Here is a 61782-nt window from a genome sequence, read left to right as displayed (position 1 = left end):
GGAGGAGAGGGTAGAGGAGGAAGAGGAGGAGGAGGAGGAGGAGAGGGTAAAGGAGGAAGAGGAGGAGGAGGGGGTAGAGGAGGAAGAGGAGGAGGAGGAGGAAGAAGAGGAGGAGGAGAGGGTAGAGGAGGAAGAGGAGGAGGAGGAAGAGGGGTAGAGAGGAGGAAAAGGAGAAGGAGGAGGAGGAGAGGTAAAGGAGGAAGAGGAGGAGGAGGGGTAGAGGAGGAAGAGGAGGAGGAAGAGGAGGAGGAGGGGTAGAGGAGGAAGAGGAGGAGGAGGGAGTAGAAGGAGGAGGAGAAGCATTAGCCGCCATCCTAGCGTCCACTGATTGAGAACACCCCAAGGCTTGCACTTGGTTCTGTTAAGAGAATGGGCTCAGTTCCCTCTAGCACCATTCAGATGAGCATCCAGGGCTACCAAAAGAGTGCTTTGTTGGTGTTTCCAGTGGAGAATTCTCTGCTCAGTCCAGGAGCCTGCGGCCAGATCTGCTCATTGGAGTCTTCCCTGAGCGTGCTCACTGAGCTGGGATTCCCACCTTTTTTTTTTTTTTTTTAAATCAGGAATCTCTGTGGGATATGGCTTTCTCACGGTTCTTTTCTGTGGACTGTGACCTCCCTGTGAACTTTTGTCTTTTGGTAATTTTATTTTATTTTTGGCTCCTCTCAGGATGCTTTGTTAGCCCTGAAGGAGGTGGGATAAAGAGTCTTTAGCACTTTCCAAAGACTCAAGCTTCTAACTTCTTTGTGTGTACATGTGTGTACATATGTGCATACATGGATGTGTATATGTGAATGTGCAATATAGGCATGCTCGTGTTTGCCTACATGCAAGAATCTAATTGGACATGTGTATGTTTGAGTATGTGTGTATCTATGCATGTCTCAAATTGTGTGAGGAAGCACCCAGACACACGCAGACAAGTATATACAAACACATGGGCTCACACACATGATTCATCAATCAGTGGACATCTGGATGCTGCTGCTTATGCTCCTCCTCCTCCTTCTCCTCTTCCTCCTCCTTTTCCTCCTCTTCCTCTTTATCTTCCTGTCTCCATGTAATGACTTTCAAAATGAAACTTCAGTGAGCAGCTGTCTTAGGGTTTTACTGCTATGAAGAGACACCATGACCATGACAACTCTTATAAAGGACAACATTTAATTGTGGCTTACAGGTTCAGAGGTTCAGTTCCGTATCATCATGGCAGGAAGCATGGCAGCATCCAAGCAGGCATGGTGCTGGAGGAGCCAAGAGTTCTGCTTTTTGATCCAAAGGCGGCCAGAAGGAGACTCTTCTACTCTGGGAAAGCATGAACTCTAGGAGCCTGTAGTGGGTTGGCCTAATACTGCTTGTATCTAATGCTAGTTTGGGGCCCCTAAGACTAGTTACCCACCCATAAGGAACTGAGTGACCCCTCCCCCAGTTCACTCTGATTGGTAAATAATAGCTGGAGGAGACATAGGTGGGGTTGAGGTTTCATGGACTTGGGGAGAGAAGACCACAGGAGGGAAGGAGGAGGAAGAAGCCACTGTGGATTAGAAGAAGGATTTACAGGAGAGGAGAAAGGAGAGTGGCTGTGGGAGAAGAGAAAGAGGGTGTGGGCCTGAGGGACTCAGAGCATCCCAAATGGAACATAGTAAAGAAAGGCTCAGGTTATCGAAAGGGAAGTGGAGGGCGGGCAGCTGCCCAGCTATTGTGCTGTTTAAGGCATATTCGAATATAAAGGCTGTGGGTCTTTCTTCTGGGAGCTCAATAACCAAAGGCAGGGTAAAGAAGCCGCAGGCTGGGATTTTTGGTATTTCTACTATGGGAGCCCTCAGAGTCCACTCCCCCAGTGACGCACTTCCTCCACAAGGCCACACCTCCTAATACTGCCGCTTCCCATGGGCCAAGGGTATTCGAACCACCGCAGCAGCTTACATAGTACTTGGATTTTCTTATCTATTTTTGAGACAGGGTTTCACTATGTACCCTGTATGGCCAGGAACTGACGTTAAGGCTCCTGCCTCGGCCTTCTTAGACAGGATTACAGACATGCCCGGTCAGGCCAGGTTCGGCTCAGCTCAACTTCAAGCCCTGACTGTTTCTCCAAGGCTCCTTAACATCTACACGACTCTCGTCAGCTAACGTCAGCTCACACTGAGTTAGTGTCCCACGCTCTGGTACACTTTCTTGTCCCCAAACTTAGTTGTTGTGTCTGCCTCCTTGTTAGACTATAGACGTGGGGACAATATCTAGCAGGTCCACCGTGGGTCCCATAGCCTAGGCCAGATTCTAGATACACAAGTAGATATATGTGCTGTATGAGACACCTCTCTCCTCTTGGCTGAAGGCCAGGCCACCTTCTGAGTCCCTCGCCGAGGAGCCAACCTTGCCCTACCGCTCCCTGCCTGAAGATGCAGAAAAGCCGGCCGTGCTCAGTTTTTGTGTATTTATTTTGTGTATTTAACCCAGATCACAAATGCCATGACTGCCCGGCAGATTGTCCTCATTCTCATTTCTACTGAAGAATCAAAATCCTCTTCACGGGTGTCCATGGGTGTCCACGGGTGTCCACGGGTGTCCACAGTCAGGGAGGGCTGCTCCTCCTGCTTCCCAGGATGTTCAGGATGTTCAGGAGCATCCCCCCAATGCAGGGAGAGGATCCAACTAGAAACAGTGACCTCTGCTGCAAGAGAGGCCTTCAAGAGCCCTAGGGCTCAGAAAGGAGTTGCTGGTGGTTTGCAGCAACACCCTGGAGGGAGGAGGTCTGTTTTTGCTTTTAACCTAGAATCATGGATACTGCTCACTGAAAAGCACATGTTCCTGACTTTTGCTAATTTATCTGCAAAAACCAAAAATGTTTTATTTATTTATTTATTAAAATTAGGCCAAGTGAGTTCTGATCTCCTATTGTTGGGAGAGAGACCAAACTGACAGCCAGGCACGTTGTCAGCAGCTGGGTGATGTGGAGCAGAGCTGGACAGAAGGACAGAGACAGAGAGATGGACAGGCAGAGGGACAGCTGGTAGCGTATGGTGCTGTGATCCTGCCACCCCCATTTTGCCCCTGTCCCCGCACACCTTGCCGAGTGACCTGGTTTGTTTGTCCCATTCTCTCAGGGTTGGAGTGTTTGCCTCTTGACAGCTGCAGGCCCGTGTTAGGTTCCTGAGCTTCCCAGTACCTCAGCTCCTCCAAGGAGGAGGGCAGAGGAGCACCTTTGCCTGGGTGACCAATGACCTAATGTGAAGATGGTTACCATAGTTGGACCTAACTGTCTCTTTTTATTATTTTATTGGATATTCTCTATATTTACACTTCAAATGGTATCCCTCCCTCCCCTCTCCTCCCCCTTCCCCCTCCACTTGCCTCCATGAAGGTGCTCCCTCTCCCAATCACCCTCTCCACCTCAGTGCCTTACCATTCCCCCACACTGGGAAAACACACCTTCACTGGACCAAAGGCCTCACCTCCCATTGATGCCAGACAATGCCATCCTCTGCTGCATATGCACCTGGAGCCATGGGTCTCTCCATGTGTGCTCAATGGTTGGTGTTTTAGTCCCTGGGAGCTCTGGAGGGTTTGGTTGGTTGCTAACTCTTCTTTTTTTTTTATAACTTTACAATGGTGCAAAAGCAATATGTATTCAGTGGAAACACACTATAATAAAACATTAATAATTTTCCAGTGTTTACATCCCTGTCCCACATTTGTTGTGATAAAAATATTTCAAGGAAAGCAACTTAAAGGAGACAGGTCAGTCAGTGGTGAGAAAGTCACGCTCACAGGCGTGTGAAGCAGTGTATTCCATTTTATTCATACTCGGGAAACAGAGAATGATGCACCCTAGTGCTCAGCCTACTTCTGACATCTTCTACAGCCAGAGTCCCGCCTAGGGAATGGTAACCCCCAGAGTGGGCAGGTCTTCCCAAATCAATCATTGCAGTCAGGATAACACCCACAGGCATGCTCAGAGGCCCATGTCCCAGGTTTTAGATTCTGCCAACTTGACAATTAACACTGACTATCACAACTGGCTGGCAGCACATCCTCCAGCCCCCACCCCCCACCCCGCAGAGACTGTGGGCAGTGGATGCTTGCAGTTAGCAGCTGGATTGTGACATTACCACATGCTGTCTCTCTAAGCTAGGGAACACACTTTCAATTCACCAACCACTTACCACTGTGTTCCCAACTTACCTTAGATGCATGAAGAATTAATCCCACCACAAACTGAGTCGTATTCTTTCATAAAGTTGTAAGAAGTGTTTAGCTGGGCTGGAGAGATGGCTCAGTGGTTAGAGCACTGACTGCTCTTCCAGAGGTCCTGAGTTCAAATCCCAGCAACCACAGGGTGGATCACAACCATCTGTAATGGGATCTGATGCCCTCTTCTGGTGTGTCTGAGGACAGCTATAGTGTACTTATATATAATAGATAAATCTTTTAAAAAGAGATTTATAAAAAAGAAGTGCTTAGCCTAAAGTATATGATTGATCACAAGCCCCAAAGTAATCCAAATAATCAAATCAGTAGGGCTAGATAAACACTTTGTGGCATAGATGCACGGTAGAATACTACTCAGCACCAAAAAAGGAGGCCAATTATAAAATGCAACACCACTAAGCAAACAGAAATAAAAACTAGAAAGGAAGTGCAAACTCTGCTTATAAACTAGAGGAATCTCTAAATAACTATGCAGTGCAGAGGGAGCTAGGCCATACAGCCCACGCTGCCTGATTCCTCTTGCATTCAAAAAGGCGAACTAATGCACTGGGACAGAGCAGACGGGCTCTTCCTTGCATGTGCGGCGGGCGGGGGGAGGGGCTGGGGGACCTGGGTCTGGGACTCACAGGGTAGAAGAGACCAGAGCTCTGTGCGTTGTCCTGTGACCCCGACACATCTAATAAACCCAGTACAAACGACTAAATCTAACTTTCAAATTATTTAAAAGTGCCAAAGTCATGCCGCTAAAGCGATGGTACTAAACGCGATTCTTTTTTAATTTTTAAAAATCATTTTTTTATTATCTTATGCATATGAGTGTTTTGCCTGACTGGGTGTCTGCCTTGCACAAGCCTGGTGACTAAGGGAGGCAGAAAACACCAGACCCCTAGAACTGGGGTTACAGACAGCTGTGAGCTCTCATGTGGGTGCTGGGAATTGAACCCGTGCTCTCTGGAAGAGCAGTGTGCTCCTACACTGGCCGGTCTCTCCAGCTTTGCAAACGTGGTCCTTGGAGAGGAGGTCTCGGCGCATTGACTGGAGCATCCGACCATCAGCTCCCTCCTTGACCACTTGTGAATTCTGCCGTCAGGAGGCAGAGAGTAATGGATGACGCTGGTGCGAAGCTGACCGGAAGATGTTCCTTCCGGTCCCCAGTCCGCGGTGCTGCTCAGGACAGACAATTCAGATTACCCGGAGGTTTGGCTCCTAGGTGGTTCTAAATCCCATCAAGTTGACAATCAATTTTAACCATATTCACAAGTTAGCATTAATCAATGCCAACAGTGAGAGCCAAGGAAGATCCTGGGAACAAAGGTTCTTAAGAAGCCAGCCGCAGAGAGAGGTCAGGAGCAGGGCTTCCCCAGGTAAGAGAGACCCCAGGCCACTTCTGTGGTTTTTATTTCCTATTAAGGGGAAAAGGAGACTTAAAACAAACAAACAAACAAAAACAAGAATAAAACAATGACAAGCCACCAAAGCAGTGTTACATATGGCACTTCTGGGATCCCATTGAGGGCGTCCCTAGTCCAGCCTTACAAGCAGGCTGAGATCAGTGAAGGGGGCGGGGCGGGGCGGGGCCAGGTGCAGACCCCGCCCAATCGCATACCTAAGGCAGGGGCTGGAGCTCAGGACCCAGTGCAGTCCCGTTCTCCACACGGTCCCTGGTCGTCGCCAGAGCCATGAAGATGCACTTCTGCATCCCGGTGTCCCAGCAGCGTCCAGACGCGCTGGGTGGCCGCTACGTGGTACGTCTGGGGCCCAAGATCGGCTAGGGAGGGGGGACCGGTGATCTACGCCCCACCCCACCCCCTTCCTCGTCTTTCTTAACGGGACGGGCGTCTGTGCTTTAGCTGTACTCCGTGTACCTGGACGGGTTCCTCTTCTGCAAAGTACGCTACAGCCAGCTGCACCACTGGGACGAACAGGTGAGCCCCGTGAGAAAATGTGCCCAAGGGCTTGGAATGTGTCACGGGGAAAGACATTGGAGTGTGTGTGTGTGTGTGTGTGTGTGTGTGTGTATGTGTGGTGTGTGTGTGTATGTGTGTGTGTGTGTATGTGTGGTGTGTGTGTATGTGTGGTGTCTGTATGTGTGGTGTGTGTATGTGTGTGTGTGTATGTGTGTGTGTGTGGTGTGTGTATGTGTGTGTGTGTATGTGTGTATGTGTGGTGTGTGTGTGTATGTGTGTGTGTGTATGTGTGGTGTGTGTGTGTATGTGTGGTGTGTGTGTGTATGTGTGGTGTCTGTATGTGTGGTGTGTGTATGTGTGTGTGTGTATGTGTGTGTGTGTATGTGTGGTGTATGTGTGTGTGTATGTGTGTGTGTATGTGTGGTGTGGTGTATGTGTGGTGTGGTGTATGTGTGTGTGTATGTGTGTGTGTGTGGTGTGTGTATGTGTGTGTGTGTATGTGTGGTGTGTGTATGTGTGTGTGTGTATGTGTGTGTGTGTATGTGTGGTGTGTGTGTATGTGTGTGTGTATGTGTGGTGTGTGTGTGTGTGTATGTGTGTGTGTGTGTGTGTGTATGTGTGGTGTGTGTATGTGTGGTGTGTGTGTGTGTATGTATGTGTGTGTGTGTATGTGTGGTGTATGTGTGTGTGTATGTGTGTGTGTATGTGTGGTGTGTGTATGTGTGGTGTGTGTATGTGTGGTGTGTGTGTGTATGTATGTGTGTGTGTGTGTATGTGTGTGTGTGTGTGTGTAGGAGGAGGAGGGCTGGCTACAGGCTTCTGATCTACTGACTACAGGCACTGTTTAAATCCCAGAGCAACCTCCTATACCAACATCTCCAACATCAGGTCAGTCTTAAAACACGAACAGGACCATAATGACCCCCTTCCCCCGGCTTTCTGCGCTCTCAGCCCGCAGACCTATCCCAGAGTAGAGTCAATTGGGACACGTGGATTTATAACGGGCGTCCTTTGTACCGGTTCTGGTTCTAATGCGTTCTCATCTGGCCCGCCTCCCCAAGTCCCTCTGTTAGCAAACCCAAGATTCACAAGCTAAAGGGCCACACTTGATGCAGGTTGACTTGTGGCAGCTAATCAGAAAGTGTCACGAGCCTCAAAAGTATCTTCTGCAGTCTCGGAGGGTTTCTGGGCATGAGAAGGGACTGGTCCAGGACCTGTCTTCCAAGCAGAGGATGTCACAGTGGCAGATAGGAGCAGGAAGTGTAAACAGGCAAAGCAGAAGAGCAAAGCCAGGCAGGGTGGCACATCCCTGTATTCCTAGCCCATTCGAGACTGAGGCAGGGGGCTAGAGAATTCAAGACCAGCCTGGGCTACACAGACTTGTCTCAGATGCCCCCTGCCCCCGCAAAGGCTGTGAGGTGGGTAGGAAACCAGACTAGCTCAGAATGAGAAAGAGTTGGGGGGGGCGCTGGCAATGGTTTTCGAGGCTTTCAGAGCCCCCCTTTTGCTGACGCTCTCTATGCAACCCTGGGTCCCCACAAGCTGACATTGCCTCCACAGGCTTCTTCAGAGCTGGGGAAAGTTTCTCAGGCAAGTCACAGGGGCTTCGGTCAAACCGGCTGTATTTATCTAAAGGCACGAAAAGCTGAGCCGGCCAGAGAGTTCACACAGCAGACATTAACAGGGTTCAGCACCAGAAGGCAAGCTGCAGCCCTTGGGGGAGGGGGCGTTGGTGGGGCTGCGGCTGACCGGGTCAGAGAGCACAAGTCACCTGCCACCTCACAGAGACTCACCCTGCTCTTTTATGAATTACTCTGGCTGACAAGAACTCAGGAACTCTTTCTTAATCTTACAGGTGTCTAATATTCAGGATATATAAAGTCACCCCCCCCCAGACAGTCTATGTAGCTCCGGGTATCCTGGACCTCACTATGACAGACCTGTCTGACTCTGCCTCCCAAGTGCTGGGATTAAGGGTGGGTACCAGGCTATGCCTGGCTAAATTCAATCCTTCCATCCAAAAACCCATGTTAGCAAAGTTAAAACCTTTACTTAACATAACACACACATAGTAAAAGCTTCACACAGAGCGCGTAAGGAAATAACTGACCAGAACTTTATACTCGCTACCACATATGCACAGCCTTTCCGTTTTGATGGTACCTTGTGTTTGCTCGGACTAATAAGAATTTGGAGCTAGCAAGGTGGCCCGCGGCAGTTGCTGCAAAGCCTGTTAACTGGAGTTCGATCCCAGGAACTCAGGTGTAGAAGACCAACTTCTACTTCGGCAAGCTGTCTTCCGACACTTGTGCCCCCACCTCACAATCACATGAAGGGAATTTAAGAAAATGATTTTAAAGATTTTTGGAGCCATTCCACTTCCATCAGAGGAGGGAGAGGAGGGGAGGGGGAAGGGGAGAGGGAAGGAGGGAGGGAGGGAGAGATAGATAGATAGATAGATAGATAGAGAGAGAGAGAGAGAGAGAGAGAGAGAGAGAGAAAGTGGCCTACACCTTTAATCACAGCACTTGGAAGGCAGAAACAGGAGGATTTCTGAGTCCAGCCTGGTCTACAGAGAGTCCCAGGATAGTCAGGGCTACACAGAGCAACCCTGTCTCAAAGCAGAACAAAAGAAAAAGAAAAGAGGGGGAAAAACTGGCAGAGAAAGATCTGGAAAAGTCCTTTAACTATTGTCAGACTTGGAGAGGACACACACACACACACACACATTCACATACATACCACACACATTCACACACCATACACAGTAACAAAAACAGACTCACACACATTCATACACTCTCACACATTCACACACACACACACACACACACACACACATATTCACATACCGCACAGTCTCACTCACTTAGATTCATACACCACCATACACAGTCACACAAACAGACCGACTCACACACATTCACACACACACATACACACTCTCTCTCTCACACACACACACCAGGCTGAGTATGTGGTTCACTCAGTAGGCAGAGCTCTTGCCCAGTACACTTGAAGCCCTGGGTTTGGTCGGCAGTTTTTGTAAAGCAGGCATATAGTTCAAGATCATCCTCAGCTACACAGTGAGTTCCAGGCCAGCCTAGAAAACAAACAAACAAGAAGGAAAAAAACCTGGAACAGTAACAGAGTGGGGAACCAGTTTCCCTCCTGGGCTTTTCCACGGAGGCTTTGACGAGACTGAGGCGAACTCTCCAAGTCTTGGGATGCTCACGGCTGCAATAAGCGAACCCAGCCGAGACCCTTGAGGGGCCCGTGTTGGTAAAATTGGACCATGGAGAGGACGGGTGAATTTTGGCAGAATTTACTCAGCTCATCAAATATTTCCCATCCCCATCCCCCCTAGACTTCTTCAACAAGAAACACCAATGATCTCTGGAGGAACTTGTTTTTGCAGTAAAACCTGCTAGGTAGAATTCTGTTCCATGTCAGGCCCTAGATTCTCCACCAGGCTGACTTTTCCCACCTCCCGGCCTCAGGGCAGGGGCTCTCCTCGATCGATTCAGGCCGATGGGTGACTCAGCCAAACCTGTTGTCTAGACTGCTGAAGAGCCAATTAAGGAACGTCTGTGACATTTATGTACACAAAGACGGGGATGCCCGTTTGGGCACCACTTGAGCTACCAGCTAACCAAGACGCACTCGAAGAAGACCAAGTTCCGCTTCCTTGGATGTTGAATCAGATGCAGAATCGGTGTCCTGGTTGGTGGAGCAGCCCTGGCTGCAGACGGTGCAGCTGGGGGCCTTTCGAGTCTTTGACGCGGCAGGAGCATTTCCTTGAGTGTAAAGGATAAGGAATTGCCCTGAGGATATTTGGTACCAGGAGCGGATGAGAGCTGGGTCTGCCGGGATGAGGTAGGCGGGTGGCGATGGGGCACGATGGGAACTATTATGCCGCCTCTCAACTGATAAATTGCCTGAGGCCATGTTCCTGTCACCTCCAGATCTTCTGGATTTCTGAAGGGAATCCAGGACATCATTTTTTTTTTAGAAGTAAGTTTGATTTTTGTAGTAACAGTCTTAGTTAATATTTTAAAAAGTACAACAGTTTCCTCACAACAGACCTCCAGCATCCTCTATTATTTTCTTCAAACTATTTCAAAGATGTATTTATTTATTACATATAGGCACACTGTAGCTGTCTGCAGACACACCAGAAGAGGGCGTCGGATCCCATTACAGATGGCTGTGAGCCACCATGTGGTTGCTGGGATTTGAACTCAGGACCTCTGGAAGAGCAGTCAGTGCTCTAACCACTGGACCATCTCTCCAGCCCTCAAAGATTTATTTCTAAAACATGCGTTAAACACACACGAGTGTTTTGCTTGCTTGCATGGGCACCATGTATGTGATTTACTCTCTGCAAACAGAGTTACAGACAGTTGTAAGCTGCCCGTGGGTGACTGGAATCGAACCCAGGCCCTCTAGATGAACCGCCAGCCAGAGCTCTTTACTGCTGAGCCATCTCTCCAGCCTGGTGTCCTCTGTGATAACACTACTTTTAACACACTTGTACACTGACCCAGTCAGCAAGGATGCACCGTTATGAACTGCGCCCACGATGGATTCAGACTCGATTAGTTTATACCGAATACCCAGTTTCTCTCCAGGACCCAGGCACATCCCACCTCAGGGTCATGCTTCCTTTAGCTGAGGATGGTAGTTCCCTCGGACTCTCCCTGTTTTAGTGACCCTGGCAGCTTAGAGGGGCGCTGGTCAGATCTTCTGTGGGTGTCCTTCTATTTGGAGACTTTGTTTTCACATGAAGAAGGAGCCCTGGGCTTTGAGGATGAGGACCCCAGAGGTAACTACAGCAAGTTCTACCCAGACTGCCTCAGATGTCTGCCAGGATATCGCGCTCACCACTGACGCTGCCCATCTCGGGGCTGAGGAGGCATCCGTCTGGTTTTCCCAAGGCAAAGCACCGCCCACATCCTCCCCCTGCCCCAACTCCCCATAGAGTACTCTTTGGGAAGACATCGGTGTACACACTGTGTCCTTGACGAATGGGAATGTATGTTTCTGTTCACACTCATTGTTCGCAATTCTACACGAGACTGGCCTGTTCTCTGCTACTCCGTGATTTAGTTAGACTGTCACGGAATGATAGGTGTTTGTGCTTTGGATTAGGTATCAATGCTGCCTCGTTTTATTGATCCGGTTGTCTGAGCTTTGGCCACAGGAGTACTTCCTTTGGTTCCCATGTCTTTTTTTACGTTCAGCCGCTGATCACACTCATACTTTCTGGTGTTCCAAGGTGGTCCTAGAATCTCTCTGCGGATCTGGATCTGCAGTGGCTTTCAACAAAGGAATGGGGGGGGTGTCCGGGTGTAGGTGTGCTTACTGCTGCTACAATGTTACTTCCAGGTCCGGGTGTAGGTGTGCTTACTGCTGCTACAATGTTACTTCCAGGTCCGGGTGTAGTTGTGCTTACTGCTGCTACAATGTTACTTGCAGGTCTGGGTGTAGGTGTGCTTACTGCTGCTACAATGTTACTTCCAGGTCCGGGTGTAGGTGTGCTTACTGCTGCTACAATGTTACTTCCAGGTCTGGGTGGGTGTAGGTGTGTTTACTGCTGCTACAACTTTACTTCCAGGTCTGGGTGGGTGTAGGTGTGCTTACTGCTGCTACAATGTTACTTCCAGGTCTGGGTGGGTGTAGGTGTGCTTACTGCTGCTACAATGTTACTTCCAGGTCTGGGTGGGTGTAGGTGTGCTTACTGCTGCTACAATGTTACTTCCAGGTCTGAGTGAGTGTAGGTGTGCTTACTGCTGCTACAACTTTACTTCCAGGTCTGAGTGAGTGTAGGTGTGCTTACTGCTGCTACAACTTTACTTCCAGGTCTGGGTGGGTGTAGGTGTGCTTACTGCTGCTACAATGTTACTTCCAGGTCTGGGTGGGTGTAGGTGTGCTTACTGCTGCTACAATGTTGCTTCCAGGCCTTCTCTGCAGAGCTAGGAAGTAGACGCCATGATGTGCAGTAACCCAGGCTTACCTCTACAGGTTTCTGCGAGTGTCCATTCCTATTCGTTCCCCCTCTTACTGCTGCGATAAGAGTTCTGCCAGGAACAACTTAGCAAGGGAGGGTTTATTATGCCTCACAGTTGCATAAGGCATAGTCCAACATGGAGTGAGAACGTTCAAGGTGATGAGAGTACGCAGCTGACACTTGTCGTAGAGCGAGCCATCACAGGCCTGAGTCATAGTGCTCAACCCTAGTGACCTATTGCTGCTGGCCAGACCCTATACTTAAATGACCTCATAGAAAATGCCATCAGCTAGGGACCAAGTACTCAAATACAGGTGCCCGTGAGGGACATTGCACATCCAACCACGTACCACTTGTATCTTTATTACACTAAGCAGGCGTTCAGAGCAAAGCATTTACACGGGCCATTTCAGCCTCCTGTGCGTAGTTAGAAAGTCACTCCAGCAGCGAGAAATCGGACCCGAACTGCCTGCCATTCACGTATGACATTGCTTGAGTCTGTGTGCTGCACAGTAGCGTGAGAATGAACTCACACGCCCATGTGAGCTTCGTCAACAGTGCAGCGGTGGATTTTTGTGCATTCTTCTTGGGGACCTCACACACTTGTGTCCCGTCTTGTATCATTGCTCCCCTTTGCTCCCTGCTCCTTCCAGGGAGGCGGTGTGGTGTGTTTGTAATGCAGCGGGAGTCTTCTGTCACGAGCAGCGTTCCAGCCTGAGGTTCTCCAGACCGCCTAAAATGATTTTCTAAAATGTGTGCACATGTCAGCTTGTGCTATAAAGCTGAGCATGCCTGGATGAGTGTAGAATGCTGTGAGGCGCCGTGGGGCATCATGGGGCGTCATGGGGTGTCATGGGGCGTCATGGGGCGTCATGGGGTGTCATGGGGCGCTATGTCCCCATGGGCATATGCTGGCACAAGGAGCTTTTCTGCTTTAAAATGTGTGCTTTACCTATTCAGTACTCCCCTGCCCCACAGCTCTGGCGATGAGGGACCTTTGCCCTACATTTATATTTTTACTTTTCAGATGATCATATAATTGCGTTCATACCGTAGCTTTTCCAGACTGGCTTCTTTCACTTAGTAACATGCATTGAAGGTTCAGCTGTATCTTTTTGTGGCTAGATCGTTTCTTTTCATGGATAAATGATATTTTATTGTAGGGAGGAGATCATTGTCTATACATCCATACTTTGAAGGGCATCTTTGAAGGGTTCCAGATAAAGCAGATTTGTGTGTGTGTGTGTGTGTGTGTGTGTGTGTGTGTGTAGGCCAGAAGAGGCTGTCAGAGTCCCTGCTACTGGCGTTATAGGAAGTTGTGACCTGCGTGACATGGTTCCAGGAAATGAACGCAGTCCTCTGGAAGAGCAACAGGAGCTCTCACAGCCGAGCACATGCGGTTTGTGTGGACACAGTCTTTAAATGAGTTGAGTAAATTGTTCCAAGTGTGATGCTGGGTTCTATCGTGAGACTATGCTTAACACAATAAGAAATCACCACACTGTCCTCGAACGTGGCGGCAGTATTGCGTGTTCTCTGCAGGATGTGTTTTCAAAATTTAAATCGTGAAAACAATAAGCGCTGGCATCAAACATGGGTTCTCTAGGAACTGAACCACAGCCAAGCCATAAGCATCGGGAAGCCATGATTGGTTCAGTCCGACAGTTAATAAGCTTTCTACATTTAGACCAACTTTTGGCCAGTAGAAATTTCTCTCCAATAGAGGTGCTGGCTGTATACACACTCTGTTCAATGGCAACTTGCCGTCTGACACTGTGTGTCCAACTCTTGGGATGTGGCTTGTATGGTTGAGAAACGAATGTAGCATACAGCTTTAATCTGACATAGAAAGCATTGAAGGACAATCCCTGTGAGTTTGAGGCCAGCCTGGTTGTCTTGGTCAGGGTTTCTATTCCTGCACAATCATCCTGACCAAGAAGCAAGTTGGGGAGGAAAGGGTTTATTCAGCTTACACTTCCACATTGCTGTTCATCACCAAAGGAAGTCAGGACTGGAACTCAAGCAGGTCAGGAAGCAGGAGCTGATGCAGAGGCCATAGAGGGATGTCACTTACTGGCTTGCTTCCCCTGGCTTGCTCAGCCTGCTTTCTTATAGAACCCAGGTCTACCAGCCCAGGGATGGCTCCACCCACAATGGGCTGGGTCAGGGATGGCTCCACCCACAATGGGCTGGGTCAGGGATGGCTCCACCCACAATGGGCTGGGCCCTCCCCCCTTGATCACTAGTTGAGAAAATGCCTTACAGCTGGATCTCATGGAGGCATTTCCTCAACTGAGGCTCCTTTCTCTGTGACAACTCCAGCTTGTGTCAAGTTGACACAAAACCAGCCACTTGCACTACATAGCAAGTCCCAGAACAACCAGAGCTACAAAGTGAGATTGGTTAAAAAAATTTAAAAAATAAATCTGTCTATTATCTCTGATCTTTCATATATAAATTTAAGGAAATGCATGTTATGGGTGCCAATCTTATGAAAATCTACCCCAGCGTCACCAAGGGCTGCAGTTAGTCCCTGTGCTATTGTAGGGGTGGCCGTGGGATACGCACTGAGAGACATTCTTCCAAAAGATGCTCACGACCTCTTTCCCTTTCTTTGGCTACCAACAAGGCTCCCTTTATGTTTCCGTTTAAAGAAAGCGCTCTAAGGTTTGTGTCTCATCAGCTCTGCCCTAGTGTCGCATGTTGACCGTGTTTTGGCACCTTTCAGCTGAGACGGGTGTTTGGAAACCGCCTGCCCCCTTTCCCACCCAAGTACTACCTGGCAATGACCACCGCTATGGCCGAAGAGAGGAGGAACCAGTTGGAACGCTACCTGCAAAACGGTAGGTATGGCTTGAACTCTGTTTTATGGCTTTATTGCAACGTAAGTTCCTCGTCACCAAAGCCGTCACACCGTCAGCATCATCTAGTTTTAGGGCTACGCCATCATCCCAACAGGAGACTTCACGTCCATTGGCAGTGATGTCAAGCCTACCACCCACCAGAGGTAGTGGGAAAGAAAGAATGGCGGGTGGGGGGTTGGGGAAGGAGGAGGGGGAAGTGGACCTGCTTAGAAAGGTTCTTTGGAGCGACTCCCACCTGTGGTGTCTGGAAATCGGCAGTTCAGGTCACAGGTTAACACGGCAGCTGGATCCACTCGCAAACACTTCACAGATACACCAGCCATCCAGTTTGGTAGAGTTGGGATAGCAAACAGGAATCAGTAACAGTGGATCTACCCAGCAGAGACAGCCAGGCTTCGGCCCGGCTCGAGTCAGCAGGAGGGACCAGGGATGGCAGGAAAGACGTGCTCTCTCAGAGATAGTGAAGAAGTGAGACCAGCAGGCTTTTAGCTATGAGGGCAAGCCGAGCTCAGCCGCTGTTACTGCCCATCGAGTCCTTTCTATTCTCCTCTAAACATCACGTGACCGCCTCAGATGACGTCACTGCCAGTCAGCCCGAATTTGCAAAAGCGGCAACAAGAGGCTCTGTCACACCACCAGAAGGTTTTTTGGTGCATTTATCTTTATGGAATCCTGATAACTAGAGCTCGACAATGCATTGTAAGGTGGATGTGTGTGTGTGTGTGTGTGTGTGTGTGTGTGTGTGAGAGAGAGAGAGAGAGAGAGAGAGAGAGAGAGAGAGATAGTGCAAAGGAAGCTCCTACCATGTGATGAAACACTCAATTAGTTCTTTGGGCAGATATGAAAATTTTCAGGATTGCCAAGTGTCTCACTAAACTGACTGTCTAGACCCAACCAGCGACATGTTTTCACTTCTTGTAATAGTTTCCTCGTTATCCCAGAGGGTAATTAGGTGACTAGAGCAGTGTGGGTGCTTTGAGTGGAGTGAGGTTCCTGGGAACACCACAGACCTGGGTTGGCTTGATAGTCTCATATTGCCAAGACCACCTCAAGGGGGCAGACTGTCTCCTGGAAGGGCACACACTGCTATGTTTCTGGGAGACCTCAGCCTGGGCTCACCTGGTCTGCTTTCCCCATCTTTCAGTAACTGCGGATCCCCATGTGACAAGGAGTGACGTTTTCACGGAGTTCTTAACGCTGGCGCAGCTGGTAAGCTTGTCTTCCTTACTGAAGCCGCCATTCCTTCTGCAGGCTGCCTGTAAAGTGGGTTCCTTTCTTGTAGGCCGGAGGCTGCTTCCTGTTTGAATCCTACAGGGGAGACGCAGAGTCTCAGACTTTGGCTTACGGCTCAAGCAGAGTCCTTGTTCTGTAGCCTGGGTGCTTCACCTCCCCACACTGGTCCCAAGAAAGAAAGAGACTGAGCTCAAGTTTTAGCACTTGGGTCCCCATACTGAGATCAGACCCAACAGCTGTAGCCAAGGTCTCCAAAAGCACCACAGTTTAGACATTGGGGCAGCAGGGCCGTGCTGGCTGCTGCCTGCCTGTCTTCCTAACTTTAGTGTTCCCAGACAAGATCTAGCCTGAACAATGTGGCCTAAGGTAGCCCTTTTCCAGGGACTCTCGAAAGAGCTTCAAGCCCTCATGGTGTTGCGTAGCAAACCTCTGTCCCTTTGCACGAGTGCAGGCAGGTTTTGCCTATACTTGGGCTTGACTGAACAGAAAGGTAAAGGGATTACATAGTAAATAACTTATTATTGGATCAGGCTCCTGTATTAACCCCGTTCACACCGCTGTGACCTGAATATCTGACAGAAAGATAGGGAGGGCTCAGCATCAGGAGAGCGTGTTGGAGAACAGCTCACACCACTGCAGACAGAAAGAGGACATAGCTGAACCAGGGCTGGACTGTAAATTCCACAGGCCCACCTCTGGTGGTAAGTTATATCTCAAGGGTTCATAGCCTCCTGAAACAGGGGCACCCAAACAGGAAGCAAAGGTATAAAACACCAGCCTGTCAGGGCCTCCTGCCAGCCGTTTCTTATGCCCATTTACCTGAAGTCCACACATACTGTTGTTTCTATGAGGTTATGTGAGAACTATGAGGAGGGACCATGGGTGCTGTCTTACTTAGGGTTTGACTGCGTGAACAGACCCCATGACCAAAGCAACTCTTACTTTTTTAAAATTTATTTTAAATATGTGAATACACTGTCAATGCCTTCAGACACACCAGAAGAGGGCATCAGATCCCATTACAGATGGTTGTGAGCCACCATGTGGTTGCTGGGAACTGAACTCAGGACTTTTGGAAGAGCGGTCAGTGCTCTTAACCGCTAGAGTTTTCTTGACTCCTTTATCTGTGAAATTTCACTAAGTGAAATCGGTGTGACTTTCTTCTCAATCCTACCTCTAATGACAGGAAGGCAATAATTGTGGCACCCGAGTGTCTGTGATGACTTCTGCTCCTGTTCCTGGAGCGTCTCCTTCCTGAGCCCTTACCGTAGCCCTCTGAGGTGGAAGGCATAATTCTCCTCACTGTAGAGCTGGAGGAATGAGATTTAGAGAAGGAAGCAGTCAGTCCAGGCTTACACAAGGTCATACAGGGTTAGCCAAATCGCCACAAGACACCCTAAAATGGTGGAGTTGAGCGATCTCCCCGAGCACTAAAGACATGGGGGTGCTGGGCTGACAGAGATCCCACAAACCAAGTGTCTCTCCCATTGAGCTCTTTCCTGGGCATTTCCTTTATAATGTGATAATAGCAAGGAGTTGTTTTCCCAGACTCTTCAACCCACCCTTGGAGGTGGAGTGGGAGTCATGAGACCCTCCAGAATTTGTAATAAGTTGAGGAGAAAGGTGGGAAGCCTGAACTTCCCGGGTATCTGCAGCGGGGCAACCTCGCTACACTGAGACTTATACTAATGCCAGGCAGATCATGCCAGCACCGAGCTGAATTTCCAGGCGCCCATCTGGTGTTCAGGTGCTGGGAAGTTCAGCCAGGTACCATGGCACATGCTTTTAATCCCAGCTCTCTGGAGGCAGAGACGGGTAGATCTCTGAGAATTCCGAGTCGGCCTGGTCTACAGAGAGAGTTCCAGGACGGCGAGAGCTATATGCAGAGGCCCTCTTACAAAGGTTTGGGGGTGAGGATGGAGTTGGTTGCTGTGGGGACAAAGCCCAGCCATCAAGCATTCCACAGAGCCAGACCTTTAGGGTACCGAGAGACACGACTCAAGTTTACCCAACAAGATGCGGGTGTTTTTTTCACAAGATTTTTTTTTCCTCCAAAATGATTGCTCTGCTGTTTATTTGGAAGCAGTTCAGCCTCACACTATTACGCTTCCTCGACTCCTCTCCAGACCCCACTTCACTTCTTCTCAGTGCCACCAAAGGACCGCCATTAAACCTCTGTACTAGGTATTAGCCCACTGCGCCTGCGCACAGTGGGGACAGGCAGGGCGTGCTGGTGCTCTCCGCCATGGGTGTGGGAACTGACCTGTGCTTTTATTTATAGCACACACTGAACATCACCGCCAAGAATGTCACGCTGGCTGTCTTTCTGCCTGACGGAAGCAGCGTTAAGGTGGAAGGTCTAACATCAGATACGGCTGAAAGGGTCCTCGAGGTAAGAGGCCTTTCCTGAGACCTCTCTGGGTTTCCCTAAGGTCGTGGCTACTTTCCTGGCATCCAGAGGCTGGGTCCTGGCCATATACAGATAGTTCTGTCTCGGGATGCTACATGTGTGTGAGCAGGAAGGAGGGCAGTGCCCGGCAGTGTCTGGAACAGCCATACCCAAGAGGGCAGGGCAGGTCCTACCTGGAAGATAGTGGCAGGGGTTTTCCTGAAGACTCTTCACATACAGAAGAAGCCCTAGAAGCCGTGTCCTGAAGGTCTAACGCTGAGCCCCTGAGTTTGAGTCCTTTTGAGGACGACAGAGTTAAGACCCTAGAATGTTCTCCCTGCTTCAGGGCGGCAGCTCCACCTCCTTGGCCCAGGCACTCTGCCTACCTGTACTGCAGGGCATTCAGTCTTCCCAAGCCAAACCTTAACTGTGTGGGCTAGTTATAGGCTGTGGCCCCTGCTAAGGAAAACTGCTTGGAGGTACATTTGGTTTTGGGGTTTGTGTGTGTGTGTGTGTGTGTGTGTGTGTGTGTGATGTGTGTGTGTGTGATGTGTGTGTGTGATGTGTGTGTGATGTGTGTGTGTGATATGTGTGTGTGTGATGTGTATGTGTGTGTGTGATGTGTGTGTGTGATGTGTGTGTGTGATGTGTGTGTGTGTGATGTGTGTGTGTGATATGTGTGTGTGATGTGTATGTGTGTGTGTGATGTGTGTGTGTGATGTGTGTGTGTGATGTGTGTGTGTGATGTGTGTGTGATGTGTGTGTGTGATGTGTGTGTGTGATGTGTGTGTGTGATGTGTATGTGTGTGTGTGATGTGTGTGTGTGATGTGTGTGTGTGATGTGTGTGTGTGATGTGTGTGTGTGATGTGTGTGTGTGATGTGTGTGTGTGTGATGTGTGTGTGATATGTGTGTGTGATGTGTATGTGTGATGTGTGTGTGTGATGTGTGTGTGATGTGTGTGTGTGATGTGTGTGTGTGATGTGTGTGTGTGATGTGTGTGTGTGTGATGTGTGTGTGTGATGTGTGTGGTATGTGTGTGTGTGTGTGTGTGTGTGTGTTGGGGAGGCAGTTGTTGTTGTTATTGTTTTGTGAGACCACATTTAGTAGTGAGCATAAACCCACGAATGTTGAAATGAAAGCCAGTTGATTTCGACGAGGAGCATCCCGGACCTGCAGTTGGAGGTTTCCACGGGGCCACGGTTGTGGTAAGTTACAGTGAGTCACAGCAAACCACGCTTGACCATGATAGGATGCACCCCAGAGAAGCAGGGGGTCCAAACAGGATAGAAGAATGTGCACTTTGATTTGCCACTGAGTCGCAGGAAATGCCTTTCGCTTGGTGTATGCAGGAAGGCAAGCCCCTAGCTGCCAGAAAACAGATGTTTGTGGAAAACACTGCAGCAGACAAACTCTGGGACAGACCAGGACATATGTCCACACCCAAGGCCGGACAGCCAGCCTCAGTGGGGCCCAGTTGGCACAGATTTTGCCTTTATTCACTCTGATTTTCTAGAACCAATGTTTTGTTAGCTACGTCTCTCAGTGCCACCAGCAGAAGCAGGTTTGGGGAACACAGTGTTGCTTTAGTTCATGGTTTGAGAGAGCGCCCCCTTCTCTGCGCAGCTTACGATGATGACGATGACGGTGCACAGCTGTGACTCCCCACAGCCCAGTGGGCCCGGAAGCAGAGACTCTGGACCAGAAGTGAAACTGGCCTTAGAACCTTCAAGCCCCAGCCCTGTGAATTTACAGTAGCACCACAGCCAAAGTGTCTGTAATCTCCGAGTTCATGAGCCCGTGGAGACTCAGTCCAGATCCAAACTGTACAAGTATTGAGCTGTTTTTAGATTCCAGTGTTGCTTTGCATGTCTGCTGGCCTGCCAAAGCATTTGCTGTTGGCGTGCACCAGACACTTCCAGCCTGCCCCCCACAAGTATGGCTATTAGCCCAACAGCCCCCTTTGCTTGTTCCTGGTTAAGGTGGTGGCACATAGACTCGGACTACATCCAGAGCTGGTGGGTTACTTCGGCCTGTTTCTCATCCGGTGTCTCCCGGAGGGCAAGATCTCTGGTAAGACAAAAAAGGGGAACCCAGGAATCGGATAGGTGTGAGCAAGGGCTTAGCACTGGGGTGTGGAAAGTACCCTCAGAAGGACTGGCCACCCTTCAGGTTTCGGTCTCTACTGCTGTCTTCAGATCTGGACCAAAGATTTGGAGAGTGTAGCCAGGTGTGATGCTCACTTTTAATTCCAGCATCTGGAGGCAGAGGCAGACAGAGCTCAGTGGGTTCAAGGACCGCTGGGTCTACATAATGAATTCCAGGACCGTCAGAGCTACACTGCGTGGCCCTGTCTTAAATGAGCAGACTTTTGGACAATAAAAGACTGTCATTGTTCAGAGACAGTGTGTCCCCAGAGAGGTAGCGGGTCATTTCAACTTCATGTCTTGGTGATATAATGCCTGGTAGAAACAACATAAGAAATTATTTATTTTTTCCCCATGACAGGGAAAGCAACAGGGGGCAAGGCAAAGTAATTCACACCAGGACAGATGGGGGCAGAGCAGTTCACACCAGGACAGATGGGGGCAGAGCAGTTCACACCAGGGCAGATGTGGACAGAGCAGTTCACACCAGGGGAGATGGGGGCAGAGCAGTTTACACCAGGGCAGATGGGCAGAGTAAAAGACTAGGGAGAGAAAACAAACAAAACAAAGACATGGCAGAGGTTCACATCCTCCAACTATTCTAATCAAAGAACAAAGCAATACATCATCATCATCATCATCTCTCTCTCTCTCTCTCTCTCTCTCTGTCTCTGTCTCTCTCTCTTTCACACACACACACACGTTGCTTTATTATAATCTCTTAGGCTTCTTTAATGTAGTTAAATTGATAAAATTACTCCTCCCCGACCTAAACACACACACACACATACACACACACACACACACACACACATACACACAGAGAGAGAGAGAGAGAGAGAGAGAGAGAGAGAGAGAGAGAGAGAGACAGACAGACAGACAGACAGACAGACAGACAGACAGAGACCATCACACATGGTGTAGTAAAAACCTAGATCTAAGGTTGGGCCAATACCTGCTCTTCTGGAGTCCACTGGAGTTTACTGTGGTCCTAAGCTCTGTGCCTGTCATCTTCATCCGTGGCTTAGTGACTAGCTACGCCGCAGCCTCCTGGTACCAGAGCAGACGTCTCACAACCACACAGTGCCTCCTTGTTAAGGAATACTTGATATAATACGTGAATAATAAGTGTGTGCTTAGATTCTTTTTAAGAATTCTAACAATACAAAGAAAAATGGCAGCCTAGTGTGACTTTTGCTTTCTTTTCACTGCAGTCTAGATGGTGTGAGGCCTTTAGAGCTGAGAAATTGTATCCGTTAGTTTAAGGCTGTGGGGGGTGGTTTGCAGTTAGAAATCAAAGGACTTGGGGTAGGCAGGACTTTAGGGGCTCAGGGGCCCTGGCATGACTCTGGGCACCTCTAGATCTATCTCTTTATCTGAACCCCAGGGTAAAATATCCTACCCAACGGGCTGGGATTAGATGAAAATAAAATATTGAATTTTGGAGGGGTGTGAATTTCAGAAAGTTAAAAATACACACATACAAGAAAATATTTTTGTTCCTCCCTACCCTCGATAACTTTGCCCCACCTTCTCATCTGAGAGCTGTTTGTAAACTGCGCTAATTGCCTAGATAAGACTGTCTTGAGCTTGCGATTCCAGAAACACAGAGAAACACACTTGCGCCCTTCACAGGGTCAGAGTTTATGAAATGACACTAAATTCACAGGTGCAGCAGTTTGCTGGGTTATCTTAACTCCAGATACTTTTTATCCCGTATCTTAATTACTAATACTCACTGCCATACATCAGAGAACACAGTTAACACACCTCTGCATTTGTCCATATGTGGTTGAAGAAAGTGCCGGAGAGGTCAGAGGTCGCAGAAGCCGGGATGGGGCACCCAGTCACGGGGATGGGAAGAAAGTTGTTGCTCCGGAGAGATGGGGTTTTGAGTAAACACGTAGTGGGACTGCGGAGAAGGAAGGGCAGAACCAGCCCCAGAGCAAATACAGAAGGTCCTGGTCTCAGGAGGCGAACAGGAAGGCGCGGCCAGGCAGACAGCAGTGTGTGTGGGCTCCATCAGTGTGAGGGCTTACAGCAGTTAGCTGGGGCTTCTCTGGGAGGTCCTTGCTGCGTAGACAGGTTTCCCATGACAGGTCACAGCCTTGCCATCACAGCGAGAAGAGGTGTTAATCACTTGAAGGGTCCCAGGTGAGGGACTTCACCCTTTCCTTGGTCTGGGGTGTCCAAGACGTCTTGGAGCCTTGTTTTCCCAGTGTAATTTTAATATACGTATGAAGAAGAAGTCCTTTATCAGCCTGTGCTGGGTGGCTAAGGAAGACAGGCAGCGGTGGGTGGCACACGCGCACCCACCCTGACTTGCAGTCATTGTCTACCCTCAAGACGGTGAAACCACCAGCAAAAAGGTTGTACAATGGAGTTCCCAAGGGCAGAGAGCAGCATGAAAGAACAGTTGTACGCAGTGGGGTCACGCAGAGCAGAGCTAGCCTGACCCCCACGCTGCCCTCTTCCTCTCTAGTGGTGAAGAAGCTGGCCAACTTTGAGCTGCCGTACACCAGTCTTCAGAGTTCCGGAGTGGAAAACTGTAAGATCGGACTCAGAAAGTGGTAAGTACCGGAGCATCAGAAGCCACGGTGGGTCAGAACTTACCGGTCTCACCACAGCCTGAAAGATGGGTGTGCGTGGTGGTGGTGGTCGGGATGGGGGCTTGGGATAAAAACTGGCAAGACATTCCTGAGCGTGGCTTTGCTCTGGGCTGGATGACTCGCTGTAGTGACTGACGGAGTCACTGATAATTTCAAGCAGGTCTGATGGCGGTTGGACTGTGGGGGCAACTCCGGCAGCTCGAATGTGAGCCCTCAGGGGCGTGGTTCCTAAGGCATGTGTGCCGGGGTCACCCACATTCCTAGATTAAAAGGACACAAGCATCCCTGCAGAAAATGCTGTCATTGTCTGGGAAGGGGACCCTATCAAAAACAAGCACACAGAAGATCACAGGGCAGGGCGGCTTGCTTTCCCAGCCTCCTCCTTCCGGCTCAGCTCCCGGTTATGACCGCGCCTGACTCAAGCTGGCTCTGTTTCTCTGTGATCTGAGGATACGAACTTTTCTTTAAAAAGGCATCTTTATATATAGGGATAGTGATTTACTTGACCCCAGTGTTATTTTGTTGGTTCTAGTCTGTGGCTTTGATAGCCCCGGCTACTTGGAAACTTTGGAGAAATCATTAAAACCTTGTGGCTTGAATGCTTAGAGGAGGTGGAGGGGGAGGAGGGAGAGGAGGAGGGAGAGGAAGAGGAGGGAGAGGAAGAGAAGGAGGAGGGAAGGGAAGGAGGGGGAGAAAGGAGGGAAAGGGAGAGGAGGAGGGAGGGGAGGAGTGGGGAGGAGGAGATAAGGAAGAAAAAGGAGGAGGAGAAGGGAGAAGGGGAGGGAAGGGGGAGGGAGAAGAGGAGGAAGGGGAGGAGGGAGAGGAGGAGGAGGGAGGAGGGTACTCTGCTTCCATTTAAGGGTTTAGACAATAACTCTTCTGGTGCTGCGTCCAATTCTGTGTGTCTGAGTGGCAGTTCCTAGAAACAGAACACAAGCTAAGTTCCACCTTGCCAAGTTTTGTGAGCGCCCCAAGCCTCAGTTTACATGCCTGTAAAATGGAAGAATAACCGTCCTAGGATTATTGTGACGATTAAGACAATCCCGAACACCCAACGAAATCCGGTCATGCTTGTTGCTGTCATATTGGCAAGAACAGCAACAGCAACAATAACAGAAAGTCCCTGGGCTGAGACTTCTCAGGTTCACACTTTTTTGAGGGCTGGAGATCAAAAGAGCGTAGCTGGACTGCTTCCTCACACGTAGAAGCCTTGCATTAGACGTTAGGCCGTGCCTTGATCTTCCTGAAGTAGGCAAATCTCAGGTGCAAGGCAACATCCGCCATAGTCACAAGCCCGAAGACAGCTTTGCTCATCAGTCGGAAGAAAGGAGGCACATTGCTGTAGCTAGAACCGAGGGGCGGACTTCCTTCCATAAGGGAACGTGACGTAACACCCTGGGGTGTCTAGGCCCCTCTCTCAGCAGCAGCAGGGAAGCCAGCTCCAAGCTGCATCATTCTGATGGGTAGGTTTGAAGGATTTGTCTTCATTCAGGACTTCTCTGAGCGCCTTCTAGATCAGAGAGGAGCACTGACCTTGTCAGCTCTGAGCCCCACCCCACAAGGTATCCCAGGGCTGTTCAACTCTGATGCAATTCTCAGCCACACAGGGGCTTCTGAGGTGTGTGCACGTTAGCTAAGGGGAAAGTTGGAATGTTTCGGTTGTTTCTTCCTCCCCCCCCAACCCCTCCCCAGAACGAGCTGGACCTTCAGATCCTGTTTGCACCCTCTCCCGTGTCTGATCAAGCTCTCGGTGTGGTCACGCCATTCTGCGGGCAGTAGCTGCTCGCCTCTGTCTTCTCGGCACTACATCACCTATATATCTGTCTTCCTTCTCCATGTCTGTCCATTCTCAGAGCACCGCTGTGTGTTTACACACAACAAATCTGTTTGTCTTGGTGACATGTGCGAGTCACTCTGCTGAACCCAGAAAGGCGTTTCTTGTGCTTGAGGGCTGGAGCCTTCACATCTGGTGTCAAAGGAAGCTGATCAAAGCAGCAGCTGGGATAGATTGAAGGCACAGAGGAGAAGTGTTAGTACAGGCTGGGGAGCAGGGCCCAGGGAAGAGGAGTCTGCAGATCAGGCTTTCAGAGAAATGAGGGTGTTGAGGCAGTGACTGTGTAGAAACATGGAGGAGGAGAGGGAAGAAAACATGGCTGGAATGTAGAGTTGGTGTCGGGGTGGTAAGGGATAGAGGGGAAATGGACAGAGAAGGGAGCCACAAAGTGCCTCAGACACAAGCAGGTACATGTCAGGTGGACAGGGCAGGTGAAGGTCAGGTGGACAGGGCAGGTGGACAGGGAAAGTGGACAGGGCAGGTGAAGGTCAGGTGGACAGGGCAGGTGGACAGGGAAAGTGGACAGGGCAGGTGAAGGTCAGGTGGACAGGGCAGGTGGACAGGGAAAGTGGACAGGGCAGGTGAATGTCATGTGGACAGGGTAGGTGGATAGGGCAGGTGCAGGGCAGGTGCAAAACGGATGGATAGGGCAAGTGCAAAACGGATGGATAGGGCAGGTGCAAAGCAGGTGACAGGGCAGGTGGACAGGACAGGTGAAGGTCAGGTGGACAGGGAAGGTGGACAGGGCAGGTGAAGGTCAGGTGGACAGGGAAGGTGGACAGGGCAGGTGAAGGTCAGGTGGACAGGGTAGGTGGATAGGATAGGTGCAGAGCAGGTGGATAGGGCAGGTACAGGGCAGGTGCAAAACAGATGGATAGGGCAGGTGCAAAGCAGGTGACAGGGCAGGTGGACAGGACAGGTGGACAGGGCAGGTGAAGGTCAGGTGGACAGGGCAGGTCGGCAGTGCAGGTGTTATGTAGTGGAGAACAGGAGTGCACACCATTTTCCTAAAGCTGTGTGTGTTCATGTGCGTGTGTGACCTTTACTCTAGAGCCCACCATATGAAGAAAACAGGACACAGAAAGGATAAAGGAAGAAATCAAAGGCTAGGCAAAGTAGAGCGGTGTAACTGTATGAGAGAAGCAGACCCAGTTCCCGGAGCAGAAGGCCATTGCTTTCCAGAACATCTGGCTGTGTCCTTAGGCCTGTGTCACATAGGATCATGTAATTGTGCAGGTACCTGGACCCAGCTCTGGACTCCATGTTGCTGGACTGCAGAGCAGCTGGAGACTTGCTGTACATGCAGGTGAGGTCGGCACTGGCCGTCCGCTGGGACTGTGTGTGTCTCTCTAGAAGCTGAGACTCTCTAGGAAAGCTTCCAGGGACTGGGATGGGGGTGGAAGGGGAACTTTGTTTAATGGGGATGCTGAGCTCTTTTTCTGTTGTGCTGTTGTTATTTTGTTGTTTGTGTTGTTTGAAATAGGGCCTCACTACGAAGCCTAGGTTGGCCTTGAACTCTCGATTCATCTGCCCCAGTCTCCTAAGTGTTTGCTGGGCACGGTGAAAGGTCTGGGTGTAGGCAGGGGTGATGGCTCAACAACATTACATGTGTATGAAACCACTCGGATGTAGACTGAGGATGGTTAGGCTCTGGTCAGGAGGACTTTCTCCTGCTGCAGCACCCACATGTTGTCCCACAACTGTGACTTTAGTTTCAGGAATTTGACATTCTCTTTTGGTCTCCTCGGGCACCAGGCACACACAGGCACACAGGCACACACGCACACACGCACGTGCAAACAAACAAAGCAGGTGTGGTAGCTATCGCTGTGAGCCCAGCACTGAGGAACCCAACAGTTCGTGTCAGCCTGAAATACATGAGACCAATTTGTTGTGGTAAATATTAAATAAATGACTAACCCTTTTCCCACGCTTTGCTGGCACAGGGCCATCTGACACTGCTGGGATCTCTAATTTGGTGGCCTTATGCTGCCCCTATAACTCAGTCATGAGTCACCTACCGCCCTAGCTGCTTCTGTCCCGAGTGGATACGACCACCCCAGCGTGTTTTCACTCACTTCCCCTTGGCGTGTTGTTTCCAAGCCTCAGACACACTCATCCCAACTCTGTGGCAGGCTTTCTCTGTTCCGCTACTACAGCCTTTGAACTGAATTAAGCAGTCACATCAAAGAACACACCAAACTACTCTGATCCAATAGGTATGATATAATTTGCCAACCTTTATAAGTCAAATGATTCTGTACAATTCCATCCCTTGTAAAACATTCATTATAACCTCATTTATGAAGAGATGTGCAGAGAGAGACACACACATTTGCCTCCATCTTTGTTCCTCCCAGAATCCCCCTTTGTCAGTCTCCGCCTCCTACCGTCTCTTCCAGCCTTCCTAGACCTTTTTCCCGCCTACCTCCCTCCTGTCCAATCATGTATTGCCTTAACATAAATCTACACCAGTTGTTTTAATTGGAGTCTGTTGCTACACTTGTTAAAACTTAGTATTTTTTCGTGTGTAAATTGCATACGGCTTTTCCTCATGGTGTTGATTATCCTAGATCACTTTGAAAGCTAGAATAACCTAATGTTTGATTATACACTGTCTTAGGGTTTCCATTCCTGCACAAACATCATGACCAAGAAGCAAGTTGGGGAGGAAAGGGTTTATTCAGCTCACACTTCCACATTGCTGTTCATCACCAAAGGAAGTCAGGACTGGAACCCAAGCAGGTCAGGAAGCAGGAGCTGATGCAGAGGCCATGGAGGGATGTCACTTACTGGCTTGCTTCCCCTGGCTTGCTCAGCCTGCTTTCTTATAGAACCCAGGTCTACCAGCCCAGGGATGGCTCCACCCACAATGGGCTGGGCCAGGGATGGCTCCACCCACAATGGGCGGGGCCCTCCCCCCTTGATCACTAGTTGAGAAAATGCCTTACAGCTGGATCTCATGGAGGCATTTCCTCAACTGAGGCTCCTTTCCCTGTGATAACTCCAGCTTGTGTCAAGTTGACACAGAGCCAGGCAGTACATCCACCAGATCAGTTTCCTATTTTAGGGTATTTTATCCTGCATGACCTCACAGGGTAACTGAGGGTTTGGAGTTGAAAGAATATCACCTGACACTTTCACTACCTCACAGCCATCTCTCCGTGCCCACGGTGGATGGTGTCATCTCTCCAACACAGATCAAACTCCAGGAATGTTCAGGACCCTCCTATAAAATGGGCCGGCATTCCCACATAGCTTGCCCAACCTCTCCATTACTGACAACACTGACTACAATGAGAAAGTCATATACGTGGTTGTTACATTGTTACAGCGCGTTGTGTAGGAGCAGCGCTGAGAAGCAGGGTGAGAGTTCACCTGGTGAGTCTGCACACCCAGGGCCAGTGCTTCAATCCCTGAGACTCACCCACACTCATTAACCCAGGGATGTGGGGCCTGCAGATTCAGAGTGCAGACTAGGTGTGTATTTGCTACTAGCAAAAGTAAATCATCTTATTGTTATAAGCAACAGTAGTAATAGCTTTGGCAACATACTTTCTCACACTTTTTTTTTTAAAGACCGGGTTTCACTATGTCACTTTGGCTAGCCTGGAAGGTTCTCTGTAGACCACTCCGGCTTTAACTTCAGAGACCCACCCGCGTCTGCTCAGGCATCATTGTGTCCGGGTTCTTATGATCGTTGTATGTGGTTTGTAGGTTTGTATTGTCAAGCTGCCTCTAGAAAGCTGTCTGAATTACACCCACCCCTCCTTTACAGACCACATCGTTTTCCCAAACCCCTGTCAATTTAAACTGTGTGTGTTTTAACCCTATCAACTTAAGAGACAAAAAAAACCCTTTGGTTTGCATATATGTATGTATTTGCTATTTGGAAACCCTTTTGGTCAATTGCCAGCATCAAAAGGTCTTTTTTTTTTTTTTTTGTGATTTTTACATTCGTCTTGTTTTCTGTGATGTTAACCCTTTGCCTGGTTTAACATCTGCTTTTTAGCTCTCTTTCTGCTGTTCTGTGTACAGAAAGCTGCATTTACATATAATTACACAGGATTATTTCTACATTCATATTCTGCCATCATCCCTTAAAAAGATAGTCCTTCCAGCAAGATAAACATATTCATGTTTAATTTGCTACTTTAAAAAAAGATCCATGGATTGGAGAGATGGCTCAGCGGTTAAGAGCACTGACTACTCTTCCAGAGGTCCTGAGTTCAAATCCCACCAACCACATGGTGGCTCCCAACCATCTGTGATGGGATCTGACGCCCTCTTCTGGTGTCTGAAGACAGCGACAGTGCACTTATATATAAAAAATAAATCTTTAAAAAAGATTCATTTTGTAAAATCATGTATGTATTTGTGTCCGTGTGTAGGTTTGTGCATGGAAATTCAGGTGTCTGTGGTGGCCAGAGGCATGGGATCCCCTGGAGTGGGTGTCACAGGTGCCTGTGAACCATCTCACTTGAACATTAGGAGCTGACCTCTGAGCCTCTAAATGTCAGCACATGGCCTTAACTGCTGAGCTATCCCACCCCTTTCCCTGCCTTTCAGCGAGGTTTAGCACTGTAATCTCTCAGGAAGTTATTTACTGGACGATATGACTGTCTTTGACAAGTATTCTAACTGTCCCAAAGTGTGGAGCGCTCCTTTCCTACTCAGTAATTTGACTGACGGTGAGCCAGCTGTGGTGGTGCTTTCTCTTAATCCAGACACTTGGGAGCTGAGGCCAGGAGATCACGAGTTTGAGGCCAGACTGACCTACATGAAGAGTGCCCAGTATTGAGACCCTGTCTCAGAACAAAGCAACAACAACAACAACACAGCAATCTTTATAATCTGCCAAATCATCACGTAGATCCACTTGGGTCTTTATCCAGATTAATTTATGTCTCCCGAGGTTGGTAATTGTATAACGGTGCTGTTTTAAGGCAGTGCAGGACATTGTAACAGAATGGATGAAACCCACGCAGGCTCAGAGGGAGGAATTAAACGCGTTGCAGAAGAAAGAGGATCAAACGAAGGTGAGTCAAGCTCGGTACCGAGAGGGTTCCTTAAGGTGAACTCCTGACACACCCTAGAATAGAGCTGTTACTGTCATTCACAAACCCACCAAATGCTGAAAGTGTGTGTGTGTGTGTGTGTGACTGGTGGGGTGCTCACGGAGGCCAGAGGACAGCATCAGATTTTTTGGGGCTGGAGTTTTGGACAGCTGTGAGCTCCTGACCTGCTAGAAACCGTCCTCCCGTCCTCTTCCAGAGCAGCAAGTGCTCGTACCACGGAGCCATCTCTCCGCCCCAGGTACAGTGTTCGCAGGAATGGAATTTTCTAGTGGATGATCCTCGCACACTTCTGTCCTCTGGTTTCTAGGTGTTGGTACCTTCACACGAATGGCGAATGCCAAGGAGCGTGTGAGCACGTCTCTTCCTCATTAGCAGCAGCTAAGGGGTTACTGGATGTTTGAAAGATTTCCCTTCCTCCTGCTTTCTTTCCTTCGGTGAGGGGTTGAGCTTAGGCCTCGCACACTGCCCGGTGCTCTGTCCCCAGCCCTCATCCCACACGGAAAACAGACAGAGTTGTGGGGAGGATGGCTCAGTGGTGAGAACCTGCTGCTCCTGCAGAGGACCCGCACCCGCTCATTGGTTCACCACCGTGCAGAGCGCCCCCAGGAGATCTGATGTCCTCTTCTGCCCTCCACCGGGACACACATGATACACGTGACACACATGATACATGTGACACACTATACAAGTGACACACACAATACACATGACACATATGAAACATGTAACACAATACACATGGCACACATGATACATGTGACACACATGATACACCCAACACACAATACATGTGACACACATGATGTACATGACACACAATACATGAGACATACATGATGCATGTGACACACATTATACAAGTGACATACAATATACATGACATATATGATACATGTGACACACGATACACACGGCACACATGATACACGTGACACACATGATACACTCAACACACATAATACATGTGACACACATGAGGCACATGACACATGATACATACACGACACACATGAAACATGCGACACACATGATACACATGACACACATGATGCCCGCAGGCAAATCACTCTGATGAGTTAGAATCACATGCACTCTTTCGTCTTCTCGGCTCGACTGTTCGTTCATTGCTGGAGTATTTTGGCTCCGAGGACTCCAGGAGCAGGGTCCGAAGTCAGAGTGCACACTGGGCAGGACCAGCTCCTGCATGGCAGAGCGGTGACCCTCCTAGGGCTTGTTGTCTACACTGGGGACCTCATCTGTATGCTGCAGAACCGAGGGCGTTGGCTGTGAGCCCGTCCTATGGGTTTCACCAGCACAGCATCAGCCTCCCCCAGCCCCGCCGTGAGCTCCGTAACTGTGAAAACTCTTTTGCTTCCTTCTGCCGCGCCCACCGTGGAGCAGTTTTTGGAGCTGTCCCAGGAGGTCCGGCACTACGGGTACATTCAGCTGGATCCTTGTACCTGCGACCACCCGGAAGCTGGCTGCGAGGCCCTGCTTTCCGTCGGCAATAATGAGATCCACTGCTCTATCACCCTGCCCGACGGCCAGACGCAGGACGTCGCTTTCCGGATGAGCAAAGTGAAGTGCTGGCAGGTCACCTTCCTTGTGAGTATCTGGCGCCTTGCTTGGTCTAATTCGAAGTCTCCTCCTGGGGCAGGCGGAGGCACAACCCCTTAATCCCAACACCCAGGGGACAGTGCAGGCAGAGTTCAAAGCCAGCCCGGTCTACAGAGCGAGTTCCGGAACAGCCAGAGCTGCACAGAGGAACTCTGTTCCCAAAAACACCCGAAGTAAAATGAAGTCTCTTGTGATCTGTGATTCGGCCACTTTGGATGTCACAGCTGGGGCTCAGCACACAGGCTTTCAGAAGAATCAGTACCTGTGTGCAGACAGGCATCTCGACCTGGTGGTCGGACAGCCTATGGTCAGTGCAGACTTCCAGCCCAGAGCAAGAGAGACAAATAGCAATCTTCTTACCCTCCCACCAGCAATCTTATGGCTTGGAAGTTAGTTATAGCATAGAGTTGACAATGGTGACCACATATTTATTGAGCACCTACTATGTGCTTAGTGTCACCAAGAAATGGGACCCTGCCCAGAAGAGCCCTTCTGAAGGAGTCCTGGCTTGAGTTTATATAACGACTTTCTTTACACTACAAATCCTTAGCATCAGATTTCTTCAAGTACCAGCTACAGTGCTGAGAACTGTCACATCTGTTAGTTGAATTCTGTCAAGTGCTCAGTGAGCAAACTGTGTTTGTCCTGTGTGTACAGAACACTGGTGGAGGACAAAAGCTGTTACATCATGAAAGATACAGCAGCACTCCCTGGGCAGCACTCCTTGACACTGCCAAACATTTCTTCCTTTAAGATGGATGGATGGACGGACGGACGGATGGATGGATGGATGGATGGATGGATGGATGATGGATGGATGGATGGATGGATGGATGGATGGATGGATGGATGGATGGACGGACGGTTGGATGGATGGATGGATGGATGGATGGATGGATGATGGATGGATGGATGGATTGATGATGGATGGATGGATGGACAGATGATGGATGGATGATGGATGGATGGATGGATGGATGGATGGATGGATGATGGATGGATGGATGGATTGATGATGGATGGATGGATGGACAGATGATGGATGGATGATGGATGGATGGATGATGGATGGATGGATGGATTGATGATGGATGGATGGATGGACAGATGATGGATGGATGATGGATGGATGGATGGATGGATGGATGGATGATGGATGGATGGATGGATTGATGATGGATGGATGGATGGATGGATGGTTGGATGGATGGTTGGATGGATGGTCTGATGAACAGTTGGATGGGTGGATGGATGAATGGACAGTTGGGTGGATAAGATGGACTGTTGGATAAATGGATAAATGAATGGATAGATAGATAGAGGAAACATGGGGGTTGCACATATGTCACAGCTCACATGTGGAAGTCAGGGGACAACATCATGAATTAATTTTCTCATGCCTTTACATGGGTTCCAGTGAGGGAACTCAGGCCACCAGGCTTGCACTTCAAGCACCTTTCCCCACTGTACCATCTCACTGGTCCTTTTTCCCCCTTTTGAAAAAGCCCTGTCTCTTTCCTTCCCTTTGTATTGGCTTCCTGAAACCTGGTATGTCCTAAGGTTCCAGCGTAGCGTCTTTATACGATCTCTGAAGTCAGACAGCTACTCAGATCTCTCCACGGCCCAGCGTCTCCCACCTCCCTCTGGGTCTCGGGGACATTGTAGCCTCATGTTTCCCAGGGCAGACCTTGTCCCTTGTGCTTAAGTCCATCCACATTTCTTCCTGCTGTGTTCGTGGTTCTGGCAGATGGGACGCCACGCCTCCAGCTGCCGCACCACGAACGCAGAAATCCCTCCGTCTTTTCTCTCCACTCTTCTTTCGTGTTTCATTGCTGATGGACCCACCTGCCATCTTGCGATTCCTCATAGCTCTCCTCCCCCCATGCTCATGACAGCTTCTCCACATCCCGTACAATGGGTGGGACCAACTCTTAATCCCGCCCCCAGCCCTTTGGCCCCTTAGGATCAAAGAAAATAAATCATGTGATTTTTTTTTTTTTTACTTTCAGACTTGTGGAAATTTATTTTGTGGTCCCAGATTTGATGGACTTTGGCCAGCATCACAAATCTTTCTGAGAGGACTTTCTTCTGCTGGGTGGGGGGGTCTATCCATGGTGTTTTTTTTATCTCTCTCTTATCTATCACAGTATAATCCTTCGGACACTCAGTCACAGCTCTGTGTGTATCAGGCATGTTTTTCTGAGTGGCAGTCTCTGGTGTGATGGGCTGGAGTTTTCTGTCTCTGTTCCACAGACACCATGTTGTCAGGTTTCAGCTATGACCTGTAGTTGATACGGTCTCCCTTCCCTTGACGTGCTTAGGATATGTTCAGTTCCATTACTTTACAAACAAGCCCCGCCCCTTTTACCTGTGCCCATCCCATACCCTGAATCTGCCAGCCAGCCGTTAGCAACAGTTCGCATACTTCCTGACTCTATGGACAGTCTTTGCCTGTTCTAGAAATTTCCCATTAAAAGTAACATGTGGTAATACAATATGGCCCTTTGTTGGCATTTATCTAGGCTCCGCCCCACGGTTACCTGGCAACAGCCAGTTGTGCCTGACTCACTAAAAAAGAGGCTGCTCACCCTTCTGCTCTCTCTTGCTCTTTCCCCTCTCTCCTTGCTCCTCTCCCCCCTCTCTCCTGCCTCTACTTCTCTACTCCTCTCCTCTCTCCGTCTCTCTCTCCATCTCTCTCTCTGTCTCTCTCTGCCCCTACTACTCTTAACTCCCCTCCCCATGCCCTGAATAAACTCTATTCTGAACTATACCGTCATGTGGCTAGTACCTCAGAGGGGGAAGGGACGCATGGGCCCTGCAGAGGCACCCCATTTCCCCCTTTCCTCCACATCTCACTGCACCTCCCCCAAAACATATCTTTGCTCTGTCCTATCTTTGTATAAAGCACAACACCATTTGACTAGGTTTTGGCTTGGCACTCTAAGGTCTAAGGTCATCCTTCCAGTAGCAGGCATCTCTAGTTTATTGCTGAATTCTCTGCTCTATGGATATACACACTTGGCCCCTTTATCTCTGGATGGGCATTTGGGTTGTTTCTGTCTGTTGTTAGGAACAAGCTGTGCCGCTCACTGGTCTTCTTGGGCCAAGCCACAGACACACTGGGTCCCTCGCAGTGTCCCCAACCCACCAGCCACCCACCAGCCACCCCCATCCTTCAGGGGGTTGACCTTGTTCTTTCTTCTACCAGGAATTACCCCTCATCTTTCCCCTTCAGAAAGGAAAAAAAAAAAAAAAGTCACCTGGACAGCTTCTGCTCCTGTTCACGCCTCTTCTTCCAGGAAGCCTTCCTTCCTTTACACTCCCACCACCACCACCCTCACCCCCAGACCTGTACCTGCCCCACTTAAGAACATTTCCTGTATTGTACTGTGCTGAGTTACTGCCGTGGCTCCCGGGGAGAGCAACAGCCTTTGGTAAACTGTTGCTGTGTTGACATCCCAAGCGCTGTAACGTCCATGGTTTCTTTTCCTCTGTAGGGGACGCTGCTGGATACTGACGGGCCCCAGCGCACTCTCAACCAGAACCTGGAGCTGAGATTCCAGTACAGTGAAGACAGTCGCCAGCGGTGGTTTGTCGTGTACACCAAACAGGCGAGTTCTCGGGATAGAGCACAACGTGTGGGCTGATGGGGACAGAACGTGGCACTCCGCCCAGCTTGGGGGAGGGGGAGGGGTTCTTTACTGGCAGTGCACCGAGATACTTTCCCTTCACTTTTGCTTTATATTTTCCTGGTCACTACGGCCACAGGCTCAAAGAATTTAGTCAAGGCAACAGCCAGCTCCGAGGTGAGAGAAAATCGTCTCAAAGAGGGTTTATTGCAGGTCTTAAGTCCTTCAGCCTCAGACCGCTTTCACTTGATCCCGTGACCTGCGGCAAGGCCGGCGGCAGAAACACGTTGCAGATCAAAGTGTCTCAGGTCACAGTGTTGGGAGCACGCATACAGGCATCTGGTACCAAGTAACAGCAGACATAATACATACGTTAGGTCACACTAGCTAATTCCTAACAAAGCTGAGCTTTAAACTTAGGCACTCTTTTTTTGTTTGTTTTATTTTTGTTTGAGACAGGGTCTCTCTGTACAGCTCTGTCTATCCTGATACTCACTATGCAGACCAGGGTGGCCTCCAATTCCCAGAGATCTGCCCGACTCTGCCTTCTTAGTGCTAGAATTAGAGAGAGCTACCTGCATAAAACCCGGCACTCTTAACTAGCGTGCTTTCCCTCGTGAAAGACCATCTCTCTAGTGCTCCCTACACTGTAAGAGACCCTGCCTCAAAACAAGGTGCGTGCTTTCTGAGCTATGGCGCCACGGCCGAGGGAAGGGGTGGGTCCTGATGCTCTCGTGAACGTCACGCCTACAGTGATCTACTTTCTGCGACTTAGCCCCTACGTCGGTCTGAAGCCAGAAACAAAGCCAAACAGAAATAAAGGAAAGCAAGCTGAGGGGTGGGGTTTTTTCTGACCCCCTGCTTGGACCACAGAGCGTTTATTAGCTTAGTAAGACCTCTGCAAGTGGGTGATCGCCAACATCCCCTTGGCTTTGCTCAGGAAGATAAGCATTTGCCTCTTAGCTGATAAGTAAAGTCCCCCCAGGAGACTTTGCCTTTGCCTCACTCCCTGCCCAAAGGAGTCAAGGAACCAAGCAGCTGGCCAGGGAAGAACAGAACTCATGACCGAGTTAGAGCCTGGAGCCAGACACTTAGACCCCAAACAAAGCCAGAGCCTCTTAGCAGAGAACATTGAGATCATCAGCGTCTAACTAAACTGAAGAGAAAACCCCAAAGGAAAAGAAACAATCACCACAAAACCCCCCATCTTAGCTATTTCAAGTCAATGTAAAACATACAGGTGAAAAGAAATTTTTAATTAAAACATGATAAAGAGGAACTCGGGAAGCAGAGGCAGCCGGATCCCTGAGTTCAAGCCCAGCCTAGTCTACAGCGTGAGTTCCAGGACGGCCAGAGTTACACCAAGAAACTCTGTCTTGAAAAAACAAAATGCTGCTGGTGATGGTGATGCTGGTGATGTTGATGATGATGTTGATGATGGTGATGTTGGTGATGGTGATGCTGGTGATGGTGATGGTGATGTTGGTGATGGTGATGTTGGTGATGGTGATGGTGATGCTGGTGATGTTGATGATGATGTTGGTGATGGTGATTTTGGTGATGGTGATGGTGATGTTGGTGATGGTGATGGTGATGTTGGTGATGGTGATGTTGGTGATGGTGATGTTGGTGATGGTGATGGTGATGTTGGTGATGGTGATGCTGGTGATGTTGATGGTGATGTTGATGATGGTGATGTTGGTGATGGTGATGTTGGTGATGGTGATGTTGGTGATGTTGATGGTGATGGTGATGTTGGTGATGTGATGGTGATAGAGCTGGAGAGATGGCTCAGCAGTTAAGAATACTTACTACTCTTGAAAAGAACCTGACTTCCATTTCCAGAACCACATGGTGACTCACAAGCACCGGTAACTGCAGGTCAGCGTTCAGCACCTCTCCTGGCCTTTAAAGGCACCAGCATGCAGGCAAAAAGTCGCACCATAAATAAAAATAATAAATCTTAGAGTTAATAAATAGTTCTAAATCTGAATAAAAACGGAGGCAAACTTCACATTGGTGCTGTTTTCTACATGAGTCCCGCTGAGTTACACAGAGGATTTTAGCTTCTAGTCACCAAAGCCCCCTTCTTACCCTGTGATACAGCCGTGGTCACACCGATGTCCTCTGAGAAGCAAAAAGAGATCCTAAGGGGAAACAATGCTCCTGAGACACCCTGGCTAGGGTTAGTGTTGCTCTGAGGAAACACCAGCCCCTAAGCAGCCGGGGGATGAGAGTCTGTTTGCCTTACTCAGGACACGGACTCACACAGGCAGGAACCTGGAGGCAGGAGCTGATGCAGAGGCCATGGAGGGATGTCACTTACTGGCTTGCTCCCCCTGGCTTGCTCAGCCTGCTTTCTTATAGAACCCAGGTCTACCAGCCCAGGGATGGCTCCACCCACAATGGGCTGGGGCCAGGGATGGCTCCACCCACAATGGGCTGGGCCAGGGATGGCTCCACCCACAATGGGCTGGGCCAGGGATGGCTCCACCCACAATGGGCTGGGCCCTCCCCATCAATCACTAAGTAAGAAAACGCCTTAGCCTGGGTATTATGGAGGCCTCTCCTTGGCTGAAGCTCCCTCCTCTGATGACTCCAGCTTGTGTCAAGTTGACACAAAACCAGCCAGCAAAGTAGCTCTCCTTCAGCATGAGGCATTTAGGAAGACAGTAGGAAGTTTTGTGCAACTTGCAGGTAGTTGGGAAGGCAGAAACTTGAAACCACCCTCTCTTCACGCTTTCCACAGAATATCGTGCTGGTGAATTTTATTGTAGTCTTGAAATCTGAACAGCTGCACACGAGGTTAAGCCACCACTGAGAGGCTGGGTCATGTTGATGAATACCCAAAGAGCTACTTTTTACAGAAGGCAAGAAGGTGACTGTGCCTTCCAAATACAGAGGAGGACAGAAGGCTCAGGGGTGCTTTTGTTTCCTGTCTTTGTTTTATTTGTACCCAGCAAGCCTTATCTGGGTGTTAGAGACCTTAGCACATGCGCTTATACGACCAGCATAGGAAAATAGTGGGATAGGTCCATATCCTGTGTACTGCGGTAAATATTAAATATGGTGGCGCAGGCCACCATATCTAGCTTTACATGGATTCTGGAATCCAAATTCATGCCTGTTGTGGTAATTATTAAAAAGATGGCTAACCTTTTATCCTGTGCTTTGCCAGCTCCTGCAGGGCCGTCTAGCACTGCGGGGATCTCTAACTTGGAGTTCCACGTCACCTCTAAGAACTCGGGCGTGGTTCACTCCACTGCCCCTGCTGCTTCTGTCCCGGTGGATACAACCGCCCAGGGTGTTGTTTTCACTCACTTCCCCTTGGCGTGTTGTTGCCAAGCCTTAGACACACACATCCCACCTCTGTGGGGGGCTTTATGCATTCCACCACTACACCCTTTGAACCCAATTAAGCAGTTACATCAAAGAACACACCAAACTACTCTGATCCAATCGGTATGATATAATTTGCCAACCCTTATAAGTCAAATGACTTTGTACAATTCCATCCCTTATAAAACATCCATAACAACATTATTTTTGAAGAGATGCTCTGAGAGAGACATATACATCTGCCTCCATCTTTGTTCCCAAATCCTCTCCTACTCTTCTGTTTTCCCAGCCCTTTCTCCGCCCACCTCTCCACTGTCCAATCATGTATCACCTTAACATCAACCCACGCTTGTGGAACGCCATTTAAATATCCAAACCGTCTGCATCAGCTCAGACTTTTACTGTCTTACCTTGTACCTTGATTTTGTAAAAGTTACATTTTTTACACGGGACTAGTTATTATAAATCAGGCTAGTTCACACTTATGGGGTGGCGGACCATGAGCGGAAGCCTGGTAAGGTCGAGCTAGGGCTTGAAGCCCAGGAGATCATAAAGGGACAGTAGGAGCTCCACCTTCATGTACCACAGCCCCCCATAGAGAGAATCATGACCACCAGTCACATAGTGACAGTGCCCACAAGTCCCTCCTCATATAGATGAGGCATCTCAGGCCAAACCAGTAGGAAGTACCTGCTGTTAGACCCACCCCACCCCACACTGTATATTGGCTGAGAGCATCTGTCGCAAGCGCTGTAACACTGCCTGGGAAGAGAACGCTCGCCCAAAACGTTTGCCACCAGCAGCTTCCCTACACTCCGCTCGCTAGCCAGCCAGCCCTCCACCGACTTGTCTTGGCTCCTCTTGGCTCAGCGCAGCCCGGGTATCATTTGGAGCAACAGCGGTGGCACCAGAGCAGAGGTGGAGGCCCTTCCCCCTCCCTGCGCGCGTCCCTCCCCCTTCGCTTGAATCCTCCCACTGGGCGGGGCCAGAGATCTCCAAGGGTAGCCTCCACTCCAGACAGGCAAACTCCGCAGATGGTACCCTTTCTTAAGCATCTCTTCTCTCTTCTGCTGTCTCAGTGGGACCCTGGGAGCCCTTGGACATCATTGTAGCCTGGTTTTCTCTCCTGCATTGTCAATCTCAGCAAAACGAACAGGGCTGAACTCAGGGCAGTGTAAAGTCCAGCAGTGGCGGCCTTTGGCTTCAGTGCCTCAGACCTTAACAGAGCCAAACCAAGACTCAAAAAGACACCAGGATAAAGAGAAGGGTTGCGTAGGAAAGAGTGTGTGGGGAGTTCCAGGGGCCTTACCTCTGGCACACAGGATCTCTTGCTTCCCCGGAAGATGTAGAACCGACCCACTGTGAGTCACACTGATGACTAAGCCACAAGGAGGCTGTGGCAGACCAGAGTCAAACACGCAGAGAAAGCAAGCAAAGATGGACCGCGAGTTTTAACTTCTTCAGTAAGTCAGGTACATAGCACAGGTACTTAGGAGGCAAAGGCAGGCAGAGTTCAAGGCTGGCCTGGTCTGCGGAGTTCCAGGACAGCCAGGGCTATACAGAGAAACCCTGCCTTAGCCTCCCCACCCCCAAAAGCAAAAGGTTTAATTTGTCCTTCCAAATAGACACGTCAGTGGGTACGCCTGATGATAGGCCTCTCGATAATGATTGCATCCGTAAATGGGAGATTAATTTGATGACCAGTGTAAGTAGCGCATTGCCTGTTGCTTATGAAACACAGTCTGCTCATTGCATAATAGAAACATGGAACAGAGGCAGGGTTAGCAAGGGAATGAGGTTCTGGCCATTTTATTCATCTGCCTTAAAATGGTCCCTCGGTGCATTGCTGTAACAGAGAAAACCTACGTGTGCCTGCTAATAGCACTTGAAGCAAATTTCTGAAAGTTAAAGTCAAAAGTCTTTAAAATGTACTGGCGAGTTTTAGCTTCTATTATACAGTGGGAGGAGGAGAGGGAGGAGGGAGAGAAGGAGGAGGAGGGAGAGAAGGAGGGAGAGGAGGAGGAAAAGGGAGAGAAAGAGGATGGAGAGGAGGAGGGAGAGGAGAAGAGAGAGAAGGAGGGAGAGGAGGAGGAGAGACAGAAGGAGGGAGAGGAGGAGGAGGATGGAGAGGAGGAGGGAGAGGAGGAGGGAGAGGAGGAGGAGGGAGAGGAGGAGGAGGGAGAGGAGGGAGAGGAGGAGGGGGAGAGGAGGAGGAGGGAGAGGAGGAGGGAGAGGAGGGAGAGGAGGAGGGGGAGAGGAGGAGGAGGGAGAGGAGGAGGGAGAGAAGGAGGGAGAGGAGGAAGAGGGAGAGGAGGAGGGAGAGGAGGAGGGCCTCTTGAGCTGAGGGAGGGCTTTGTTGCTTTAAAGATTTGCTTATTTTTATTACTTTTAAAGATGTGTATGAATGTTTCATATGAATGTATGTGAATGTGTGTCTGTGTAGTGTGTGCATGAAGGGCCCAAGGAGGCCAGAAGAAGGCATCAGATCCCTTTGGAACTGGAGTTACAGGCAGTTGTGAGCCACCACGTAGGTGTTGTGATTCAAATCTGAGTCCTCCCAAAGAGCAGCCAGTGCTCTTAACTGCTGAACCATGTCTCCTGGGCCTGGTGTTTGTTTGTTTGTTTGCTTGTGATTGGGTCTTAAGCCTTGGCTGGCCCAGAACTCACTGTGTAGACCAGGCTGGCCTCAAAGTCACAGAAATCTTTCTGTCTCCACCTCCCAAGTGCTGGGATCAAAGGCATGCACCACCATACCGGGCCTAAGAGAGATTTCTATTTCTGGGTTTTCTTAGGCTTTCTTCCTGAGCAGCTGCCTGAAGAAGATGGTCTCAGAGAAGATGGAGAAGCTCACTGAGGGGAGCCCAGAAATGGTAAGAATGTTGAGATCTTTTTGTGTATGCCAACACATGGAGACCAAACTCACCCCCGAAGTCCCAGGGTTTGGGGGCCTTGTCCTCTAGGAAGGCAACCACAGGTCTCAGCAGGTAACTCTGACTTAGTTACCAGAGTTGTTAGGGTGAGAGTCTGGCTCTTGGCAGTGCTTACAAACACCTGTCCCCAACAGGCCAATTAGATTGACGAGCCATTGTAAAAGCAGAGAAAGGAGATTTATTTTCCCCAGACTTCCTGTCTACCAAATGGGATATTACCGGAAACTGCTGAGTGAAAGAAATTCTCAGGGAAGTTTTTGTTTTGTTTTGATTTTTTTTCCCTCAAATTATCTTTATTATCTGGTCTGTCTCTTCTACTGAAGGCCTAGTAACTTGCTGAAAGGCTTGGGGCACAGGCTGTGAAACAAAGCAAGAACAGTCTGAGGGTCTCGACGTCTCTGATTATCTGATTATTAGACAAGCTTGTCCCCGATAAGGTATGTCAGGCTGCTGGACACTCGTATTCGTGAATTTAATAATTTTAGAAGGTCACCTCAAAGAAGGCATCAACTCACATGGGACTGGCGTTAACAGCTTGTGAGCCACCACGTGGGTTCTGGGGGACTGAAGCCCAGTCTTCTGGGAGAACAAGTGCTTTTGATCACTGAGCCATCTCAGCCTCATACATCGATCTTTAAAATGACAGAAAACATTTGAACACTTCCCATAACATCTTTTATTTAGACGTAATTCTTTATACATGGTAGGTGGCACCTTTACCATTCCTCGATGTGGCTCTTCCTCTAAGAAACCAATAGTCCTTTGGACCTAGTGTCCTTTGCTTCTGGATCTAAAGCTGTCTTTCCAGGGAGAATAAATTCTCTGCCTCCTGGTGATTTCACAGCAGTCTCTCTTAGGCTTTGATTATTATGTATTTATAAAAGGGGAAAGAAAAGTAATTAACTAAAGGAGGCCTTTTTAAAAGGAAGAAGTGCCCTCAGACACAGGAGAAATGAAACAGCAGCCACTTGATACGGGACGTACTTGGGCAGTGAATAGCTAAGAAGCCGGAAACCAACCAGAGCACACGCCGACCCTTGCACACCACTTAACATTCATTCATTTCACAAACAACAGAACTTTAGCCGGTAGACATGGATTCCGTCGTCAAAATGTTCAACTTTCACTACAAATTCTTTATTTTATCTACTAGTTATGATTTCTTTTGATTCGTGGAAAGGAATTGCCTTCAGAGAGGCGCCACGATCTACATTGAATTCACCCCACAAAGCGTTCCCTAAAGGTGCCACAGTGTGAGTGAACCTTTGCCGGGTCTTTTGAGCTCAGTACCAGGCCTCTACTCAGAGGACAGTGGACTAAAGTCACTTTTGGCTGAAAGTGGCCATATCAATGTAAGGTGGTGAAAATTGCTTGTTTTCTAGGCAAACACACTCTTGGAAGGACCCGTACTATAGAATTCTTCTGTCAGCGAAGGCACACAGGTCTCTATTTACTGAGGGGATCTTGAGTCCAGGGTTTAGATAATCTGGAAGAATCTGGGGCAAAGGGGAACACACTGGGGAACTTTAACCATGAGCCCCATGATTAAAGTACCTGGTCCCCACAAAGACTGGATTTTCCCATTTAGAGGGGACAAGAGGGTAACGACATTGGTATCAAATCAAAATCCGTCAATGTCTTGTTAGTTTGTGCAATGATTTCAAATGAACAGCTTGGAATGGAACGGTGACTCGGAGTCCGGCTCCCCAGGCCCTGTGGAAGCTTCTGGGCTGCCAACCCTGGGCCTCCACAGGCAGGCGCAGGCATCCGAAAAGATAACACACACACACACACACACACACACACACACACACACACACACACACACACACACGAAAACAAAACAACATGAAAGGGAGCCTTAAAATATTTATGGGGTTTGGTTGGTTTTTGTTGTTGTTGTTTTGTTTCCTCCTCCTCCTCCTCCTTCTTCTTCTCCTCCTCCTCCTCCTCCTTCCCCTCCTCTTCCTCCTCCTTCTCCCTCCCCCTTCTTCTTCTTGTTTCTTCTTTTAGCAGAGTCTTGCTATGAACTCCAGGCTAGACTTGAACTTGTAACTCTCTGCCCATTTCAACTTTCCAAATGCTCGGAATACAGATCTGCACCACCACAGACACTATTAAAATCTGGGTCAAACAGTTGCAGTGAAGAATATCATAAACACACAACACTCCCAAAATTTTTAGAAGATTAAACGATTTATTTGTTTTATGTATATACGTGTTTTGCCTGTGTGCATGTATGCATGTGTACTACATTTGTGCCTGGTTCCCGAGGAGGTCAGAAAAGGGCATTGGACACCCAGGCACTGGAGTTACGGATGCTTGTGAGCCACCATACGGGTGATGGGAAGTGAACTCGGTTCTCTGCAAGAGCCACAAATGCTATCAGCTGGCTTTCCAGCCCCATATATTTAGAATTTTAAGGCAATATTAATCATAAGCCAGAGAGGTTGTGTGTGCATGTTTTGGGATGGGGACAGACTATAGTGTTCTTAGAGTTCTCCCACATACAGACCTAAGTGAATTTCTCAGTACTTGCTGCTTTTATTTATAAGTACAGTGTGAAGGCTTGGGAGGGAGGAGAGCCAGAACAGAATTATAAAGACGTTTTATTCTAAAAGAAAGCGTATTGGTTAGGATAAAGTTTAGTTGCATATAACAGAAAAGAAAGTAAGCGTCTCAGCTGAGTATCTGTTGCTGTGATAAAAACACTGACTAAAACTGCCTGGGGAGGGAAGGGTTAATGTCATCTTACAGCGGAGACCATACTGGCTTGCTCCCACAGATTGTTCAATTTGCTTTCCTACACACCCTGGGACCACGTGTCTGTGGTGGTGGCACTGCTGCCCACAGTGGTCTGGACCCTCCCACATTAGCTGTCAATCAAGAAAATGCCCCAGTTTTTCAGATAGATATGTCTCAGTTTGTGCCTGGTTGACAGATACAAAAACAAAAACGAAAAAACAAAAGCCAACCAGGATAGCAAATATCCTAAACAAAACAGAAGCCTGCTTCTCTCTCATCTTAAAGAAGCCCAGAGATAGGCTATTCCTGTCTGCTGTTCTATCCTTAGTGTGAACTCTTGCCTCTTGGGGGCTGTCTGAGTACCAGCCCTGTCTCCACATCCTTAGACCTGGGGAACATGAAGAATGACTTGCGTCTTTACGGAGGACTCTAAGAAACCTCACACCAGGAGGCTGCCAGAGTCTCCTGCATTTTCTTTCTGCCCATCTCTTTTAGCACAACCACATTTTTAGTTGGAGAAACAAAACACCTTGTTGAAAGATACATTTGCCAGTTGGAGAAGCAAAACACCCTGTTAAAAGTTACATTTACCAGAGCCTCGAAGGCAAACACAGTTCTGCAATGCTGGACTCTTGCCCGGAGTCATAGGGTTAAAGTCTAGGTGAGACTCTGAGAATCCCTCTTAAGGACGAAAGTTGTTCTTCAGACACTCAATAGAGTAGGGAGCCAGGCACTGCCTTGCTGGGGTGTACATATACACAGCCCTGGTTATTTAATTGTTCTTTTCTTTCTCCTAGGGCAGCATCTAGAAGCCTGCCCCCAACTCCCGATTTGCTAGATAACGTTCCCTAGAGGTGCCAGGCTCCACCGCCTATAACCTCTGGGTGCTCTGACTCTGCCTCCCACAAGCCAAGTGGAAAAGACGTTGCACACGTATCTCTTCAGTCTGTCCTTGCCTGCCTTCTGTGCCTTCACATGTCTCTGATGAAGGCTCCAGTTGTCACGTACCCCCCTTCCTGCAGCCACCCAGCCTCCCTCACTGCAGTCCCTTCATTTGTCCTCCCTCCTTCAAATGATATGCAGATAGTTCTAGAAAAATTCCTGCAGTGCCAGGCGTGGTGGTACAGAGACGTGATCCTGGGGTTCCGTAGACTCAGGCAGGAAGGTGCAAAGTTTCAGGATGACCCGAACTATATAAATACAAGAACAGCTCAAGTTCAAAGTAAGACCCTGATTTGCTCAAGGGATTTTTAGGTCAGCAAGATGGCTCAGTGGTTAGAGGGGCTTGCTGCCAAGCTTAGTGACTTAGGTTCCATCCCTAGGACCCACTGTTGAAAAGACAGAACTGACTCCTAGCCTCTGATGGCCAAATGCATAGAATGGTGTGCACACACGCATGCACACACACACACACACACACACACACACACACACATACACATAACAAACAAATAGAATCACACACAAAATAAATAAGTAGAATTCTAAAAATAATTCAGTGTTGTAATTTCCAACCCCAGTAAGCCTGTATAAAACCATCAATCTAGTTATTATATTTATAAGGTATAGCTCTGGACTGGGCAGATCTATCACGACACTAATTTATTCTCTAGCCTTTGTTACCCTTGTTTCTCCTGGCTACAAGGTTCTGCTCCATCTTGGCTTCCTCCTGCTCTTCTCCATCTCAAAGACCTCCCATCCCACCTTTCCCCTCCGCTGCCCAATCACAGGCTCTAGCCCTTACTAACCAGTTAAAATGGGGAGAGGGTTCACATGAGGTCACCCAAGTATGTGATCGGCTTGTCAGGGGCGGGGCCCTCTTGAGGAAGCAGAATTAACATTGGAATTCAAACAACATAAGGACAACCCACAGTTCAGGATTTAACCCATAGGGTATGTGCCTGGCCTAAGACCCTGAGTGCGATCCACAGATAACAGGGCAATAACTATCATCATCGTCACCCCAGGTTGTCACTTCCCTCCTCTGGGTCCCTAACTGCTGTACTTTATGTCCTCAAGGCCCAACCCAAAGCTTTACTCTGGTTCTGGTTTGATTAATTGTGCCTTTTGACTGCCCAAAGCCTCGCCTGGCTTTGTTTCAGCGAATCCATCAGAGCTGCATAGATGATCTCAGGATCTAGAAGGACATTTGGAAATCCTTTTAAAAGCTGTGTTGAATTACAGGATCCACAGGTAGCCACCAGTGTGAAAGCTTCCTGTCGCTTTGGTGACTTCAATCCTGCTACAGGAAGGGCAGGCAAGCAGATGTGCGGTGGGTGTGCAGATGTGAGACAGGTATGCAGACTCCAGGCAGGTGTGCAGATGCCAGGCAGGTGTGCAGATGCCATGCCGTTTTGCAGACTCCAAGCAGGTGTGCAGATATGAGGCAGGTGTGCAGATGCCAGACAGGTGTGCAGACTCCATGCAGGTGTGCAGATGCCAGGCAGGTGTGCAGACTCCATGCAGGTGTGCAGACAGACTCCATGCAGGTGTGCAGATGCCAGGCAGGTGTGCAGACTCCATGCAGGTATGCAGACAGACTCCATGCAGGTGTGCAGATGCCAGGCAGGTGTGCAGACTCCAGCGACTGGAGCATCATTAGGGACATGACTGTGGAGAGGGAGACATGTCAATTAATGATTATTTATGTGCTTGAGTCTCTGGGCTGTGCTGACATTTTGCTAACCTATTTAGCAGATCGAGGTTCCAGAGCAAGGCAGAAGTAAAAAGCACCCGGGCCAACCCAGCCAGGTCTGTGAGTAAAGCGAGATTGCTGTTGTGCTATAATATATAGCAGCCCTCCCCCTTTAAGAAAAGTCACTGGTATTCGATCCCAAGTTAGATGGCTGCCTGATTCTTAGAAGCCCCTGTGTAGATGGGGTGGATGGGGGGCAGTCCCAGCCTGCCGGTTTCTATAGCTGCTTCCGGTGGGTTTAGGACAAGGGACACAAAATTCCTCTGTTTTTCTTTCTCTTGAGAACTCATGGAATATCCTCTTTCAATTTAGAAGATTTGGGTTTACCTGTGAGTTTCCGTCTTACAAGTTCTATGCAGCATAAAGCAGCTTTTAAGTTTGTAAATTCTCTTGCACGTGAGCCCTGTGGTGCAGTAAAGATTCTTGGTGGGGGACACTGCTAAGAATCAGCCCAGCTTCGTGTGCACTTCTCTGTGAGTTAACACCCTGGTCTTCTTGCAAGCTGCAAATCCACCAAAAAAACTAGACACAGAGAGGTCAAGTGCCCAAACAAAATTTGAACAGTAATCAATCTCTGCCCCGGGAACTGTTCCCTTAATTACCCCTTGAACCCTTTTTTCTATGTCCAAATTCCAGCGTAGGCAAGTCAGCTGAAGACACCCTATAAGTAGCATTTTAATGGGGTCACCATTGACCTAGCACCTGTGTCTAGTGGGCATATAGAAAGAGACCCTTAAAATACATAAATACAGAAGATGCTTTTCTTCAATAAGTGAACCCAGGAAACAACACAGTGTTCATTTGAGAGAGACGGTCCCAGTTAAGAGAGACCGCTGCTCCAGCCTGGCACCCTGGGTTCAGTCCCTGGGTCCCACAGCGAAGGAGAAAACTTATGGGTAAAAGCTGTTCTTTGGCCCACGCACGTTCACGCACACAGAAATTATTAGCAACAACAACAGTAGCAGTAAGCAGCCAGGTGAGCTGTAAGAGGCAGGAAGACAGCTCAAGGAGTAAAACACAAGCCACTCGTGTCAGAGATTCAAGTTTGACTCACCACACGTCTATAGTTTCTTTATCTCCAAACCGTAGTGATAATCAGACTAGCGTTTAAGTTCATGCATTTCCGTCGCCCCGGAGCCTAGAGAGCTTCCCCTTCAGCCAGCAGGGGGCGCTGTCCTCAGTCTCCCCCAGTGCTGGCTAAAAGTACCTTTTAAAAAAAGTAGTCCTAGCTTAAACAGATACAACCTTCTGCTTCTCTTTTGAGAGTATTTCAATCTTGAGCGTTTTCTGTAGTATGGAAGTCCCTCCCTCCAGTTTACATGTCTACCTTTTTATTTTCCAACAGAAAGACTATTTTAATTTTCTGAGAAAAGGCAAGATGAAGAAATCGGAAGGTGACTGTGTTTGGGGCACCCTAACAGAAGAAGATCTCTGAAGGAGTCTCCCGTCTTTATGGTTCCCGCGTGTGGGGTTAGGAGGTGGCTTCCCACCATTCCGATATTTCTCGACTTCTCTTTTTCTTTGACATTGAGGTCTGTGTTGATCAGTCTAACCTCGGCAACTCTCAGTGTTAAAACGGTGTAAGGATCAAAGCTGTAGAGTTGACTTAAGTGGCAGGTGTGCAGGTTCAAACCAACCAGTGGGAGGGCTTGTTCTATTTTCCCTCTAAGATAGGTGTGTGTCTGGCTCTGGGAAGCCCTTCGTATGTTCTGGTATTGCAGAAATAAAAACCTCGTTCTAAATTACAGGGACGCATTTGGCACTGAAGTAGATACACCAGCTCAGGACAACCTCGCCTCTTTGACCTACGCAGAGAGCAAAAGGAGGCTGTAAAGTTCCGACCCATATCCTCACTCCTTAGGCGACCAACACAAATGACAGCAAAGTACCAGCCGCCCTGGCCTGAGTCCCTCCGCTGTACGGTTCTAGCCCACAACTAACCTGGGACTCCGGGCCGGGAGAAAAGGCTCAGTGGTTGAGAGCACTGGTTAATTTGAGGATCTAAATTCCCTTAACCCACACTGCAGCTCACACTCCAGCTCCAGTGCCCTCTTCCGGCCTACTCTGGCACCCACACATACACATAATAAAAATAACATTGAATTCTACCCGATAATCATCGTGCCAACTTGAATATTTTTTTTTTCTTTTGGAAATCAATAGCCCTGCACTGATAACAAATGTAGATGTCTTAGCCTTACGAGTGTGGGTTTTTTTTTTTCCTCACAACAGCTTCCTTAGACAGCTTCAGGTATAGCATAGTAATTAACGTGATTATGTACGGAATTAACACAATAGAGAGAGGGAGATGCGTATGCAGAAATAATTAATGTTCTTTTCTGAGTTAGCTAAGTATGAGATGAATATACAATTGGATGAATACAGACTGTGTGTGCATTTTTTTTTTGAAATGTGGAATCTATGCATCCTCTAATATCTAAAAATGAACGCCTATAACCATAACTTGCTGGCGTTAAAGACCTGAGTCTGTGTTTTAGGCTGTAGTTGGATCTCTGCAGAGACATTCTGTGTCATCCTTGGGGGATGAGTGTATCGGGGTGACCATCAGAGTCACATGGAAGCTTATCAACCATCACACCAACTTAAGACTAGGCGGGACCCAGCTAACCCTACACAGCGTAAGGAGCTGCCTCAGTAGGAACAGAGAGTTTGTATTGGGATCAGAAGATTGAACAGTATGTGTGTCTTGCTCAGGGTTTCTATTCCTGCACAAACCTCATGACCAAGAAGCAAGTTGGGAAGGAAAGGGTTTATTCAGCTTACACTTCCATATTGCTGTTCATCACCAAAGGAAGTCAGGACTGGAACTCAAGCAGGTCAAGAAGCAGGAGTTGATGCAGAGGCCATGGAGGGATGTTACTTACTGGCTTGCTTCCCCTGGCTTGTTCAGCCTGCTTTCTTATAGAACCCAGGTCTACCAGCCCAGGGATGGCTCCACCCACAATGGGCTGGGCCAGGGATGGCTCCACCCACAATGGGCTGGGCCAGGGATGGCTCCACCCACAATGGGCTGGGCCCTCCCCCCTTGATCACTAGCTGAGAAAATGCCTTACAGCTGGATCTCATGGAGGCATTTCCTCAACTGAGGCTCCTTCTCTGTGATATCCCCAGCTTGTGCCAAGTTGACACAAAACCAGCCAGTACAATGTGTTTGCAGCTTCTGTAGGTTAATATGTATATATAACTGATGTGCATTTTATGTTTCAACTTGACATATGAGAGTAAGTCAGCCCAGAGAATGTGTAATTGATGTCAAAATTGTAAGATGGACCATGTGCCCAGGGAAGTTGTGAGCCATCAGGCAGGTTCCAAGAAGAGAGACTTTGAAGACACAGTAGGGTGGGTGCAGGAGGGGACCCACTAGCAACAGGGAAGGAGGACCTTCAGCAACGGGGAAGAGGAGTAAACCAAGCAGTTCTCCCCTGGAGCTTCAGGTTAAGTCTGAGTGTGTGGTGCTTGTCAGCACCCAGGAGGCTCAGGCAGAAAGGTCACAAGTTCAAGGCCAGCCTGTGCACATATGTTTTAAGTTAAAGGAGTCCATAGAGAAGAAAAGGAAACAGTGCGTGCCACACCAAGGCAGTGAATAGAGATTCTGCCTGCATTTTCCACCCTGGGCTCACCTGCATACGGCACTTGTCCCTTACTGAAGAGGACAAAGCCAGAACTATCAAACCCCCAGCGTCTAGGAGTTTGGAAGTTTGACTGACTTCAGAATCAAAATAGTGGTCATCAGTTGGCGAGCCTGAATCTCAGCTCCTGGAGTGGCCAGCCCTGCCGCAGGACCCCCGAGAGCTGTGAGCCCCCACCAGTCCTGAACTTACACCCCAGCTCTATCGAGACTTCCTCCCACCACTGGGCCACCTCAGCACTGGAGAAGTTACCGGTCAGCTTGGAGTATTTATAAGGTAGGCTACAGCTTACACTCTCAGATGCTCTCAAGGGGTGCCACGGGGCTTTGGGTGGGCCTGGCACCTGTCTTCCCTCCTTCCGTGCTGGATCCATAGTTTCAGCTGCTTTTCCACCTTCATCCTTGGAGGCTGAACACATTATGAACATGTACGGACTTCATTTTTTCAGCATTGTTTCCTAAGTACAGTGCAGTGGGCTTTTTTGATTGGGCTTGCTTTGATCCAGAGGGGGTTTAGCGTATGGGGACACTACGTGAAGGTTTCATGCGATGGCACATGATTTTTCCACAAGGGATGCGACCATGCGTGGAGTTTGGGCCCCACAGATGCTGAGGGACAATTGCAGCTGTAACAAAGGTCCCAGCAGCCATTTGTACCTCTCCTGACAGAACCGCACCCCCACATTATCCAGTAGCACTTCTAGAGCCAGGGTTGTGGCTGTTGTTTAAATTTTAGACCGAGTCTCCCTATGTAGCCCCGACTGACCCGGAACTCACTGTGCAGATCATCCTGACACAGAACTCACAGAGACTCACCTGCCTCTGCCTCCCAGCGCTGAAGCTAGAGGTGTGCACCGCCTTACCCGGCTGCGTGCTTCAAAACTGTGGTCTACGTTCGGAAATAACTATCGTAAGTAAACTTGAATTTGAAAGTTTCACAAAGGCATAATTGGCGGGTTTTGTTTGTTTGTTTGTTTGTTTGTTTGTTTTTGGAAGCTGATTAACTGTGGCCAGCCATTGTCTGAAGCAGTGGATTCCTGTGGAGGGGGCAGGATGCCCACACATCCCCCCCTTCTCTGTGGTCCGGCTAGTGTGCTGCAGGGGTTTACAGCCTTTGAGCATCGTCTTGTGAGCAATTTGGCAACTCTGTGTTAAACATTCCAGTTAGAGATGAACTTAAGATTACCCCCAAGGTTGAAGAAAAGTTACGATCTAAATTTGTGGAAAACCAAACGGGGTTCAAGCTTTGGTGAGAAAGCACTGAAGTAAAGGACCGCCCAGTACAAGCGTGGAAGACACCCACATAAACCTCAGTGCCTGGAGCTTTTTAGTTGTCCCCCTGCCTCAGTGCTAAGGGAGACAGTGGAGAGTGCCTCTCCTTCCGGGATAGCTTCCTCTCTGTCCGCTGCAAAAAAGACACACAATAGTAAAATTAGCATTAGTTATTTCTGTGCGTTTTCAGTCTCCTGCGTGCCCGACCTTTACTAAGGTGCGACTGTGCTTGGCTGACAAGTTTCTCTTTAATGTAATATATCCCTGAGGCGGGATAATTTATAAGACAACACAAAACAAACACACACCTATCTTCCTCACAGATCTGAAGCTGGGAGTACTATACACCGAGGCCGCCTAGTTCAGCGTGTTCTCTGTTCCCCATCCAAATACTCTGACGAGCCTGCAGGAAGGAAGGAACTCGACCCTCAAGTTCTTCTGCAAGGTGACTGTTTCATCCAGGGGGCCTCTGACTCGTGACTTGATCATTCCTCTGACCTTTTGATAACGTCACGCTGGTGGTTGGATTTCAACACGTGGATGTGGGCACCATAAAAACAAAACCAGGCTAGTTTTCGCCTTCGTAACTCTTCCTTGTGAACTAGAGGGTGCAGTGTATACCTTTGGGGTTCTTAAAAATATCTGCGGTCACTGTTAAGGGTCACATTCTGGATGCCTTACAACAAATCCATAGGCTGAGAGTTGCCTCCCAGTCTCCACCCATCTTCCCGTACAAACCAGTCAGAGGTCCCGTTCTTCCTGGTGGGTTCTGAGGATGTCTCGGTCCGCTTATGTAGAGACAGTGGTAAGAGGCTGCTGCTCTCTGACTCTCGGATGGACAGACCTCGGCTTCATCCTGACAGTGAGGTCACAGCATTGCAAAGGTAGACATGCAGCCAAGGACCAAGGTTTTGAAAGGACAACAGGGCTGAGGCCAGCTCCGGCAGGGCTAAAGAAAGTCTTCCCTCCTGTGTAGCGATCGCCAGGAATTTGGAGATTATGGTGAGAGCTGAGTCTGCTCCAAGGTAAATTTTCAATTCTGTTGGGGTCCCTGGGGTGAGCTCAGCTTCTCTCTTGGGCTGAAGCGAAGCCTCTGACAACGAATAGAACTGGAATGTTCTGAGCTGCCCACTATGTGGACGGAGCAGTCATCTCCAGGCTTTGGGGGACCAGTGGGAATCTTTAGCTTTTTCTGTGCCCAGACTCAACAAGCCCTGAGGAATAAACCCAAGCCAGCAGGTATGGTGGCAAATGAATTTTTGGCAGCCGGCATTTGGTTTTGATCCTCCAACGCTCCTTTCTAATGGATCACATCCGGAGCAGCTGGTACAGTCCCATAACGAAGCTTCGAGAACAAACCTTTCATCAGCACACACAGTAGTTCTGTATTCCCACAGCCCAGCATCTCAGTCACCTGAGCAGGATTTGCAGGGTGTTGGCTGCTGTGCAGCTGTGAGGGGAAGTAAAATAGTGCTAGACTCTGTCTGTGTTCTCGTGGGACGCTTATTCCTTTGAGTGAACGGCTGGGCAGTTCTGTATGGTTAGAACCATCCAGAGACAGTTAGAACCATCTAGAGACGATTCTAGAATGACAAGGAGAAACAATCTTTTCCCTCCCGGGCTTTCAACTGCATCCTTCTAATTAAAAAAAAGATTCAAGTTGCAAGATGTTTATTTTATAATTAACAGGGGAAAGAGCTCTTACTCTTTGGCTTTCAACACTTTTTAGTTGTGCTGGTTCTTGGGAGAAAATGTTTTTCTCTTGGCTTTGAATTTTCCCCCAGTTTTGCAAAAAGAGATGTTGCTTGACACGTATATTTTCTTGTGGCTTGAGTGTTTCAAAGTGTTGGGGGACGGAGATCCATCTAAACTCGGTGTGGATGGATGCGTTTTATAGTACGGGGTTCAGTGACTTGCTCAGTCTGAGTTGTGGGACCTACTCTTTTCAGGAGCTCCCTCTCCTGGTCAATATGTAGTAATACAAGAAAGAAAAACCAGGAATGGGAACAGAGGGTCTCTTTAGGTGGCCTTGCCTGTCATGGAACTCTGAATACCAGGCAAGCCTCAAATTCACAAAGGTCTGTCTGCCTTTGCCTCCCAAGATCTGAGATTAAAGGCATGCACTGCCAATCCTGGCTCAGGACGGACCTCTTTCTTTGCAAGTCCTGAGTGTTTTTAAAAACACCACCCCATTCTGAACACATCTCTTTCTGCCCAGAGAACCAGTTCTGACCAGAGGGTTGTGTTCTTTGGATCAGAGACCCCCATTAGTATTTTTATAAAGTCTTCTGCATTTTCTGAGACCATGTAGGAAGGCTTAATCTGCACAGCCTAGACTTTTATTTGCCCTAATGAGAAGAATTCCCCTAAGAGTCACTGCCTTGCTCAGATCTAACATGGCATTATCCACCCAGCCCTGGCTATGCGTCCGGATCCCTGAGGCAGCAAAAACACAACCCACATATTCTCTGCTATTGTAAACCTTGAATCGATTTTGACTGTGCGCAGGTGCTTTTAGAGTTCCTGTGGTGATTAGACTGTGCCTCTAGGTGGGAGAACCGCTTAGCAAACATTCCAGAGTACAGCCCACTAGTCCACACTCTTGTGGAAGTGCTAAGAGTTCACGGGTAAAGATGTGACTTGGCCACATAGATGGATCCTTTGCTACCACCACAGGGCCACACACGTGGTGCCTTCTAACTCTGAAGGATAAATATTGAGTCTCAGAATAAATGTTTATCCAAACACACCACCGCTGTCTTTTCTCAACAGACAAAAGGCTCCTATATTTTGTTACTTTATCCGAGTTGCAATTTTTGCACTTGGAACCTGCGACCAAATGCATCTGTGGTGACGAAGACAAAGAGGGACATTTTTTTCCTGAGTAAAGTCTAAGACCAAACAGCAGCTTTTAAATGTCCACCTCCCCACAGTTCCCAGAACCTACACACACGCAGCTTTTTGTAGTGTCTGAGCTTCCCTTTCTGTTTCTGTGATAAAGAAAGGGGACAAAGAAAGCTTGTGGGATAAAGGGCATATTTCAGGTCACAGTTCATTTCTTCAGAGAAGCCCTGGCCCTAAAAGCTCGAGACAGGTGGTCAGAGTGTATCCACAGTTGGGAAGTGAGCGAGAGATGGTTGCTTCTGCATTTACACAAGCCAAGGTCACAGACAGGGACCCTGTTGACTCATATAGGATGGACCTTCCTACTTTAGTTAATGTAATCAAGATAATGCTGTCCACCCAGGGCACTTCCTGGTTGACTCCAGACATGGTGTAGACGGTGTCACTCCAGGAAAGGGGTTTTGCAAGAGTGATCATCCACGTGCAGGTCCCCGGATGAGGAGATCACTCTGGAGTATCTGACTGGGTCCCATGAAAACACAGGAGTGTTATAAGGCACAAGACAAAATTGGAGAGGATGCTGGAACAGTGGTGAAATCCAGGGGAGAGAAAAGGCATCAAATGGAGGAATGGCCACAAGCTGGGGGGGGGGGGGGGGACAGAGGTTGCTTTAGAAGTTGAGTAAGTTAGAGAGTCTCTGAGGACCCTCTAAAAGCAATGTGGCACTTGGATTTTAGCCAGGTGGAAACCTGAGGATGCTGGCCTTCTCGAATTGTAAAACAGATTCGTGGCAGTGTTACCATGGCAATATGAAACTGAGGTACAGCCCTCTCCTACACAGACCCCTTCCAGGCCTCCAGAAGGATTCTGGACATGTGTTCACACGCGTTTGTGAAGTTATTTCAGCCCCTGCTGATTAAGATGGCTGCCTCTTTTTCTTCAGACTTCCTCAGGAACTCTTCTTCCTGGGGAGTCAGTTCCCCGTGGGGCCCTGCATTCTGGGGCACAAGTAAGCCAGAGAGCAGCAGGAGCCCCTTCACTTTGCATTGGGGAGGATGTAATCTATGGTCACTCCCATTAAGTACCAAGATACTGCTGTGATGTAGAAGTATCGACTATGAAGATGTTCAGTCTCCGCTGGGTCAAGTACCCAGGCTTGGGGACAAGGAGTCAGAGGGTACAGGCAACTCCGAGTCCGTTTCCTAAATCTTCTCAGAGGAAGAAAAATAGCTGTCTTCACAGTCCCTAAATTTTCTCTGTTGAACAGACGCCATAACTCACGGAAAAGAAAAGATAAATCAGAATGCAGGCCATCAGTAAGCTCTCAAGTTGTTTGATACACCAGGGAAGGATAAATTATATGAATAGAATTACCATTTAAATCATCCAGTGACTCGATACGGTGCGTGGGCATATATGAAGATATTATGAACTCGGCCACTGATAAATTGATTAATGTATCCCCAGTTTACAGAATATTTATGATCCGTCAAGTAAATGTTAAATAGTCTAAGATGATTGGCCGCCCTGAGCCCACCCTGCCCTGATCTTAGAATCGGTGTGTGTACGTGTGTGTGTGTGTGTGTGTGTGTGTGTGTGCCTCTGTGTGTGGCCAGTGTGTGTGTGTGCACCCGAGTGAATGCATGAACATGAGTGTGCACATACTTATGTGCACTTGCACATGGAGACCAGAGGTCAGCCTCAGGTGACATACCTTAAGAGCCAATCATCCTGTGTTTGGAGACAGGACTCTCATTGAAGCCCAGGGCTCCATGAATAGCCCAGGCTGGCAGGCTGGCCGGCCAGGAGAACTCCTTGAGATCCAGATATCTCCCACTAGCCAGAACTGGGATTACTACATATAGCCAGCATGTTTGGCTTTTTACGTGGGTTCTGGAGATTGACCTCAGGTCTTTATGCTTGCAATGCAAGTCCTTTACCAACCGAGCTATCTCTCCAGCTTTCTTATAATTCTTAAGTGGAGGAAATGTGAGATTTCCTTAGGCCAGACAATAATCCTAAAAATCTATTTGACATGTGGAGGGTGGGGAGAACTTAGACTGAATTATTGAACAACACCCCCCAGGGTCATCTGGTTGGGTAGATGGTACTAGAATTCAGAGAACAGTGTTTAAAAGAAGTCACCTTGGCTGTATGACTGGAGTTGGGGGGGGGAGAAGAAGAAGAAGGAGGAGGAGGAGGAGAAGGAGAAGAAGAAGGAGGAGAAGAAGAAGAAGGAGAAGAAGAAGGAGGAGAAGAAGATGACGATGATGAAGGAGAAGAAAATGCAGCTATGTGAAAGAATGTTCCAGTACACGGGTGTATCATCTTCAGGTTTGGTTGTACACATATCCCGGTAAGTCAAGGAACCCTTATAAGTGGGGTGTAAGCATTCAATCCGAGTAATAATAACTCGGCAGGATCATATCTTAGAGTTGACTGGTCAGCCATTATTTGCTAACGTGTGGATTCAGGTTTTAAACATCTTCCCTGCGGCCGGAAACTAATAAATTAACGCGCGTGGTACTTAATATCTTTGTTTCTGCCTTTAAAATGTCTCATCGGTGGAGGGAATTGGAAGCGCGAGCCGCTGGCGAGGGGCCGAGCCGCCGTGTGAGCCTCCCGCCGGCAGGGGGCGAGCCGCCACGGGACGCGAGGCCGCTCTGCCCCGCGCGAGCTCCGCCTCTGTGGCCGCCCGCGCCCGGCCCACCGCAGCTGGAGAGGAGGAGCCGCTGCCGTCGCCGCTGCGGAGGGCGCAGGTACCAGGGCCAGGGTCGTGAGCTGCAGCGGGGCGGGAGCCGGCGACAGCTGCCCCGAGGGCCGTGGAGCCCGGCGCGGGTCCGAGCGGCTTCCCCGCGGGCGATGCCGGCGGGAGGGCCGGGGTCGGGCCTGGGAGGTGGCTTGGAGGATGCCCACGCCCCAGCCCAGCCCGATGGCGACGTCCTTCCCAGGCCCGGGTGCAGAGCAATAGGAATTGTCAGGTCCGCAGCCCCTGGGCTCAGCCCGGACCGTCACACTGCCCAGGGTATCCCTGGTGAGACCGGATTTGCACACATTGTGCTAAGGCCTCAGTCGATCATGAACCTTTCACACTTGACACGCGTTAAAAAGCAGTTGGTTTCTCTCCGGATTTCCCAACAACAGTCTTAGGGAAAAGACATTTATTCCTCACAGCGTTCCACAGAATCTAGAGATGGCTGAGGGCTGCAGTAAGTGTGTACTGTTGAAGAGTAAGGAACACGCGGCTTTGGTATTTAGGCGCTTCCCAAGGCGGTATGGTGGTTTCTGTGTTACAGTAACAGCTGACTGTATTCATGTCAGACATTGTGCCCAGAGATGCTCCTTTTTAAAGTCTTTGCAACAACCCTGACAAGTACCACCTCTGATTTGCAGATAAAGAAACTGAGGCACAGAGTCTAAACTGACCTGTCACAAGTCCAGGCAGTTGGCAGTTAGTGGGATTGGAGACACCCAAGACTCCACACCAGCATCCCTTTACCTTCCAGAGGTAACGTTCCTTAAGATTTTTGTTTGTTGATATAATTTGTAGCCTGAACTGCTTTCTCTTAGGGTTATGTTTATGTCAGTATGCAAGAGCCTGTGCTGTTGTGCTTTTAGTTTAAAGGGAGTTTAATGAGAAAAACATGTGTTCATTAAGCTTTGTAGTGATAAAGTTAAGTGTCCTGGCCTCTCACTGTTTCAGTACAGGCTGATCTGATGTAGAAGTGTGTGTGTGTGTGTCTGTTTGTCTATACACATTAGCTGTTGCTCTAATGTAGAAGTATGTATGTGTGTGTGTGTGTTTGTCTACACACATTAGCTGTTGCTCTGAATTAGAAGTGTGTGTGTGTGTGTTTGTCTATACACATTAACTGTTGATTTGATGTGGAAATGTGTGTTTGTCTATATACATTAGCTGTTGCTCTGATGTAGAAGTATGTATGTGTGTGTGTGTGTGTGTGTGTTTGTCTACACACATTAGCTGTTGCTCTGATGTAGAAGTGTGTGTTTGTCTACACACATTAGCTGAGTGTTTGTTAATTGCATTTTCACAGCAGTTCTTGAGAGTGTGCCTTGCACACTCGGCATCCTGCCAAGCAGAAAGGTTCTTTCCCCCTCCCACAACAGGTGATGTCTTACAGGACACCAGAAAGATGTGGGCAAGACCGGCCACACGGCGGGGTACGAAGGACCCAGGGCACGTTCTCTACAGCAAATTGAGTTGCTGACTGCAAGATCAAGGATTTCCACTGTGAGGTTAGGGATGGCTGTTCCTCGGACCCCGAGATCGGGGGCTTACAGAGTCTAATCCCTTTTCTGTTGCGGGGACAAAGCAACCCCAGAGAGAAAGACTGGGGACTCCAGGGACTTGCAGGTCACTGCACAGTGAGAGCAGAAAGCGCTGAGTTCACACTTGTGTTCACCTTCATCTCCCCTCCCCCAAGGCCCAGCGCTCCTGAAATGGGACAGGGCTTTCCATTCCAGCTGACCCAACTGGGGAGCACTGTCCTCGATGGATGGGACTTCCTTCCCAGGTGCTTCTTTGTGTCAAGTTGACAGCTAAAGCTAACCACCACCAATTAGCTTCGCTATATTAGGGTCTAATGCGTGAGGATTTAATGTTAGGATTTAGTGTAGGGTTTAAGAGTTGTGTTGTCAGGAGCTGCTTATGACATGGTGGCACAAGCCCTTAATCTCAGTACTTGGGAGGTTGAGGCAGGTCGATCTCTGTGACTCAGCGGCTGGTCTGGTCTACATAGAGAGTTCCAGAACAGCCAGGGCTGTTACACAGAGAAGCCCTGTCTCGTACTGCCCCCACCCCCACTCCACAGTGCAGCAGACACACAGCCTGTTTTCCATGGTGGGGCAGTTCTAAGAACCAGGCTAATATACGTCCTTGATCTAATGGAGCTGACCTTTACTCCAGGAAGATGGGGAGGGGAGCTTACGGTTTCACAGTAAGAAATCGTGTCTGAGAGAATGCGCGGAAGTGACGTTGAAGCCATGCAGAGCAGCCCCCCAGCTGTCGAGGACAAATATACAGCAAACATAGAAACCTAGGGAACACTAACTAACAAGGAGCCGCTGGGTTTGATCAGGGGGCGGGAGGGAGGAATGAAGCCAGAAGCTCAGTGGATGCTAAGGAGGAGGTGGTCGGGGTGATTTGATCACAGGAGCAGCAGGACCTGACGCAGTGTGTTCAGACCAAAGATGGGGTCAGAGAGACAGAAGTACCACAGCCCCTCACTATTCCCGGGGATATACCCCAAGACCTCCATGCACGTCTGGAACCTTGGATAGTATTGGCACGTGGGCCAGAGGCAGAGCATTACCAGTGCTGTGGCAACCAACCTGCCAGTCCAGATGGTGGCCAAATGCCTGTGGTAAACAGAGGGTCTCTACACAGACGGTGAGTCGCTCCAGGCTGGGACAGAGCAGGAAGGCTTGCGAGGTCGCCACACGGTTCAGAACTTACAGGTCCTTTCTGCAGTCTCTCATCTATGTCCCAGACTGTGACTGACCATGGATAAGAGGTGTGGCTGAGAGCTAGCATAAAGGACACGAGGAGAAACTGGAGTCGGCGAGGGGAGGGGTGAGTGTGGAATGCAGAGAGAAAGGGACCGGCTGTGTCGCCCGCTCACTGGACGAGAGTGAGAAGGCGTGAGTTAGAGCGGAAAAGTGATGGGATAGGAAATCAGCAACCAGGGCTCAGAGCGCGCTCTGAGTGGGGGGGGGGGGCATCGGAGGCTGGCCTCGAAGCTGGCGGAAGAGGCTTAGCGACAGTTGTTCCTTGTGCATTAGAATCAGGACTTAAAGTCCAAGAAGGGCAGCTAGGAGAGGGGTGCTTCTTCCAGATGGATCTGTTTGATTGCTCAAGGCCAAAGGAACAGGCGCACGCTGTCTTGAACCTGAAGCATGGCTGTAATTGGTCTGTGTCTCTTAGGCCTCTGCAGCTCACGATACAGAGCGTCTCTGACTCAGTTCATTTTCCAGAACCCCAAACTTAAGCGTTCTGGGATATCATTTGTCCCACGAAGTCAGAGAAACGTGTTCCAGTATTCGAGCGCCGAACAAAAGCTCAAAGTGGCAGCTATCCAGTTTAGATTGTTAAGTGTTACAGTGTGTCACGTCTCTAACGACAGGTCAGGAGGAACGTTTTATCAAATGAGAGCATTTGCCATCACTGCCTGTCTCCTTAGTATGAGTCACAGTGGCAGAGTAAGAGGCGGTGAGTAAGGACTGGGAGAGAACTGAGGTGTGTCTGTAGAACAGCAGGAGCCCCAGCTCCTGCCGACTGGACGGTTGGTCCGGGCAGGGCTGTTATTTGCAGCAGAGGATGTGCCCTGGAAGACAGCGGTCTGAGCGCGGCCATTGCAGGGTGCGCTTGGCAGTCAGCGGGCTCTCTCCTGTGTTGTCACACTGACCTTTGAACTCTCTGAGCAGTCCGTAAAGATAGTTCCTGAGTGGAGGCGACAGAGACAGCTCCGCGGCTAAGAGAGCAGTCTACTCTCTCAGAGGACCCACTTAGGTGAGGTGGCTCAAACCCTGTAACTCCAGTTCCAGAGGACCTGAGCCTCTGACCTGTCCACACACGCACAGCACGACCCTCACCATAGACCTGTAATTCCTGGAGCTGATCTGGGACCTGCCAGCCTCTGTCCCCATCTCTGAAAGATTCCCCGGAGCGCTCTGGGAGATATTATCTCAGTAGGATTTGTAGGAGTTGGGTTTTAAGGTCCAGGAAGGTCAGTTGGTGTAATAGAAAGGTACTGATGTGTGTGCGGC

The 61782-nt window shown here is 49.0% G+C and overlaps 2 protein-coding genes across 2 annotated transcripts in view; both read left to right on the top strand.

Annotated features, from left to right (window-relative positions):
* Window positions 1-5885: 5885 nt before the first annotated feature.
* On the top strand, window positions 5886-49001 carry SNX31 (sorting nexin 31; the record flags this gene model as incomplete). The annotated part of the gene is made up of 15 exons (XM_080909419.1): window positions 5886-5951; window positions 6057-6131; window positions 14852-14966; window positions 16132-16196; window positions 18502-18612; window positions 20591-20681; window positions 23238-23325; window positions 26435-26504; window positions 30145-30237; window positions 31678-31881; window positions 35391-35504; window positions 41654-41731; window positions 47231-47287; window positions 48577-48701; window positions 48980-49001. 14 exons carry the CDS (start codon window positions 5886-5888, stop codon window positions 48664-48666), a joined length of 1317 nt encoding a protein of 438 aa, XP_080765545.1. The 3' UTR covers window positions 48667-48701; window positions 48980-49001.
* An 8691-nt stretch (window positions 49002-57692) lies between these two features.
* The window catches only part of ANKRD46 (ankyrin repeat domain 46), a 14040-nt gene continuing 9950 nt past the window's right edge, over window positions 57693-61782 (top strand). Inside the window, exons 1-2 of the mRNA XM_080909389.1 lie at window positions 57693-57755; window positions 58390-58504. The gene's annotated coding sequence lies outside the window, so the exon portion shown is untranslated. The remainder of the gene's footprint in view (window positions 57756-58389; window positions 58505-61782) is intronic.

Source organism: Micromys minutus, assembly GCF_963924665.1.
Source record: "Micromys minutus genome assembly, chromosome: 33".
Classification (NCBI taxonomy): Eukaryota; Metazoa; Chordata; class Mammalia; order Rodentia; family Muridae; genus Micromys; species Micromys minutus.
This window is presented reverse-complemented; position numbering and strand designations above follow the sequence as displayed.